We start from the raw sequence: 72,089 nt of genomic DNA, 5'->3' as shown, positions 1-72,089 counted from the left end.
TTTGCATGGACCCTAGAGCAGTGAACAGGAGCATTAAGCGGGAGCACTATCCTATGCCTTCACGAGCGGACATATAGAGCGAGCTGGCAGGAGCACGATACTTCTCCCGGCTCGACGATAATGCCGGCTTTCATCAGATTCCTTTAGATGAGGCCACTTCACGAATATGCAGTTTTGCGACACCATTTGGGCAGTATTGTTTTTTGCGTCTGCCTTTCGGAATTTCCTCAGCCAGCGAGGTGTTCCAGAAGACTCTAACAGAGATGTTTGAAGGGCTGCCGGGAGTGCGTGTCTACGTAGACGACGTTTAATTATGGGGCGACTCAAAGGAAGAGCACGACGAACGCGTCATTGCAGTGCTAAGGCGGGCGCAAGAGGAAGGGCTGACATTTAATCCAGCTAAATGCGTGTTCTGCACCACGCAGGTTGCATTCCTTGGCAATGTTATCACATGAGACGGAATTCGTCTTAGTCCCGATTTATAAAATCGAAAGCGTCCGTGCCATGCCAGCCCCAAAAGATAAACAAGGTGTGCGCAGATTACTCGGGGTTGTGAACTACTTTCGGAAGTACCTGCCAGCTTTGAGCGACAAAACGGCGTTGCTGCGCAGCCTGGTGAAAGAAGCATCGGTGTTTGAGTGGACGACAGCCCATGAGCGCGAATGGGACCCGATCTGCGCAGCGCTCGCTAAGCCTCCGTTGCTGGCTCTTTTTGATGAAAAAAGAAACACTAAGATAACTGCGGACGCCCCAGGAACTGGTATCGGCGCTGCTTTATTGCAAAGACACGGGGATGACTGGCGCCCAGTGACCTATGCCTCAAGAGCGCTGACGCCGAGTGAAGAGCGATACGCCCAGATAGAAAAGGAAACACTGGCAATTGTTTTCGCTTGTGAAAAATTTCATCAGTTCGTATATGGACGAGGCATTACAATAGAAACTGATCACAGGCCATTATTTGCGATTGCCGAAAAGAACATTGCAGACATGCCACCCAGGCTACGGCGGTTTTTTATCCGTCTTATGAAATATGATTTTTTGTTGCAGTTTGTACCTGGTAGGGACCTGTTACTCGCCGACCTGCTGTCTCGTGCCGCACTACCAACTGGCGGAGGCGACCAAGTCGAGGACGTGGACGTCCACACAACGCAAGTAGTCACCAGCATCATAAGCAAAGCGACTATGTTGCAGCTGCAGAAGGAAACCATCGAAGATCCGCTTCTCAGCCGCACCATGAAAAAAATGAAAGATGGCATGGCAATAGACGGCGTACTGAAACCGTATGCGGAAGAGCTCTCCATGGTCAATGGAGTGGTGCTAAAGGGTTGCAAAGCTGTGGTGCCTAAATCAATGTGTGCAGAAATTCGAATTCACGAAGGCCACTTGGGTATAAACAAGTGCAAAGCTAGAGCCCGTAGACTGGTTTTCTGGCCGGGAATGAGCAGTGACATTGAGCAACGAGCGCGAACGTGCAGCGTATGTCGAAAGTACGCATACAGTCAACCGAGTGAACCCCTCCTGCTACAGCCAACGCCCGGCTGACCGTGGCATCGCGTAGGCATAGACCTATTTAAATTCGCTGGAGAACACTACGTAGTTGTGTTTGATGCCCATTCTAACTTTCCTGACGTCGAGAAACTCAGAGGTACCATGGCGGTAGAAGTAATCGACAAGATATCTGCTATCTTCTCGCGATACGGCATTCCCAACCAAGTTTGCACCGACAACGGGCCTCAATTTGCATCGCGAGAGTTCGCGTCCTTCGTACGCCGATATGACTTCGAGCATATCACCTCAAGTCCAGAGTTCCCACGGTCAAATGGCTTAGCTCAAAAGGGGGTACAGATCGTGAAGCGTATTCTAAAGAAAACCCACGAGTCCCGGGGTGATGTATGGCTTGGTCTGTTTGCTTATCGATCTTCTCACCTTGACAGCGGTCACTCACCCGGAGAACTACTGCAAGGTCGCCGCCTGCACGCCACTCTTACAGAATACCACGTCAACGGAGGCATACCCGTATGGAAACAGCGACAGTCTTCCCGAGGCAGGCCACTACCTCCCTTGGAAGCCGGAAATGTGGTCCGGATAAACATGGAAGCTGGTCACGCCGAGCGAAAGTGGTACTAGAGACTGCCCCACGATCATACGTGGTAAGAACGGAAGACCATGGGCTTCTGAGACAGAACCGACAGAACTTGCTGCGAACGGATGAAAACTTCGATGACGAGGTCAGCCCGGAGGGTAATCTGAACCCCGACGCGAGGCCCTCGACAAAGTTCAGTGATGGACACCGAGGCAACATCACGCCGGACAACCCACTGGGAAGTCACCAGGCGCAACCAGCTCAGCGAGAGGAAGATTATAACGCCACCATTTCTCCAGACACTCCAGGAAGCCCACTGGCTGGCCTGCGCAGTTCAGGACGCCAGCGCCGCTAACCGAAGGGCCTTCACTACGGGCCATCCTTCTATCAAATAAATGAGTGCAAAAGAAATCAGTGTTTTGAAATTGTGTGAAGAGAAGATGTAACAGACCGGACTATCTGCTATCAGCATTCGCCCTAGGCGATATTGTGTCCTCCTCCTCTCCACCGTTTCGTGCGCTTTACTTTCCTTCCTTTGCTTTCTTTCCCCTTTCCCCGCTGTGAGCGCGGCTACTTAAGCCCAGCAAATAAACGGCCAGGGGTCTTTTTTCGTCATGGCGAGGCCCAGCCAACTGTTCATCGTCGTCTTGTCTCTGAGTTAAACGTTACAGAAGTGGACTGGGATTCAACCTCTTTTTCGTCAAACAAGGAAAACTCATTGAACAGGCACTACCAGCATTGATTTACGCAGATGATATAGTGCTAATGGCCGACTACAAGGAAGGTTCGCAGAGATTGATAGACATTTGCGGTAATGAAGGAAATAGGTTAGATTTCAGATTCAGTAAGGAAAAACCAGCATTCATGATTTTTAATGATAATGAAGGTAGTGGGCTTAAAATACAGGAGGTCACACTAGAGATAACAGATAAATACAAATATCTGGGCGTATGGATAAGCAATGGGGCCTAGTACCTAAGGGATCACGAAATATACACAGCGAAAAAATTGCGCGTATTTACGGACAGAAAATTGGACATAGTGTCGAGGAAATAAACACACTCCCCCCCCCTCTCACCAACATCAAGGATACAGCACACGTTTTAAAATCACTGACTTCACCACTTCGCGAATATTATGAATACAGCACACGTTTACCAATAATGTTTCACTGAATAGTGCGAAACACAAGTGTCTTCTCTGTCAACAAAAATTAGACAAAAGTAATCATTTGCAATACATATAACCTCCTGATATTTACACTAATATGGCCGTCACATACCATCATTGCATCCATCGCCACGACGTGTTCTGCACCGCTTTCTTTCTACTAAACTATTTGTTCCCAAATAACGGTTTTTGCCCCGCCGTGGTGGTCTAGTGGCTAAGGTACTCGGCTGCTGACCTGCGGGTTCGAATCCCGGCTGCGGCGGCTGCATTTCCGATGGAGGCGGAAATGTTGTAGGCCCGTGTGCTCAGATTTGGGTGTACGTTAAAAAACCCCAGGTGATCGAAATTTCCGGAGCCCTCCACTACAGCGTCTCTCATAATCATGAAGTGGTTTTGGGACGTTAAACCCCACATATCAATCAAATCAATCAAATAACGGTTTAGGCGGGCATGGCGGAAAGAGGAACCATAAGACCGCGGCAGGTGCACCGCCATCGTCCCTCATCCGTCGGCTGTCACTACTCTAGTCCCTAGCCCGACTACCCTCCTGAAGGGCCAAGACTCTGGTAAGTGTTCTGAGGCCAAGGCGCACACACGAAACGGAACCCGGCTGGCGGTGCTTTTTATCAGTGGTGCAATTTTATACAAATTCCAAATCCAGACCGAGGCGGTCTGTCGGTGACGTCAAAAAGTGGGCGGTCCGCAGCGGTCGCGAGAACAAGAGGAAGTGAACAGCCAACGAGAGAATTGAAAACTTGCGTCATCATTTTGACGTCAACTTGGGGACCGTACAGCAAAGTAATAGTGTTTGTAACGTGTTGAAAAATGAATAACTATTATTGCTCACTATTAAAATGCGTTAGCGCTAGTTTTTAAACGTCGAATAAGGAATACGGCACAATCCAAACGTATTTTTTCGTTATTGTTTTGAAATGACGCTAAATTTAGCGGGATGGTAAGTAGTGGCGCATAATGCAACCCCTTTCAAGCAGTTACTGTTCCAATATCTCCACCACTATACAAACCTAAGCGGCACAGCTTTCGAGAGAGAGAGATTGACTTTATTTAAACATATCCTGAGAAGGCTGAGAAAGGGCCATTCCGACCCTTAAATCAACATGAAGGCTCCGCCCAGGATGGCGCTGGCAGCCGAAGGCTTGTAGCGATGTCCCGGGTCCTCTGGAACGCCTGTAGTTGCAGCTTGTATTGATTGCTCTTGAGGGCTTCCTGCCAAGCCTCTTGGGTATTCAGTTGTGCTGCGCTATGGGTAGGGCACAGCCACAGCATGTGTTCAAAATTGCAATAGGGATGGTTGCAAAGGGAGCATGTGGGTGGTGTGTCGGGGTCGACTCTGTGTAAGGTGGATGGTGTTACGTACGTACGTGTTTGCAATATTCTGAGAGTTAGAGCTTGTGCTTTGTTGAGTTTTGGGTGTGGTGCTGGGAAGGCACGTCTTTGTCCCCGGTAATGAGAAGTGATCTCGTTGTATGTGACTGCTTTGTCCTGGCTGCAGAAATTCTCGTACCGCTCACTCATCGAGGGGTCGTTGTCCGCGGCGCGGCGTGTGAGCTCACGCGCCAGGCGGTTGACCTCTTCGTTGGGATTGCAGTGGTCGAGTCCCGGTAACTCTCCCATGTGGGCTGGGAACCAGGATACGTTGATTTGAGCTTTCTCTTCCTTAACAAGGGTTTCTTTGCTCCCGTACTCTCTTATTGCGTTGGCGGTGAGTTTTCCTGTGCCTCTAGCTACTAGGCCAGCCGCGAACGTTCGTGCCGCCGCCTTAGAGTCTGTGTATATTGTGGAGTAGGCTTGGCAGCTTTGCAAGGCTAGCGCGATCGCCATTTCCTCTACTTCGTGGACATGGCTTGTTTGGACGGTAGCTTTCGATGTTGTTGGCTCAGTTCAGCGCAATCATGGCGGAGGGAAACGGCACCAGTAGCCAACAGGAGCAGCGGCTCATGCGCGTTTTCCAGGATATAGTGCGCGCTGGTGCTCGCCTTCATGGACGAACATCCCCAGCTCGTGGCGAAAGCCATCGAGCGGCGGCACGGCGTCACCGTCACCGACCAGTGGCGGCTGTGGCAAGAGCACAGCGACGCGTTGAACCACGAAATGCCTGCGCAGGAGTGGCAGGCTTGGTGGCGCAGGTGGTTGCACGATGTCCGCCGTGACGCCGCCGCCATCAGAGAGGCACAGACGTGAGTGACCGTCGAATGGCGCGGGCGATTTGTTCTTTGAGACTGGTGTATGGTGTATAATTTCAGGGGCGCTGGAGGGGGTTGGCTGCCTGGCTTCCGCGGCCGGGTTCTATAGTTGACCGGGATTACACGTTTCAGTGGGGTCTCTGGTCTCTCCTATCAACAGGTAAGCACTCTTCCGCCGCAGTATCATGGGTTCCTGATTTTTGCCATGACAGAGTTTGATATCTGAAGGGGTGCCTTTAGCGGAACCTTGTTAAACGGTAATATAGCGAGAAGAAAGAATTCAAAAGTGGGTAGGTTTATTAACTAAAATCTGAGTTTGCAGCCCTTGCAGTACAAGGGGCATTAATTTATCATACAACACGCAATGCCTGCGGGAAAGTGCATGCACTAAAATGGTAATACATGATATCAATGACCACTGAATAGTTGCAGAACATTTCCGCGGATGTTTAGTACGTAAAGTTGTAAAATAGCCAGAGTAACGAATACCCACTTTCTGAAAGATCATGCTTACGACGCTTTCCAGCAGGCGGATGATCCCACTGCAGCGGTGGAAATGGAGGTGGAGGCCACTGAAGCAGCTGCAGATGGCAGTGACACAGTAATGCGCAAGCATCTGAGGGCTTAGTGCTTTATTGAGCGCCGGACCGGAGCCTTGAGCAGGGCGACAAGGTGCTCAAGGTGAGTAGACCTTTTGTTTACATTTTACATAAGGGGTGCAAACATCCTCCATGCTCTATTATGATGACTGAAACCAACTTGGGCCGTAAATAAGAACCACGCATTGTATTGAGGGCACGGTATCAGATATCTGCAATGATAAACTGCCGGGAAAAAAGTTGGTTAGCCCCGAAAAAGGCTGTTTGATGGCGATAGATGCATCTGAGGAGATTATTAAAGAGTAGTTCCAACAAATGTTTGTTGGTACGCACGAGGAGGGCATAGCTTGTACACAAAGCTTCACACTTTCAAAGGATGCCATCAGGCCAGTTGATCTTCAACTGAGGGAGAATTGTTGTGCCCGTTGCAATTCTTGGCAGCAGCTGCAGCTTCCAGCCACGAGGTGGTTAAGAATTTACCGGCAGCTCACTTAAACATTTCTACCGCGATGATTCATCGCAGGTGCTGCGGGAGATGAAAACATCAACCACACGCATCGCTTCTGCAGCATGGCGTGTGGCAGCAGCACAGGAGAAGGCGGCAGCGGCGCAGGAGGCTGTCCTGTACGCAGTCCATTCCTTGTCACGGGCCGTGGCAGAGGGCTTTCTGCGAGAAAGGGATACGTAGTCTAGTTTAATTTTTCGTCATGTGTTCAATGTCTTTTTCTTCCCATCATTCATTAATTATTTGTCGATTTCAATGTGTTTAGGTGTGCTGTTCATGTTCAATTTCATAAACTTCGGGAGACATATACATTGGTTAGTTTGTTTTTCGCCATGTTTTCAACGTTTTGTCAATAACATTCGTTTAGTGTTTTTGATATGTTTACGTGTTGCTGTTCATGTTCTACTTTATACGTTTTTGTTTGCATTTAGTACATATTACTAGATTTAGGTTAGCATTTACTTTGTACAAGGAGTACAGCATTTTCATGTTCGATATTTGCATTTCTCAATGTATGTTCGAGCAGCTCCAGTAGTAGTGTTTTTTCCTCACATTTCAAAGGTGTCTAGTCATTCACACGGAGACCACGAGTGTATAGTTGACATTTTCTGTTAATGTGTCTGTGATATTTGTATTGTCCAATCTGAATTCAAGCTCACTGCGCTTTTTATGCGGCATTACCACATAGTGTAGTAATGTGATATCTTTTTGCACCACACTGTTTTGCAGTTCACTGTGATATTTTAATTTCAGCACAATGAGGCTAAGGTAGAACAACTATATTCTGAGTCTTTTTTGAGAGCACTAAACTAGTAAATGGTCACATCGCACAGTTTCACAAATGAAAATGGTCATCACAGCAACATGCCAGAGATTGATTTCATCTAGTTTTCATTGTACACGACTCGTTGCGGGAATAAGTTTTGAACGTGGTATGGTTTTGGAGCCGCGATATTGCTGAGGCAATTATTCATGCTGTATGTTATCAAACAGGAGGCAGGATAACCGCTGGTCATTAAGGGTAACTAACTGGATTCCCAGAGAAAGCAAGTGAGTTAGGGGGAGACAAAAGGTTAGGTGGGCAGATGAGATTAAGACGTTTTCGGGTATAAATTGGCAGCAGCAAGCACAGAACCGGGTTAACTGGCGGAACATGGGAGAAGCCTTTGTCCTGCAGTGGACGTAGTCAGGCTGATGATGATGCTGCTGCTGCTGCTGATGATGATGATGTTATCAAAACAACTCGCTTGTTCTTTGCTGTCTTCATTTGCGTATTTTTTAGCATTGCAGCATGACTGCAGTCGAGAATTCAAATCAAATGTTATTTCTACATTCATACAAATTTAGGACAATATCAAAAAACCAGCACAATTGCTCGTCAAGCCTGGCGTGCACAATTGAATGCTTGCAGTCAGTCACTATGAGAAGGTACGGACTTATGTATCATGTGTTCATGCAACATGTTTCTAATGGAATCACGATTTTTATGCAATCTAATGAAAGAAATTGTGTGACGTTGCTGCACTGTTCACACAATTTTGTGATGGCAACATTCAGCACAGAGCGCCGTTCATGTATGCTTGCTCCAATCTAGTCTGTTGTGACTGTGATGACCGATACGAAAAAGGGTGTTTCTGTTGCATATTTTATGTGCCAATTAAAAAAATGTAGCATTTTCACATTGCCACCTTGCTTCATATTGAAGCACGAGTAAGTAATTTGTGTATTAAAATATGGCAAACACATCCCTGTCATATCTAGATGCACTAGAATAAGTGTAAATAAATTATGTGTGTGATATGAAAACATGAAAACTCACCGTTCCTGTGTACTTAAAAAAAGGCCCAAGACAGCACTGCGCTGCTGCCGTCTTTGAGCAGCACGTTGCGTGGAGTGAGCATATGGCTCTCCATTGGCTCCCCATCGTCATCCTCAGATGGTGGCATGTCCACAACATACTCGTCCAAGCTCCAGCCGCCTGCATGCAATGCAATGTTGTGGAGAGCAATGCAAGCATAGATGATTTGCGCTGCCCCATCGGGGTTGTAGAGCATCGTTCGAGAGTGCTGCAAGCAGCGGAACTTGCTCTTCAACACTGCGATACATCTTTCCACAACATTGCGCATGGATGCGTGCTCCTTGTTGTATCGGCCTTCGGAAGTGTTGCACGGTTGACCGCCAAGGACTGGAATTAGGAGCCATGACTCAAAGGTATACCCTGCGTCTCCTGCAATAGAAACATAACAGCTGAGTGCTCTGCTCCAGTTAGTACACATTATTACTTACCAAGCAAATATTCGCCAGGCTGCAGATGTGCAGCTAGGCGTGCACGCAGTAGGTTGTGTTTCCACAGCCAGGAATCATGGCACGAATCTGGGAATCATGGGTCCATGACAAGGATGCGCAGCCATGCGTTGCACACCTGCGATGAGGAGCGATAATAAATAGTACTGCATTTAAACTGAGAGGAAACTCCTTTTCCTACGCATACGCAGGAAACAATGCCTACTATAGTGCAGTCATTGGTACAAGAAGCTTCACTTAGAAAGAATCACGGGGTGTAGCACACTGAGGAGGGGCAAGGGAGAGCAACGACCCCTCCTGCTGTACACATGGTAACGACTTCAATGAATGATCAATAAGTGAAAACCTACGTGTTGCTCTTGAGAAAGAACACTCGTAAATGCCAAAACCAGCTCATGCGATTGCGATTGTAAGCACTTTCGTGTTGGAAACACTTCGCTGTCGTGTATGTGTTTCTGCTACGTCTGCTGCCTATATTACCGATTGCCTCTAAAATGCATGACTCAATTGCGCATGCACGCCAGTACAAAAACGGCAACTGGCTCACGCACGAAACAATTGCCACTTATTATTACCGAGGCCTTGCCAGCCACCAACTAGCTCGCACCCAGATCCCTGCAGGTTCTTTTTGTTTCGTTGGATTATTACTTTTTCTAGCTTTGGCGTCACAACTGAACAATTGCTCCGATGGGCGAGTAAGATAGGATCCTAACAGTACTTACAACCAAGACGTTCAGGGCATAATAGCCCTTTCTGGACATGAAGCTCACCGTGTCGGCCAGTCTGAATCCCTCTGGCTTGCGAATGGTGACCAACGTGCCATCTACACACGCCAGCACGCCTGGGATGCAACCGCATAGCACAAACTTCCCCTCTGCCTCATCCTTAGCAGCTGTTGTCAGTGGGAAGTCCGCCAGCTTTTTTCCTAGCAGCCACGGTGATGATGGCCTGCGTCACCTCGTGGATAGTGTTGCTCACGACCGGCTGAGAGTTGCCGATGTGCTCATCGCGACCAACGCTCCTCTAAAAGCAACCTGTGGCGAAAAATCGCAGCGCACACAACACTTTCCTCTCTGTGGAAAGGCCACTGGTTCACTGGCATCCGATGACAGGGACAAGTTCGTCGCACAAGCTACGCACTGTTCGTTCGGACAGACGAGAACATTGCCGAAAATCTTCTTCAGTGAACTTTTCAAATGCATCTTTAACCTCATTTCATCGTCTCTGCTCGGCTGCAGCTGCCGCACAGGCGAGACGAAAAACCGTGGCAGTGGGAAACGCTATGTTGTCCAAGTGCCCGGATGCTGAAAAGTCGCGAAACCCTTACATTTCAATCTAATCCAGGCCAACTTGCAGCCATTTCAATCCATCCGGTTTCTTTCGGACGGTCTCTCCAACCGTTCCTTCGCCTTCCTCCGAAAACCGGAGAAAAACAGTCACTTGACACCCCAGCCCACGTCACTCAGAACGTCACAGCATTCGTCAGGGCTCGTATGGGCCAATCGCGTGTGACGCAATGGAACAGACTGCCTTTGTCTGAATTTTGAGTTTGTATATATTCGCACGAGGCTGGCCACTTTTCTATCAAAAATGCAATGTTGATAATGAACATGTCGATCGTGACCGGAATGTACTGGGCGCGGGGTGATAGCGCAAGGATGGAACGCAACAAAGATGGCGATTATTGTTGTGGGACAAAAGGACACCCTTTTTACTCGCTCTTTTTTAGAGTGCAGTGGTTGCAAACAGCGACCCCTTCGAACTGTTCCAGCCAGTCCTCGACATCCTCGTACTCTTCCTCACGGAAAACTTCAGGAACGCGAAGATGTTCAAAAGTCACCTGCGAGGGAAGAGTGGTCTGCGATGGAAGGATAACCGTGGATGTCGTAGGAGCTGCCATGCTGGAAAGAGGGGGAACAGGTGCGGACGCCGGACTTAGGTCTAGAAGGCGCCGACTGAATCGGTGCACTGGTTTCGTGACGAGGGGCTGAGTCTCTGGACTAAATGAACAGGCCCGAGCAAGACTGTCCTGCATCAGGTTGTAGGCTCCAGAACCTCCATCAGTGTCACGATGTCAAAACAGAGGTCTTGCCGCAGAGATTGAGACACCAGAAGCAGGTCGGTCTTTTTAACAGAATGCCCCGCCGCGATGGTCTAGTGGCTAAGGTACTCGGCTGCTGACCAGCAGGGCGCGGGTTCGAATCCCGGCTGCGGCGGCTGCATTTCCGATGAAGGCGGAAATGTTGTAGGCCCATGTGCTCAGATTTGGGTGCACCTTGAAGAACCCCAGGTGGTCGAAGTTTCCGGAGCCCTCCACAACGGCGTCTCTCATAATCATATGGTGGTTTTGGGACGTTAAACCCCACATATCATCTTTTTAATAGAATGCGCAAGCGAGTTTTTTTTCTTCGTCCGTTTCATAGTCCTTCATGGCACATGCACAACTGTCATCGTCTTTTTTCAAGCAAGCACGTGACAATATGGTGGTTTTCGGACGCTAAACCCCTCTTATCAATCAATCAACGAGCGCATCGGGGCACGTTACACACGAGCGCTATCTGGCAGTTATGTTTGCAAACGAACGAAGGCGTGCGCATCCATGACACGCGCCTGTCTCGATAAGGTGATAAAGTGTAGAATGCAAAGCGATGGGCAGGTGCCACGGTGTCTTAGCAAAATGTTGGAAAGACTTGGCTTTTTGAGCATCGCGTTGCACTGTCAGCGCAGCGGGATGAACGCTACGGTCCTTAGAATTACTTGTGTGTGCCTTCTCTAGTATAAAGAAACACATACAAAATACTGACTTGTTGCAACGGTGCCTCAGATATGCACAAAAAGTGTTTTTAATTGACAATAGCACAAGTATGAACGCTGAAACTTCAGCAATAGTGGTGCGCGCTGCGGTTGGGGTTGGCCGTTTGGAGTATTGCTTGGTGCCGTTTCGGGTATTGTTACAGCGGACAGACAGCGAAATAGACAGACCAAAACTTTAGCATCGAGGTACACGAACAAAGACTATCGTCTTTAAAACTCGCGTGCGCACAGACGCTACGGGGACGCTGAACAGACGACGCGACGTGCATGTTGAGCAGTGCTACAAAAGTCCACGGCAGAAAGATGGTCGTTGTGGCACCATGTAGTTTTGAATCAACAAAGACCAGCTGAGGAAAATAGCTCGCTGTTAGTGTACAAAGGATGCATGCATGATGGCCGAGTGGCTAACCGCAATACGCCACGGAACAAGAAGTTGTGGTAGAGCACTGCAAAGACCGTAGTTATTGGCCTGGGTCTGGCTCAAGCCCGGCAATCGTAGAAATTTACCCACATGAACCCTGCTCAGTGACTCAAAGCGAAACCCCAAGCACGAAGAAAAAAATCACCAGCCCAGCCTGGTCTCACCCCAAATCGGACTCGGCAGGGGCGTAAGCCAATAATCTAGGTGGCATTGCTTGAACACAGGTGGTGTTGCCCAATGCAAGGTGTTTTTATTAGCAAATATGTACGTTTTGTTTAAATTTAGGATAATTACTTCTACAAAAGGGCCTCCGCTTTTGTTGAGTCTGGTGGAGCTCATGTCACCATCACGCTATAAAGGCGACGCTTGTAGCATACATTCATCTATGCATGCCTGTTTCATCATCACTGCACAGATATACCTGTTCGGTTTACTGCACATGACATATTCACGAGCTGTCACGTGTTCAAAGACACGCAAAAACGCAAGAAAGCCTCCGAATGCGCATGCCGTGCGTTTATCTCGCCTTGTAACAGTGATTTGAAGGTTTCTTTCTTTTTTTCCCCAGTTGCAGATTGGCAGCTACGCACCATGCAGCTAGCTTGCTAGATGGGCGTCACTGAACTTGGCCAGCGGCTAGCCCTAGTGCGCTGCAGTTTCTTTGTCTATCAATAGGTTCACCGAATCAACTTACAGGAAAATGCAAGTTTAGGAGTGAACATGGCCTCTTCTTGCCGAGATTTGTCGCCGGTCATGACATGGAAGACACCTGAAGCACTTGCGGTGCACCTCCAACAGTGACTGAATTAGGTGCCACTGCTTGGGGTCCGACAAAGAAAAACAAGAAATTATCGTAAAAGTAAGCAGCCTTGAAGAGACTGACTTACGGGCTAATTCGTTTGAAGTACTCGTGGATTTCCCCCCCCCCCCAGAAGATTGTACAGGAACCAAGGGCCGTGTTGCAGGCGCAAAACGGTGGCATGTCTTCCGTCAGCAACTTGGAAGAAGAAGACGTGGGTGAGCCGCCCGTTGGCTCTGCAGCCTCGGCGGGTGGACGTGGCAACGGCATGGGTGGCATGGCTAAAAGCACCCAAGCGTACAGGGGCAAGAGGCTTTCGGTGGAGCGCATCTACCAGAAGATGAACCAGCTGGAGCACGTTCTGCTGTGCCTGGACACGTACGTCGGCTCCGTCGAGCCCGTCACGCAAAACATGTGGGTGTACGAGCCCGAAGACGGCGGCGGTGGCATGAAGCATGACATTGTCACTGTCGAGCAAATTACAGGGTGCCTTATCGCGCTAGGTACCCAAGTGCTGCAATTTTAAGATTTTCAACCAGTTTTATATGCATGTTTAATAACGTTTACTTCTCCACAATGGAGGAAGCGAGAATAATCGGGCTGCTTTTTTTCCTGCGGCGATTTTAAATTAGTTCCAGGAAGTGCCTCACATAGCTAGTGTGCTGGCAACCTCTGCTGCTCCTTTATAACACCTTGCAGTTAAAATCAAGTCAAGTGTTTCACCTTTGACAGTACTGACTTGCTATTAGTCGTAATATATTTGCGACGTATTTAAGGATCAACCTCTTTACTTCTGTTTGTTGTTAGTTGCATTTTAGTGAAAAAGTACCCCGCCCAGTTCTTGCCGCTACTGTCTTGACGCTGCTACTGCTTTTAGTCCAGTGATCACATTAGAGCAGTTGTTTTTATTTGGACAAATATATTGTCAGTGTACGAATTTTCCGGGCAAGACATGCTCTAAAGTGTCCACTGGTGGCGCCGTGTACGGGCGCGTCGACTGGTTCACCGCGAGGACTGTGCTTTTCCCACTTCAAAGGCTTATTCACAATAGCAATTGACACTCGCTAAATGTGCTAAAAAAGAGAAAAAAAACGCAGGCGTAATTTTACAGTAGAAAACTATAGACTGCGACGCTGAATGCCTGGGTTCTGCTCCGACATCGGCGAAGTCTGTAAAGGTTCATCATGAATTTCATTCTCGGCTACCAACGTGATCTTTCATTGACGTTATATTTATGGCGAAACCGACTTTCTTTATTCATAATGAAAAAGGTTTAACCTGCTCAGTGAAAGAAAGCATCACTGAAGAACAAAAAAATTTGGTGGGGAGAAGTCAGTTGTAACAAAAATATAAAGAACATGGAATATGCACAGTGAGAGGGTAAAAAAACTTAGCCGAAATTGATTCACGTCAGGCATTGCCCGGCACCCCTAGGCATCGGCCGGAATCCCTTGAGGCACAGCAACAGCAATTGCAAAAGAAAAATCAACTCGCCGCGATGTCGCATTTTACGCGGCCGCGCCTGCGCTGGGATCTGAGTGCAAACAAAGGCCATTAGATATTAAAGCTATGGGTTCTATGTCCTTTGATCAAAATGGTACGTTCCAATGGGATGATAGTGTCCAGAGAAAAATAGTCATGCCAACGTACCAATTAGGAATCATTGTGCTTGAGTGGCGATACAATAGGCACGTGAAAGTAGACGTTCCGGTGTAGCACGTTGCTGCTATTGACAGCTCTGTCACTGCTTATGTATTTGAGCGCAGGAACGATTATTGTAAAAATGGGCGTGTCAATAGATTTTTAAACTTCTTTGATTCCATTGCAGCAGTATACGGAAGTTAACATACCTTGATAGAAATGACTACAAAGCACTTTTAGAAAAGCTATAGACAAATTCCACCGGACTCGCATCACGAAAATGCGGTGGCGCCATTGACGGGCATTTCGTTTCGCTTGGTAGGCAAAAGGCGCTGCGCCTACCACAGTTGCTGCTGTGCTTTCGCTGATTAGTGCGCTGTTCGTGGCCGTGCTAAGAAAAATGGTGTACTGACGAGCTTTCACGGGGATTTGTGCGGGAAGGCACAAGAAATATGGGCGAAGTCTTTTTTTTTCAGTTTTTTGTTGACGAAAACCGTCGCAGATCAGCCGGAGCTGTGAAACGCGAGAATTAACTTGCCTTCGACGCCACTTCATCGGTTGTTTTGGTGCGGCTTACCCAGAAAAAAAACGATTAGCTCTTTCAGGCTTTAGAATAAGCCATCGAATTACACGTTTTTTTAATAAGCTGGGGAGGTGTAACGAGTTCATTTACCTCAAAGCACGTTAACGTTCTAGATAGCATTGCCATATGCGAAGCATATTTCACGGTTGCCATTGTTGATATAACTGCAAAAGTCTTCAACATGTCAAAATGATATCGTCATGCTCGTGTGACGGTGTCACTCGCTCATCAAGACAATGATCGATCATGTGTTTCTTTCTGAGTGGGTGCGGCTCATTAAAGTAGCAGCGAACAAAGGGATAACTTAGACTTTGTTTTTTCGGATTATATGGTGCTGCGATGACACACCTGACACAGGTATATCGGGCAGGGCTGTTCTGGCTGTGGAACGCTTCTATAGATTTTCACATCTGTGCAATTTCGCAGAAAAAAAAATCACTCGGGAAACTTGCAGAGTCTGTCTACGACCATTTAACGATTGATGATATGTGGGGTTTAACGTCCTAAAACCACCATATGATTATGAGAGACGCCGTAGTGGAGGGCTCCGGAAAGTTCGACCACCTGGAGTTCTTTAACGTGCACCCAAATCTGAGCACACGGGCCTACAACATTTCCGCCTCCTTCGGAAATGCAGCCGTCGCAGCCGGGATTCGAACCCGCGACCTGCGGGTCAGCAGCCGAGTACCTTAGCCACTAGACCAACGCGGCGGGGCGACCATTTCACGGCGTCGACTTGAGCGTAAGAATTGAGCCGCGGATATTACAGGTACGTAACCATATCGTCCACAGCAGGATGTTGATGCATTATCGCAAGCGTATTGCGGATGAAAGTGTCGCCCAGGTCACCCTTGTCGTTTGCAAAAACAACTTTGGCAAATTTGTTATATGCGAGGATTTACGGTTGCGATTCATGGTTACGTATTTTTTACAACGCGTATTTGAATATTGCAGCCTGTAGAGCCTCTTTCTGAACTTGGTCTGTCTTTGCATTAGTACAAATTAAAATGTGCACGTGGGACGTAGGCTGCACCGCCGATGATGCCATTTTGCAAATGAGCTACATTTACGCGGTTAAGATACTTCATATATTTTGATGGGGTTCTCAATGCTGGAGCTACACGTCAACATAGCTCATATGTTCATTTCAGAATCCTCCTACAGCCACTGCAACTTCCTCTGTTGCGGCCTCCGCTTGTGAACATGCAAGAGGCGTCCCGACGCGCTGTTCTCGAAGACAGCTTGTGCATCTGCTGCACTCGTCATCACGTGATCATAGATGGTGGTGGCGCTCTTTAAGCTGGGACATAGACTCCTGTTTTTTTCGGTACCCAGGCGAAGGCTCTTTTCAGGCTCTTCAAAATTAGAGTAGGCGCTGGCTGGGACGACTGGGCGGAGCCAACGCACCGTGAAGTCACTCGGTGTCTGTCATGTTTACAAACATGGAGTAGGTATATACTATCTTACCATAGACCAACCACGTTTTCGCTAGATTCACGAGAATCTCGGGCATCTGTATTCGTGTTTGTCTGAACTGCAGCATTAGAAGCAGTAATGCAACCAAGGACTTTGATCACCAAAACTTCTAAGGTACCTTTTTTATGTTCTTCAGTTAAGTGAAAAACGCTGGATTAATGGAACAGGAACAAATCGTGCCGCAAGCCAGAAGCCCCACGTTTTGTACGATTCTCGTGAAATTATCATACTGCGTGTACAACTGCATTAGCAACTAGCTCAGTGAAGGGAACGCATAGCTGCAGGTAATACTTATATAGCGCTGTAACAGCAGCAACTAATGACCCTAACATAGTCATCAATGGGTAGTCAAACTATGGTCCCAAGAAAACTGGCTAGTCTGCCGCTCTCCGCCGCGTCCGCACCGATGAACCAGCGGCACGGCCATGTCCAAGCCGCTGGTTCGTGCAATGGGGGCAAGGGGCGCCACAATCTATCGAAGCGGAGGTAGAGTTCGGGCTGTCACGGTGGATGGACGTGTTTTTTGAGCGCTCCAGTTTGACTGCGCAGATAAGTGTTTTTGCATGTTTTGAGCTTGTCTTTATAATTATAAGGCAGCGGTTGAAATCTTCGTAGCACTTATTTTATGGTACGGTTTTTTTGAGGGCCTGTCACGAGGTATTTATTAGTTAGTGCGGGTGTGTGTGTTTTAATTTTTTGTTTTTTTTTCTTTTGTCACCCCGTGGGGGAGGTGCGCGTACATTGAACACGCACATTTTTGTAGTAGAGCTTAGAATTTCTTTTTTTTCGTAGGGCAGGGCTCGAGTTTAGTAATTATCGAGTATAGGGACAATTGGTGTCAGAAAGACATGGTTAAAAAGACTGTAAAGTGTTCAGGATGTGGAGTGGGTTTGAAAGTGGACCCAAGCGTAGAAGCGGATGGAGAAGAGGCTGACGCGAAGTGTAGGCAATGTGAGGTCGAGGAAATAATGGAGAAAATGATGGTTGCCCAAAGTGAACTGCTGAAGAGAATCGCCGAGCTCGAGACTGCGTTGGCGACAGAGCAAGAGAAAACGAGGGCAATGGGAGAAAGACTGAAGTCCGCCGAGGAAGCACTAGCGAAGCTGAAAAAAGAAGCGGCCTAAGGAGAGAACAGTACGGAACCGGCAACCAGAACGGTGGAGAAGGAAGAGCAAGCAAGTTTGGAAAAAACAGGTTCAGCCGGTTCAATTGTCGCAAGGCCCAGCTTCAGCGAGGTAGTGGTGGGGCTGGGAGGGGACAAAGCAGCCGGCGTCACAGGTGCAAGTAGCCCCCAGGTGCAGGACGCTCCAGCTGAAAAGTCACAGCATGTAATAATCGCCGGGGACTCGAATTTAAATCGATGCACAGAAGCCATCAAAGAGAGGGTAATATGTGACAAGAGGGTTGCAGTAGGGGCGTTCGCAGGACGCAAGCTTGAAGCAGTCATGAGGCAAGCGAGCGCAAAACTCAAAACAACGGCTGATAGACGAAACCTCGTGATAATTTCAGGCGGTTTAAACGATGTCTTAAATGAAGATACAGCAGGACTAGCAACCACACTGACGAAAGGCGTCGATGACATGCGCGCCACTTCTCCTAAGGTATAGGTAGTGATATGCACGATACCGGAGGTACCGGTGCGTGAGCGCAACCTGCAAAGAGCGGTTGTCGACGCAAACTAAGAGATATGGCGGGTGAGTCGAGAGGAAGGCTTTGAGGTGGTGGAAATAAACAGAGAGGTACATAGGTGGGTTTTCAACGAGACAGAATTCACTTCGATGGGTGGCTAGGTGATGAGGTGGGTTGGCGACTTGCAGGACGCGCAGTAGCTTTTTTGGGGGGCAAGCGAGCCCTTCGGGGTGCAGGATAGCTAGTAACGAGAAAAACAACCAGGGAGACTGTTCGGCAGGTGGTATGGACCGATACGATTCCAAAGTGGCACCAATATCTAAGATAGGTATAGTCCGTGGCATAAATAGACGTAGCCACGAGCGCCGAGCCAATTCATACATATGGTACGTTAACATGCAGGGTGGTAGGAACAAGCTGAAGTGGGAAGAGATAGAAGAACAGCTAAGGGAAGAGAGGCCGATGGTATACGGTTTTGTACAAACACATCTCAGGGACATGGAACAACCTCCTAACAATTCGGACTACGCGTGGGAATATTGTAATAGAACAGAAGGCAGCAGAAAGTGGGGTTGTATTGGGGCATTCATTCATAAAAGTACAAACTGGCAAAGGGTCAAGCAGGAGTGCAAGGAACATTTATGGCTGAAAGGAAAAGTGGCAGGGCAAATGACACTTCTTGGTTTCGTGTACTTGTGGACGGGAGCAAATGCCAGAGAGGAAAACCAGGCAATGGTAGAGTGTATACCAAAGGACATTCAGGAGTTAGGAAGAGAGTGCGAGATAAATATACTAGGCGACATGAATGCGAACACAGAAGATATAGATGGGTATACCGAGCCGACAGGCAAAATGATCATGGATATGAGTGAAAAGCTCGATTCGATCATTTGCAACAGTACCGAGAAGTGTGAAGGGCAAATAACATGGGAGGTAGGAAGGCTGCAGTCGACGATAGATTATGCACTGATGTCACATAGGATGTATGATAAGCTGAGCGGAATGCACATAGATGAAGGTGGCCCCAGAAGTCTGGGTAGTGATCACAAACATAACAAGCTAAGTTTTGGAAGAGCAGTGAAAGTGGGAAGGAGACAATTAAGATGAGCAACTACAGAAAAACTTTCATCCAGAAAGGCAAATTGAAATAGCCACTAAACAAATTGAGAAGAAAATCACGGAAGATAATAAGACAGTGTGGACATACACGAATCTAATTAGACTCTTTGAGCTCGAGCTTGCTAAGACGCGTGACAAGTCACCCCGGAAAAAAAGACACCAACCCAAAAGATGGTGGGTTGAGGAAGTTAAGAGAGCCATAGCAAAACATAAACAAGCCTTTAGGGAACACAGACATGCGAAGCAGCGGGGTGAACCGACAGATGATGTAGAAAGAAAATGGGAAAACTTTCTAAGCTGTAGAAGGGATGCATCCCTTCTGATCAATGAAAAGATTAGAAGAAAGGGAGCTCAGTGGCTGGCAGAAGTACATAAAAAAGATAGAAAGGCAGCTGCGAAATTTTGGAACCATCTAAACTCCCTAAGAAATGAGACGAGCCTTGAGCAGAGTTTTATACCTACAGCCCAAGGTGCTAAGCTAGAAGGGGACGAAGCTATTGAATATATAAGAACAAGGGTGACAGAAAAATTTGAACAAAAAGCGATTTATGCAGCACAATAGACAAGGACGAATAGAGTGATGCAATGGCTTCATTTTCACAACGAGAGTGGGAAAGGGCTGAGAAAAGGGTTCCTAGTAGTACATCAACAGGCCCAGGTGGCATTCCAATTAGGCTGATAAAAACATTAGGTCCGAAGTCTAAGCAGGCTTTGAGAGAGGCAGCGAGCAAAATAATAATCGATGGTGAAGTTCCCGATGGATGGAAACTTAGCAGGATGAGCATGATCTATAAAGAAAAGGGGGACAAAGCTGACATAAACAACTACCATCCTATAACAGTGACATCAGTGGTCTACAGGCTGGCAATACAGATTTTAAAGAAAAGACTGCAGGCATGAATAGAGGATGAGCGGGTGCTGGGGGAACTGCAGAATGGGTTTCGGAAACACAGGAGGTTGAAACACAATCTGTTCTCACTAACGCAGTGCAACGAAATAGCAGAAAAGGAACACAGGCCCCTGTGGCTAGCATATTTGGATATCAAGGGAGCGTACGATATTGTGGTTCAAGAGTAATTGTGGGGAATACTGGACACACTAGCCGTGGAACATGTAGTCACTAATCTTTTAAAGGATATCTATAAAGGTAACAAGGTAGTTATAAAGTGGAAAAAACAGGTATCCAAGCCTGCAGAGGTAAAACGGGGGCTTAGGCAGGAGTGTGCTCTGTCACCCTTGTTATTCATGATGTACCTACAAGGATTAGAGGCCAAATTAGAGGGAAGTGGACTGGGATTCAACCTCTCTTAAGTCAAACAAGGAAAACTCATTAATCAGGCACTACCAGCATTAATGTACGCAGATGATACAGTGCTCATGGCCAACAACAAGGAAGATTTGCAGAGATTGATGGACATCTGCGGTAATGAAGGAGATAGGTTAGATTTTAGATTCAGTAAGGAAAAATCAGCAGTCATGATTTTCAATGACAACGAAGGTAGTGAGCTTAGAATACAGGCGGTCACGCTAAAGTTAACAGATGAATACAAATATCTGGGCGTATGGATAAGCGAAGGGGCCGAGTACCTGAGAGAACACGAAATATACGTGACGACTAAAGCTAACAGGAATGCAGCAGTGATGAAAAATAGGGCTCTGTGGAATTAAAATAGGTATGATGTTGTGAGAGGAATATGGAAAGGGATCATGGTTCCTGGGCTGACGTTCGGCAATGCGGTCTTGTGCATGAGATCAGAAGTTCAATCAAGATTAGAAATTAAGCAACGGGGAATAGGTAGGCTTGCTTTAGGAGCTCACGGGAATACACCAAATCAGGGAGTACAAGGTGATATGGGATGGACATCATTTGAGGGCAGGGAAGCTAGCAGCAAGATAAAATTTGAGAAGCGATTGAGAGAAATGGGGGAGGAGCATTGGGCTAGAAAGGTTTTCAGCTACTTGTACAAGAAGAATGTCGATACAAAATGGAGGAAGCGAACCAGAAAATTGACTGGTTAATACTTGGAAAACAGCAGGTGGCCAAACCAAAAAGAACTATCGGTTAAGAAGAAAGTGAAGGAAACGGAGACTGACATGTGGAGAATTGGCATGATTAAGAAGCCCGCACTAGAGATCTATGAAACTTTTAAGCAGGAAATTGCCAAGGAAAGGATCTATGATAATACTCGGGGTAGCTCTCTACTGTTTGAGCCCAGGACGGGAGTTCTGCGAACCAAGACATATCGGGCCAAATACGAAGGGGTAGACACAGTATGCAGTGCGTGTAGAGAGGAAGAAGAAAACTGCCAAACACTTAATAATGTTCTTTAAAGGGCTTCACCCTATAGTTCAGGATGATGGCGCAGAGTTTATCAAAGCACTGGGGTTGAGGGACCGGGAGGACAAAATAGAGTTTAAGCGGGTAGACTTAACTAGAAGGAGGTTATCTGATTGGTGGCTAAAGTCAAGGCACGAGTGAAAATTAAACTCTTCACTGCAAAGTACAAATCCTCAAACTCAATTTTCAAAGAAAAAAAATAAATCGTTTTTGGTTTATTAAGTATTACGGCTTGGTGGTGCTAGCCACCACCCGATCTAAAGGGTACAGCCATATCCATCCATCCATCCATCCATCCATCCATCCATCCATCCATCCATCCATCCATCCATCCATCCATCCATCCATCCATCCATCCATCCATCCATCCATCCATCCATCCAGCCGTGAACGCAGAGCATGCACCATCGGCGCGGACGTGGCCTTCCACGGGGACTGCGTGGAGACGGCAGACTATCCAGTATATTTTAAGGACCGTAGTCCAATGTGGGACCCTCAGAGTTGCCACTTCCGTCTATGGGAGAAGAGCACTGGATAGGTGGCGCGCCGAAATATAGCACCTGGTGGAGAGTCGCGACGCAACTCAGCTGCTCGCAGCCAGACAACCGGCCGCCGTGAAGCCTGTGAGAGCACGCACTTGCGCCGCTTCATTTTGGAACGAACAGCTCGAAAACCCATTGCACCAGTTATAATGCACCACGGTTTAAAAAAATAGCTTTGTACGAAGACTACTCTCACAAGAAAAACGAATAAAAGCCCTCCAAAGCGGACTGCGTCTATGCATACTGGCATCGAAGGGTCGGTGCTGTGCCCTGATGGCGTCTCCTTCGTCCTCATTTCCTAGTTACGTGCTGGGTTTTGTGTTAAGCTAGTGCAAGCTGACATCCCGCGACCTGCGGGTCAGCAGCCGAGTACCTTAGCCACTAGGTCACCACGGCGGGGCTGAATTATTGCGCTTCAAAGCATTTAGAGATTCACGTGCGAGCCATTTCTTCTATGAAAAGGTCGAAGATTGTACGCTATCGAACTGGTGGTCAATCTATAAAAGCAAAATTTCATGGACTAACAAAGTGACGAAATAAATAGGATAAATTTTTTCATTCTTTATTTACACACACACACACACACACACACACACACACACACACACACACACACACACACACACACACACACACACACACACACACACACAATGTAGAGCATGCAGGGAAACCGTTCCTACTTATTTGCAAACTCTCTACAGTTTCATTTATAATATCTCGAACAGATGTCTTCGTCGACATGTAATTGAGGAGTGTGTGTGCTGCTGCCACAAGTATGTTATTCAGCCCAAAATGATGGTCATGACCATTGTAAGAGAAAAAGTCTTTCGCTTCACAAAAAAATCTTGTGATCGACACAAGAAGTTGCGTTTGTTCTTTTGCTCTGGGCACTCTCGCAGTGGTGCGTAGTCGGTCATATAATTGAGGTTCTGATTGATGATTGATATGTGGGATTTAATGACCCAAAACCATCTTATGATTATGACAGACTCCATTGTGGAGGGCTCTGGAAATTTTGACCACCTGGGATTCTTTAATGTGCACCCAAACCTGAGTACAAGGGCCTACGGCATTTCCGCCTCCATCGAAAATGCAGCCACCGCCGCCGCGATTCGATTCCGCGACCTGCAGGTCAGCAGCCGAGTACCTCAGCCACTAGACCACCACGGCAGGGCTAACTTAACTTAGGTCCTAGAAAAAATTTTTGTACTGGGTCTAATTATACCATGTATCCCCCGTGGGCACTTCCACTTCACAGCCGGTTCTTGTATTGGTATATTTTTGGTATGGGCTTTTAAACATTCTAGCTTGAAGTAGAAATCACAACTGAAAACCAAATAAGAAAGCGCTTTATCGTAAGTGTATACACGCATCTAATTTTCCAGAAAACATTATGCTAAGGTGCTGACCGCAATAATGCCGCAATAAAGTGGTATGAATTCCGGCAAAAAATACTATGCACAAAACCGATGCAGATAAGTAATTCCTTCTATTTTTATCAACCAAATGAACCGAAGTAATACAAGACCGCCGCGCTAATCGCCAATAGGAAAATATTTACCGACCCTAAGGAAAAATGCCTGCTCTGAAATTGTACTGCCACGTACGTTTATTATTTGAATGCCACGGCTTACGCCAACAAGTCAGGAGCACTCATGACTCCTTTATTTTTGAGCAAGAATGAAACAGGGTAGAGATGGGGCCATTGGTACCAATTAGTAATAGGTAGTACGGACACACGTACCTTCAGGTCATGAATATAACAAATGTCGACGTCAGCTTGACGAACGACACACTCCAATTTGGTTCTTAAGTTTTCCTTAGGAAACGAGAACACTCGCAACTTCAATCCCTTTGTCGCGACAATTCGCCACGGAGCACCGCCCAACCGTTCGGATTTGCTGCCTTGCATATTGCGAATACCCAGTGCACAAAACACATCACGTATTTACGCTGCAGGTTACGGGCACAGAAAAAGACGGTCTTCTCGACTCACCAGCACGCCATGAAAACGTTCGTCGTACTTGCCAATTCATCTATGTCTGTGCAGCGAAACACGCCGGTCACAACGAAGTGACGCCAGAGGGGGAGAGGGGAGGGGAAATGATTTTAAGTGAAAAGAAGATAAAAGCGAGCCTCGTAACTGTCTCTCAGGGGAGGACACCTCAACAGTAGCTCACGAGGGATGGGGGTAGAGAAGGGATTAACAGGATAGAAGTAAAAGGTAAAGAGATAGAGAGAGGAAAGAGCGAGGCGCAGGGACAGCGAACGATGGAAAAGATAGGAAAGGTGGACACGGTTGCAGAAGACTGAGGACGGGGTACCAGTGGCGAGAGCTCTTGTCGCCGTCAGGAGATAGCGTAGGGCAAGTCCAGTAGGCCAGAGCTACACTGTCGTCGAAGATCGGCGAAGGAGATGGCGTAGGGCCAGCCCAGTCGGCCAGACCAACGCTGACGTCGGAGATGGCGAGGGCACAACCGGTCGGCACAGAATCCAGCGAGCGAGTTCACGCCAGAGGCCGGGGCAGACGCAGTGAGCGGGCCTGAAGTTATCTAGATGGCAATGACTGTCCCCTCCTCACTTTCCTGACAGTGACGTCATGGAGCTTCGACCGATCACAGTGGCGGCGAGACTCGTGATTCCGGCCGCAGCGCCTGTTGCTTGTTTTCGGCAAAATAAAGTTATTTGCGCCAGTTTATGCAAATTCTGATACATGGAGTATTTATGCGCTGATACATGGAGTTCCATCCGAATATTCAACATCTGAGAAAAACCTCATTTTTTATGCTAAGTACGCATTGCTGCAGACAATACGCTTATTAGAATGCGGCTATGTTAAATAACATTGACCCTGTATCTGCATGTTTCACTGCAAATGTCGTCGAAAGATGATTGTCTTGCATGTGGAGAGAGTGTACAAAACGTTTATTTGATGTTCTGCGCGAGAAAATTGGTGAATTGTATTCTGGAAGTGCTGCGTTGGAAAGTCTCGATCCGTGCAGCGAAGGCGAACGAGCGCATCGAGGCACGTAAGACACGTGCGCTATCTGGTAGTTATCTTTAAAAATGAAGGAAGGCGTGCGTGCGCACTGAGAAAGATGCGCGCCTGTCTTGATAAGGCGATAAGGTGTAGAATGCAAAGCGATGGGCAGGTGCCACCACCGTGTCGTCTTAGCAAAACGTTGGAAACACTCCGTTTTTGAGCGTCGCGTTTCACTGTCAGCGCAGCGTGATAAACGCTACCGTCTTTAGAATTACTTATGTGTGATTGATTGATTGATATGTGAGGTTCAACGTCCCAAAACCACCATATGATTATGAGAGACGCCGTAGTGGAGGGCTCCGGAAATTTCGACCACCTGGGGTTCATTACCGTGCACCAAAATCTGAGCACACGGGCCTACAACATTTCCGCCTCCATCGAATTGCAGCCGCCGCAGCCGGGATTTGAACCCGCAACCTGCGGGTCAGCAGCCGAGTACCTCAGCCACTAGACCCCCACGGCGGGGCTACTTATGTGTGCCTTCTCTAGTATAAAGCCACACATACAAAATATTGACGTGTTGTAATTGTACCTCAGATATGAGCAATATTTACTTTTAATTGACAATTGCACAAGTATGAACGCTGAAGCTTGAGCAATATTGGTGGGTGCTATGTATGTAGTTGGCCGTTTGACGTGCCGTTTGGAGCCTTTAGGAAAATCTTTACCGGGCACAAACAGACAAATGTACAGACAAACATACCAGAACATTTGCGTCCAGGTACCCCAAGAAAGACTGTTGTCTTTAAAACTCGCGTGTGCACAGACGCTACGGTGACGCCGAACAGACGATGCAACGCTCATGCTGAGCAGTGCTGCAAACATCCACAACACGTTCGTTGAGGCACCATGTAGTTTTGAATTAACAAAAACCAGCTGAGGAAAATAGGTCGCTGTTAGTATACAAATGATGCATGCGTGATGGCCGAGTGGCTAACCGCATAACGCCACGGAACAAGTAATCGCCCTAGAGCACTTCAAAGACCGTGGTCATCGGTGCGGGTTCAGCTCAAGCCCGGCAATCGTTGAAGTTACCCGCCCAAACCCGGCCCAGTGACTCAAAGCGAGAGCCCAAGTCCGCCCGCCTCAAAAAAAAAAAAGAATCACCAGCCCGGCCTGGCCTCACCCCCGATCAAACCCGACAGAGGCCTGAGCCAATAATCTACGTGGAGTTGCTTTAACACAAGTGGTGTTGCCCAAAGCAAAGCGCTTTTAGTAGCAAATATCTACGTTTTGTTTAAATTTAGGATAATTACTTCTACAAAAGGGCCTCCGCTTTAGTTGAGTCTGGTGGAGCACATGTCACCACCACGCTATAAAGGCCACGCTCGTAGCATGCATTCATCCATGCATACCTGTTTTGTCCTCCCTGCACAGATATCCCTGTTTTTTTTACTGCACATGGCCTATTCACGAGCTGTCACGTGTTCACGGACACGCTCAAAACGCAAGAAAGCCTCCGAATACGAATGCGTGCGTTTATTTCGTGTGGTAACAATCATCTGAACTTTTCTTTTTTTCTTTTTTTTAGTGGCAGATTGGCAGTTAGGCACCAGCTGGCTTGCTTGATGGGCGTCACTGTTCTTGGCCGGCGGCTAGCCCGAGCGCGCTGCAGTTTTTCTGTCTGTCAATAAGTTCACCGAATCAATGTACAGTCGGGTGCGATATGAAAGTAATTGCGCGAGCGTCGACCAAGAGCGAGAACAGGGCCACGGCCCAGAATTATTTTTTCAGGAAAGGGAAGCAGTAGGCAAGCTTCCCTCACTCTTTTTGCTGTTCCTGAAGCTGCGGTCACTCCCGTCCGAGGAAGGTGTGTTTTTTCTTTACTGGCTTCCGATAATAGAAGGGGGTGGTATTTCATGCAACGCATTCTTCGCTATTACCAGTAATCGGATGGCATGAATGCTGCATCTAGCATGTGCATTACGTCACTGCTGCCGTGGCAAACACTGCCCGTGATGACTACATGAGGAGCGGGCTCTCTTCAGTTTTAATTTTGCTTTTTATTTCGCAGAGTCGCGTATTTGACAAAAAATAGAAAAAAGGATTGTTTGAAACATGATTTATTTTTGGTTCCCGGTCGTCGAGAAGTTTGAGGGACTCAGAGCAACGCCATTTTCGGACGAGAGAGCATGACTTATCTTATATCATCATAACAAAGGAACATCTGAAAATAATGTTTTTTGTAGACATTACAGAAATTAATATCCAATATTCTTTATTGGAGATGAAAAAACTCAGGTTTCTCTCTAAACTCACTGTTACAGTACACATAGTGCTTACAACTTAATCAATACTTCGATACGCCACCCCAGCACTCCTTCACGTCGTTTAGCCTTTTCGGGATAGAAGCAAACAGAGATTTCACCAAATCAGGTTCTTGTCTGAGAGCATTCCACTCCATCTTAACATGTTTCCACAAAGTGTCTGCGTCATTGTTTGTCAAATTGGCGCGAGCCAATCGTGCCTTCATTATTCCCCAAACATTCTCGATGATATTGAGGTAGGGGCTTTTAGGAGGCCAGCAGAGCTGTGCAATGCCAGAAGCATTTAAATTTTCTTGCACTGTGGATGCATTGTGAACAGGGCAGCCATCGAGTTGGAAATAAAAGCATCCGTCAGGAAATGGTTCATTGATGGCGAAAGGTAGAAGAACATCGTCGATGATCTCATTGTAGACTTCGGCAGTAAGTCTTCCGGGGATGCGGAATAGCGAACCGAGACCGGCATAAGTTATTGCGCCCCCGACGTTGAACGATACACGCCCGCTTGCACCGACACTGCGAATGTTTTCATGCTCGTACCTGCAATAAAAGCGATAAATTCGTTTTCTACGCACAAAATTCACAGCGTTGTAACTGTGTAAAAACCCTTTCATCGAGCCACAAAAATGGCATAGTGGGCCAGAGAAAAACGTGAGTTACTGTCTAGTCGAAATGGGGAAGTGGGCCGAACATGAAATGAGAGAGAAGGATAATCATTTGTAATTAATGGTAGCAGAGTGGATTGCAAGAAAAGGCAAGCACAGATCGGCACGGCAGAAAATCAGTTCGACGGATGAGATTAAGATGTTCGAGTGAATTAGGGTACCATGGCCGGCAGCAGGACCGGGTTATCTAGAGTAGTATGGGAGAGACCTTTGCTGCAGTTAGGTTAGTCAGGGTGATGCTGCGGCGGATTATGATTTCAGACCGGCAGCAGAAAGTCTTCTTCGGATAGCCGAAAGACTGAGGGAAAGGCCAAGCTCTTCTTTAATTTTCTTTGTTGTCGAAAAAGGGTCTTTCACCACGGCAGCTATTATCAAGGCATCTTCCTCCTCAGTTGTTTTTCTAGACCTCCTTTAATGTGGTGCATCTTCCAAGCGGTTTTCCTGGTAAAATGCTCAAAGAATGCGGTTGATTGTCTTTTGTGGCCGGTTCAGCTTACGGGAAATCTCTCGCCGGGACATAAACCTTCCCAAAGAAATAATTTCTTGGCGTTTCTCTAATGTAAGACGTTGAGGTATTTTCTTGCGACATGTGGTCTGGGGTCACATCCAGCATTGCAGCATTGACACCCCTGTGCGAAAACGTTTGGCACAATTCTACTGGCTGGTGAAGTCAGTATTACAATGCGATGCTTATATTTTGCGCGACATAGCACGTCAATCAAATGAAGGTTGACAATAGCTTTCCCACCAACGTTGTTGTCGTGCAGAAAGATAACAGCCTACCAAGTTACGCTTGATCGCAACGAATAGAACACTTAGAATAGAGAGAAAGGGGGGAACGAGTTCGTAATGGGTGATTGTCGTAGCATAGAACAGCCAACTAGGGATAGAACAAAGCGAAATCTTGATTTTTATTCTTCCTAAACGTACCGCTAGGGCCTCTGGATGCTTGGCCGGTTGACGCTCGCGTGATAACCTTCAACTCGCACCCGACTGTACAGGCAAATGCAAGTTTAGGAGTGAGCACCGCCTCTTCTACCCGACATTTGTCGCCGGTCATGGCACGGAAGACGGCAGCAGGACTTGCGGTACACGTTCAACAGTGACTGAATTAGCTGCTACTGCTTGGGGTCTGACAAGAAAATCCTCGAAAGTAACGTAAAAGTAAGCAGCCTTGAAGTGATTGACTTACGGGATCATTCATTGAAAGTAATCTCGGATTTTTTTTTCCAGTAGATTGTACAGGAACCAAGGGCCGTGTTGCAGGCGCGAAGCGGCGGCATGTCTTCCGTCAGCGACTTGGAAGAGGAAGACGTGGGTGAGCCGCCTGTGGCCTCTGCTGCGTCGGCGGGTGGACGTGGCAGCGGCATGGGTGACATGGCGAAAAGCACCCACGCATCCAAGGGCAAGAGGCTCTCAGAGGAGCGCATCTACCAGAAGATGAGCCAGCTGGAGCACGTCCTGCTGCGCCCGGACACGTACGTCGGCTCCGTCGAGCCCGTCACGCAAAACATGTGGGTGTACGACCCCGAAGACGGCGGCGGTGGCGGTGGCATGAAGCACAGGAGCGTCACATTCGTGCCCGGCCTGTACAAGATATTCGACGAGATTCAGGTGAACGTGTCTGACAACAAACAGCGGGACAAGAACATGGACTGCATCAAGGTATGAAGAGGCACGCGTTCTGTTGCTGCAGTAGCTTTGTCTGTGATATATACTTTGTGCCAAATAGCTTATAGGTATCCTGAAACACTTTTTCAGCATGGTCAAAAAACGATGCCGATTGGTAGTCGAGGCTCCTAATGGCACGCAAGCCGAACGCGCAGGACGTGGTGTGGAATTTATAAGAGAAATTTTCAAAGTATGCTAGAAATCATTCCTACTGAAAATGATGCCATATGTCCAAATGACTACGCCATATTCCCAAGCTCACGGCCATCTGCTTATTTGAGTGTCGTGAGCCGCATAGTTATCGACGCCACCACGTGCCCACGAGCGCTCTTGATCACACTGAAGGAACACCGCATGTTTGAAGAAAAACAAGAAAAAAAACAGACAGATCCCAAGTACAGTGGGAATGCATGAGGAAGGTTGATTTGTCACTTTGAAATCGGCAGGTGGATATAAGTTATGCCGTACATGATTTCGACGTCATGATTATCATGTTTGCGCCTGGCATATGTTTGCCGTCCATCCACGTCACGTAATACCAAATTTAGTATATGTGAAGCTAGCGAAACGACTGCGAGCACCCCATGAGCGTGGCGTGTAGTCATGACTCACATGACATGCATATCATGATTTCCACGTGAGGAACTGTCACGTATGTTCGCCATGCAGTGATGGCATACCGTACAAGTTTTACACTGTCATGTGAAGGAAACTACCGCAAGAGCAAGACCATAACATGTAACTCATGACATTCATGATATACATGTCTCATGATTTTCATGTTATGACAAGTCACTTACTCTCATCATACAGTCATGTTATGCCATACCCATTTTGGTATTGACCCTATCATCGAAACGGCCAGGAAAGCCAGAAGTCGTAGGGGTATAGATAGATAGATAGAGATATAGATAGAGATATATAGATATAGGTAGATAGATATATAGATATAAATAGATAGATATATAGATATAGATAGATATATAGATAGATACGGTCAAGGTCACCAAAGTTCGCGAATAAATTCTTCGCATTTAAACAAGTGCTCAAGCATAGCGATACCAGCCGGGGTGCAAGGGCGGTGCGAGCCCCCACACGCAAAGGGCTGACAGTATCAATGAGGCAGAAAAGCTGAGCCCCCCCCCCCCCTTTTCGACAGTGGTCACTTTTGGCTGCACGCTGGGGAAACCAACAATTGAGGCGACGTTTTTCGTCACAACAGCAATCACTCAATTATGTTCTTACGGGAGAATAAAAACGTTACAAGGCTATGTTGTAACAGTGAAATTTTGCCAACATTTCCGCGGTGATGATTTTCCTTTTAGGCTCTTTGCGGTGTGGGTCGCCTTGCAACGCTTTCGCGTATTGCGCTGTAGTATTACAGAGCAGGCAAGCGCTGAAGCGGGACCATATATTATTACGTAACTTATTCATGCTTTTATTCTTATGTGACTTGTTAGTGCAGTTACGGATGAGAACGATCAAATTTTTCAAAGACCGGTCAAATCATTTGTTGCTTCCAGAAAATAAATTTCTTCGAAAAGAATATATCATCACCGCTGCTCTGTCGAAGCTGTTGAGAGCCGATGAAGGTAACGAAGCGTTTTTGATGCTTAAGTTTTTCCGCACTGAAACGCCAAAAATTGTTTCCGCTTTAGTCTCTGATAAATCTGATCAGCCTTGCTCATGGTAACTTGGAGCCACAGCAAAAGCTTGCGAAGTGGCCCCGAATGAAGTAGTGGACTCGAGCTCGGAAGGAATTAAGCTCAGCTTTTAAGCTTGCCCCACAACTTGACCCACCAGACCGGGGAGAAGGTGTACGACTACGGTTTTTAGCACTACAGAGGCTCAGTTAAGAGTCGGGCTAGTTTGTTTTCACTCAACTTGAATGATCTTTTACAGCTCGAAATACATTTCGGACAACAAAGCACACACGTGCAGCGTTGCTTATTTCTATCTATTCCTCTTTCTCTCAGCCAGTATGAGCTCACAGAGATGTATACATGCACAAACTACCATATACAACGTTATGCTGCAAGTGGATTTACCTATACTCATAATCCCTCTCGCCAGCTGCTATAAGTAGCCACTGCTGATGCGATTCTCAGCTAGCCTACCTGCATTACATTTAAAGGAAGTTGTTATCTGGCTTCGTGACGTCATGATTTTGTGGCAGACGGAAAACTTTAAATGCCGTAGAACCAATGGCAAACAATATGGCGTATCAAAAATAGTTTATTCTCTTATTTCTTTTACGTGGTCGTGCATAAGTAGTCATTACGCGATGGATCATTTTCGCCTCATTTGTGCCTCGCGTAACAAGCTGGTGCTGTGTGCATAACACTGTTTACACCAATCATACACTGCTGACGACCAATCAAAAAGTAAGCAACGAGAGATAGTATAACGTTAAAATCACCCACATTTTGTTCTATCAAAGAAAAAGTTTGTTTACACCGTTTGTATTGACGCATTTATGCAGTTGCTGGAAGCTTCTTTAAGAAATGTTTGTACATATACTGTGCGTGTAAACAATGAATTACGCCCCGAACACCAGAAATTATACATCTTCAAAGAACAGGTTTGAGAAGTAGGTAATAAGGTAACAGTAATATAACAATAGAAATAACATTGATTGCATGCTCCAGAAACAGTGTTCGGACTATTAGCAAACAAGGCAAATTCTAATACACATGAGCCTCAATATTTGCAAAAGAGTGTAATAATTATTATAAAAAATATAACAGCAATCATTCGTCTAAAATTCATGGTTGATTCCCCCCCCCCCCCCATCACGGGACTCAGCATAAAACACGAAAGTAAAACGAGCCTTTACAGAGGTAAAGAAATGTTTACTGTACACTGGTAAAGGAGGATTTGTCGAATGTATGTATTGGTGTTTGGCAGCTATAGCCCATCTCGACGAAGCATAATCCATCTCGACGAAGCATAATCAGAGAAAGATGCGTGATATCAAGATGAGCGTCGGATTATTGGACGCGGAAATTGGGCCAAGGGCGCCATACCTAGCTCTGTTAAACTGTGATTGAACTTCGTGGTATCTTCGTGGCGTTGTGTAACCTCTGTATATGCAAATTTATATTAGGGTGTGAGGGCGTCGATGTTCTCTCTTGATATATATTATACCGGCTCACGAGAGAAATAGGTTTGCCCCCCCCCCCTCGCGAAAGAGTTGTTGTATACGCCACAGTCAACTCAATGTGACAACGCGTGTGCCAGGTAACTATTGTTCCCATGCCGTCCTTCTCAACTTAGCTTCCGCCCCACCGCGGTGGTCTAGTGGCTAAGGTACTCGGCTGCTGACCCGCAGGTCGCGGGTTCAAATCCCGGCTGCGGCGGCTGCATTTCCGATGGAGGCGGAAATGTCGAGGCCCGTGTGCTCAGATTTGGGTTCATGTTAAAGAACCCCAGGTGGTCAAAATTTCCGGAGCCCTCCACTACGGCGTCTCTCATAATCATATGGTGGTTTTGGGACGTTAAACCCCACAAATCAATCAATCAATCAACTTAGCTTCCAGCGCGCTCATTAGCACGAGGGAAAAAAGCAATTACAGTGCGCGAGTGAACAACACAAGCGTTCTGCGCAGCGTCGGCGCGGTGGCGGTGACTCCGAGTGCGGGCGCAGCAGATGGCTGGAGCGCGCACGCTGCGGGAGTCGAGAACAATCGAGTGGCACGGCAGCGCCTCGTGACTGAGCTGTTCGTGTGTCTGACGGAGAGGTATCCACGTAGCTTCTGCGAGTTCTTGTACGGCCGCTGGCGTTGGCACACCACATGCTGATGTCGGTACTGTTTGACCGAGTTCGGTTTGTAGATGAACGCCGCCGTCGGCAATAGCAGATGTTGTAGACAAAGCTGTTGGCGTAAGGCGATGCCCATTCGCAGCACATAACGTGCACAGCATCGTCTTGAGAGCTGGTTCTAAAGCGATGTCTTTGGATGACTGTTTGAATCCCTGTGAACTGATTGATGCCTTATCGCCAAAACCCTGTGGAATCGGACAACTTGGCTTGTTAGGGCTGCGTGGTTGTGACAGCCTCAGGATTGGAAGCAACGTTTATCGCGTCAAGGAGCTAGTAACCTTTCGCTCTAGCTTGTGGCAGGGCGTGCAAGAGACCTCAAAGTTGGTCGTACACCTTCGGCGCTGGAGGAAGCACGATGAATAGCAGAGCAGGAGGAAGCATAGCCACCGTGACGGCGTCCTGCTGCGAGATGATGGTACGGAGATGAAAACGAGCCTCCTTCTTGATGAGCCAGATAGCTGGACTTGGCGGAAATTTGGCCAATTGCAGTGGTAACGGGATGTAGCGCACCATGGTTTATAGCCGCGCGATGATGATGGGCGAGTCAGAGGTTGGTTGGCTCGGTGCGAGTGTCTGGTGGAATTTTCTGGAATGGTATTTCATGGGCCGGGTAGCCACTACTGTAGCGGAGAGGCAGATGAACAAGAATGTTGCTACATTGCGTTACCAGTGGCACACCAACTCTTTCGCAAGGGGGGGGGGGGCAAACAACCTACCTCACTCCTGAGGCGAATATATATATATATATATATATATATATATATATATATATATATGTATATATATATATATATATATATATATATATATATATATATATATATATATATATATATATATATATATATATATATCTAACCCAATAAAGTGGCTGGGGTATAGCTGAGTGGTAGAGCATCGAACGCGTTATTCGAAATGCGCAGGTTCGGTTCATGCCCATGGCAAGTATATGTATATATATATATATGTATGTATATATATATGTATATATATATATATATATATATATATATATATGAGCTGTTCGACGGCTGCATTTTCGATGTAGGCGAAAACGCTGTAGGCCTGTGTGCTAATATCTGGGTGCACGTTAAAATTTCCAGGTGGTCGAAATTTCCCGAGGCTTCCACTACGGCGTCTCCCATAGTTATATGGTGATTTGGGGACGTTCAAAACCACATATATATCAATCAACTCATGGCCACTCAGTCAGCATGCGTATACACTAACCACTGCACCACACCACGCTACAGAATCGTCTGAAATGAAACAGGCTTGTGTAGGCACTAATGAGTCGTTTGCACACGGCGCGAAGATTCCTGTAGTTAGCCCAAAGAACGGGTGCTTTACTCCACAAGGAGGAAAGTGCCCCTGCTCGCGTTGCCATATGCAATCTTTTGCGCACATTTCGCCTTTTGGAAGAGCAGGGAGCCCTCTTCGCGGTAACTGCGCAGTTACTGCGGAAAACCTTTTACAGTGTATGCGCGCGTGTACATCTCTGAGCTCATCCTTGCTGAGAGAGAGAGAACTGAGCAACATTGCGCGTGCGTGCTTCTTTTCTGTAAGAATTGTATTATGAGCTGTTAAAGACAATTCAAGTGGAATGAAAACTAACTAGCCCAACTCTTAATTAGGCCTTCATTGTGGAAAAAAATACGACCTTCTACCTTCTCCCTGGTCCGGCGGGTCAAGCTGCGGGGTAAGCTTAGAAGCTGAGCTTCCCACTGTACTCATGTCCATTGCTTTATTCTTCGCCACTTTGCAAATTGCTGCCATCACTCCTATAGTTGCCGTAAGCAAGGCTGGTCAGATTTATCAGACTAAAGCGCAGACCTTTTTGTGGCGCTTCTTGTACGACAGGACTAAAGCATCTAAATGGATTTGTCACAATCATCGGCTCGCAGCAGCTTCAATAAAGCAGCCATGACGGTATTAATTTTTGATGAAAGAAAACAACTTTCCTGAAGCAGCAAATGCTCTGACTGGTACATAAAACAACTGCTAGTTTCCATCCGAAACAAAGCAAGTACACGACGCTTTCGCGCCTTCTACTGTAGCCTGCTTTGCAATGCTACAGTACATAGCGCGAAAGAGCCGAATAGGCGGCCCGCACCACAAGGAGCAATTAGGGACAATCGTCAAAGCAGAACTTTAGGAAATATTCTACTATATTAAAACATCACCTGGTAACATTTTGATTTCCTCGTAACAGTATAACTGAGTGATTACTGTGGTGAAGGAAAACTTTGCCTTAGTTCTTGGTTTTCTCATCGTGCAGCCGACAGTGAACGCTATCAAAAGTGTGTGTGTGTGGGGTGGGGGGGGGCTCGCGTTCCCCTTGTTCCCCCCTTCCGACTGGTACGCCTATGTGCGTTACCTAAACAGATTGATTCCACGGCTGATTCACGCCTTTTCGCGACTACGTCGACTTTATTCTTGTCGCCTCGTCAGCACGGCCGAATGCTACGAAGACATGAAAAAATCGTTTTACGGGGAATGCTGATGAACGCTACGAAGACGCGGACGTATCGAAGTGATGTATTCAGTGACATTCCTTGTTGAACGGTCTTGCATCACTTGAAGCAATTTCCATCATGGTGGTCTAAAGGTTATAGTGCTCCACTGCTCACCTGAAGCTAGCGGGAACGAATTCCGGTCGCAGCGACCGCATTTTCGACTGCGGCGAAATGCAACAGGCCCGTATACTTATATTTAGGAGATCTTCGAAGGAACACCTGGTCTTCAAAATTTCCAAAACCCTGCATTACGGCGTCACTCATATGTCCCGGGTTCAGGGAGTGAAACCCTTATGGTGGAACTCGGAGAGTTTACTCATCCTTGCACTAATGTCTGGTGTGGGACATTCAATGCATCTTATAAGGCGTGTTTTCACTTTCTTCGGTTGAATGAAGTGTGCAGGTCTGCGCACTGTGCTCCCCTGCTGATCATTTGACTGTATATGTACTAAATAATACACCAGTGAATGGATGCGCGAAAGAGAAAAAGTGCCGCCATATCCACGAAGTGAATGATGATGAGTGGGCGAAGCTCCGGAGGTAAACCTGGTAAACCATTAATCCTCTGTACATTTTGCCCACTCGATTTTATTACATCGCTCCCCCTAGTGTATGTCGCCGCACTAAATCGAACGATTGCCTTCAACCAATGACACGCGCCATATGTGACATCATTCCTATTTTATAAGATCTCGCGTCTTTCATCAACTACAAGTACCGCTTTCTAGTTTATAACATCTTGCATCTTTTCATCATCAGCTACAAGTACCACCATCTAGTAAACACTACAAGAACTAAACGAGATGTGGCTACATACAGGAGACGGTACCGCCATCTAGTGAACACTGCAAGAACTAAACTAGAGGTGGCTACATACAGGGGACGCACAGCCCACGCCCTAAGGAGCTTCGCCCCTAAAAGTGAGCTTGGGTGCCATAGTCTATTCAATAGGCCACTACCACGCAAAAAGTTCAATAAGGCCTTCACTGATTTTCTGTGCGAAGATAGATCATGTCGCCTTTCAAGCACTGACTGTTCTGACAAGGGTTTGTCGTCAAGTCGGGCTAACGCAGCATCTAGCTGCCGTCTTTGCACTCTGTAACGAGGGCAGTGACAGAGAACGTCCTCTATTGTTTCATTGCTGCCGTTTCATCGCAGTGCAGGGTAGCAAACCGAATGCTCGAGTTTCTTGGTGACCTCCCTGCCTTTCCCTCATTTTATTCTCTCACACACAAACATCAATGAATAAAAATTGCATTCACAAAGTATCTGACGTACAAGGGGCATGATGTTGCTGCTTCGGTAACGTATACACGTTTCTTGTCCATCCAGATTGACATACAGCCAAAGCAGAACTGCATCTCCGTGTGGAACAACGGCCAGGGCATTCCCGTGGTCGAGCACCGCGTAGAGAAGATGCACGTGCCGAACTGATCTTCGGCCACCTGCTCACCTCGTCCAACTACAACGACGAAGAGAAGAAAGTCACCGGCGGCCGCAACGGCTATGGTGCCAAGCAGTGCAACATCTTCAGCAAGAAGTTCATCGTAGAGACATACTCGTGAGCCGAAAAGAAGCTTTTTAAGCAGCTGAGTCTCTCGAATGTCTTGGCTCCCTGAATGTTTGAAAACACGCAGCTTAAAGTTAGCGAGTCGCCTTTCTTGGCCAAGTGTACGCAATGAAACATTTTAATGGTCTAGAAAGTTACTGATCTACTGTCAAGCATGTGAAAGAACATGTTATGTACATGTTCGTGCAATAATAATCAGGGTATTAAGTATCAGCTAGTCAGTTCACCTATGAGGCACCACCAGCGCAGAGTCTCACGTAGACTGTAAGCATAGCATTAGCGTCAGAAAGTAAAAAGGTGTAACTATCAAGGTCATTCTCGCAGGTCTGGGAGGACAACATGCGAAAGACCACCAAAGCCAAGATCAAGGTGGAGGCCAAGGGCGAGGATTTCACCAAGATTACCTTCTATCCGGACCTTGCCAAGTTCATGATGCAGAAGCTGGACGCCGACACAGTGGCGGTGTTGTCCCGCAGGGCGTATGATGCGGCCGGCTGCACACAGGGAGTCAAAGTATGTGAGACTTGTAAGTTTCCGTCATTACGCAAGCAAATGACATGCACGACAGGCCTTACTAAACACTACGGAATTCGCCTTCTATAGTTACTCACAGTTGGGTTTTGTGCTTCCGTTTTGGTTGTGGCGGCCACGCTTCTGTTGAGGAAGGTGAAAATTTAAAGCGTTTATCTAAATATTCTTCGATTTAGGTGAACGCACGTTGGGGAAACTGATCTGTGGCCTTGCATCACAGCATGGGTGTCAGCAGGATTCTGCCTTGGGGGGGGGGGGAGGGGTGATCACAACGGTGAAAATGAAGATATCTTTCTGATCTGAAGGGTCACAAACGATTCAGATTATTGAATAACGTCCGCATCAAACACGCACGCACGCGCACGCGTGCTGACAGACACGAACAGACAGATCGACACACACACACACAAAAGGTAGGAACACCTCGGCATCAAGATAGAATTTTTAGAAGTTATGAGACGACGAGGCACAAAGCTGAATATTACCACTGCTGAGGCAGGCAGCCCTGAATTCAGATTTTCTGGTTAACAATGCAGTTTGCAGTCAGAAATTGCTGGGAAACTGTTTCCTCTTCTATATTTTTTCCGCATTGAATGACATGCAGTTATGCAGTTAAATGACATGTTGCTAGGAAGAATTACCGTAGTTTCGTACATGCTAGAAACCTATCCGTACGTTCACTCAGTGTCTCTAAATGCGAGCGGCTTGTGTCTTGGCGCGCGCATAGCAAATTGTTGTACAACTTTCTCGGAGAAAGCTTCGTCTTTCCTTTTAAAAATTTTCACGATGCAGCGAGAGCATGCTGAGTCCAGACAAGCGGTCGTCTGTCGTCACCGAACAAAGCCACGTCTTCACATGCTGCATCGTGCTGGAAGAACGTTTGGCACAGCACGTTGTCGGAGGGAAAGGTTATGGCCGTTCTATGAGCCCGACTGATGGTGGGATATATCCCCTCGGCAAATGCAAGAAGATCGGTCAGGCCTCTATTGAAGTCTGCCTTCATCCATGACCGACGCCAAAAGTTACACTTCACAGATGAAGCTGTCATAGTCGAAGTATTTATTAGCAGACTCACAGAGATGCTTCCTAAAATCTTAGTTCGAGAGCTTCCTCAACGCGTTTGGATGTAATAAAAGTAGCACAAATGTGGGAGCATCGCGCTCTACAATTTTTTTCTTCCAGCGCTGAAAGCAGAGAGACCATGTAATTCTTCTGGAGTTCCCATTCTTTTGGCACGCAACCGATTCGCGGCATACTGATTTGTGCTTACCTGCGGTCGTAGAATAATGGTACTTAATTTTTTCTTCCGATTTTGCCCTGTGCTCGCCAATTGTTTCAGTAGAGAGCCGCATATGCTGCTGCATCTTTAAAATGTCCATTTTCGGCTTTGTAACACATTTGTGACCAGTTAAAGCAGAGCAGAATATCTGGCAACAATGGTGAGGCCAACTAAATGTGAAGGGGTGCATAGGCTGAACGATAATTGATGTCTTGTCTCCCGCGTTCGCCTGTTCGCAGACGATGACAGTGTTGTCAGGGCCTCCATGACTCCAATGAAGTGTTGGTGAAAGAGACATACTTAGAGGTCCACCTAGTTTTACAAAGCAAGGGCAGCGAAGGCGCATTTTTCCTTCTATGGGGGCGCTCCCGGAAGAACTTGATTGTCTCTTTGACGGATGCCACCGCATTTCTAATACCGGCAACCGCGCTTGCCTTGTTCACAACTAAGTTGAGATGATGTGAAGCACAATGAAAGTCCATAACTTGAGGGTGTCTTTTCTTGATTCTAGACTGTACGCATCATTCAAGAGCATTCAGCGAACCCTTGGCCTATGATGTTTTCAGCATTGAGGCCGAAGTCGTCAACAGCCTTCAGAGTTGTGGCAGAAATCGTTTCGGCGTCCAAGATTTCTGGTAGAATCATACCAAGAAAATCTTCTCATACAGCCCTGAGATCTGGGTTTACAAACCAGATATGAATAGCGAGCTGTTCTGTGCCTGATACGCCCGCAGATTCATCTGACAGCAGCGAATACTGTCCGGACTTGTTGCACGCATTCACAATGTCTCTCCTTAAGGAGGTCCTCGCTGATTTTTATCAGCTCGTTGTGAATGCTCGCTGATGTGTACCTTGCGTTTTTGGCGCTCTTGTCGAGATGTGCTTGCAGCGCGTTGTCTCCAGCGTCGACGTGAAATCGGAGAAGGTCCTGAAAAATCCCGCTTTGTGATTGTTCACATCGCAGAGGCAAATCGTGAACATGCCACAGAAAAGCACAGCTGCTGTAATGGAGACCAGTTTCTGCTTATTGCCTTCTGCCTTTTCCTTTGCGGCTGTGTCCAGCTGCAGTGTGACATCGGTTGCCTTGTTAAAGAGGCGAAGGAAGTTGTATCTTTTTTCGGTTGTGTCCTTGTGCTATTCGCACTTTTCTTGTTCCTTGGCGGACTCGTGACAGATTTTGTACTTGAAGGCACTGACGACAAAAACTCCTTGTCGTCCTCTGCCACCAATGTGTCGTTTTCAAGCCAGTGACGGGTAGAGTGCACCCTTAAGCCCACTGGAACAAGCCACTCACGGATACTGCGATAGCCACGCTGGTCGAAATGCCCTGGCTTGATCCAGCTCTGCAGCGTACACTCGAAAATGTACGGCGCATCTGGAGGCGTGCAAGGGCTGGTCCGAACTCTCCGTTTAAGTCATTGTCTGCAACTAGGAAAACGAGAACAATAAGTGTAACATTAGCTAGCCTTGGTATGTAATCGCCGTATTGTTCCCGCATTTACATTTCCTTCAAAATTTACTTGAAATTGTTACTGTACCCATAAACGCCTGAAATACGTACATGTCGCCGCTTTTACAGTCATTTTAAAACATACATTTGGTACACGTTTACTGCAAGGCTAGTGATGCTGGACATGTGTAAAAATTAATTCGGTACCATCCGACAATTTAGCGGCCACTATTTAACCGAAGTTGGGAAAATATTTTATCAACACTTTCTATGTTATCTTCACTATAAAGTTCAATGCTAGATATGCCTTGTTGAAACCGATAGTCAAATAATGTTACGAGTAACTTATTTATTAAACTGTGCGATGCACAGAGCTCGGCGAACAAGATGGCGCCAGTTCATCAGCAACCAGCAGTCATCGTCTTTCTCTTTCATGCAGGAAGGCTGCTGCGTCTGTTCTGTATCAACATTTATAGCAACAGGACCGTCAACAGACTTGCAACCAAGTAAAAGATACAAAATTGTACGCTCCTTTTTTGAGAACTGCCACGACAACTTCCATTCATTTTTGCCTTCGGACGCAATCTTGGGTGTGGAACATAAACTGGACGGAGATCGGTTGTTCTTATTTGAGAACCTTCGGCATAATTTGATCCTAGAGCTTATCAATAATTTTTTCGGTAGTTTTAACATCACCGAAAGAAGGTAACCTTTGTCGACTAGAACAAAAGCGTAGTCAATTAGAAAGTTCTTGGATAACATAAAATTATGAGAAATTGTCCGCATATTTTCGGAACCAAGCGGTAATTTTTGCTATATTTTGAGTTAACTCATCGTTTAATGAAGGTGCAGTACTGTGCATCGTTACGGATGAGCCTTCCTATATGAAGGATGTCATACTCCTACGGAAGTTTTATTTTAAACTAATACGGTCCATACTGCAGTTTCCTTAGTATGAGTAAATGTTCATGAGTGCAGATTGTGGCATCTGGCTTCCCGGTACAAGAACGACAGAACCATCTATTACGCAATGTTAAAATTAAATTGCTAGCTTTTTATGAAGCTAGCCCAAATCTGGTTTACCACATTAAAGGCCAAAACAAGGAGCACACTAAATAATTAACACAAAGGCATGCATGTAGCCGGTTAGCTGACCACTATAGTGGGGCATGCTAAGGCGGTGACCACGCTGAGTGCTTTTCCTCAGAGTAAAAAAGAAGCGATGAATTGAATTCCAATAGTCTTTTTTTCCCCCTCCAACTGTCGGTGTGATCAACCATTTTCTGTGGCAGATTGGATACTATTTGCTGTGGTGAAGCTTACCGGCGAGAGCAGACTTGAGGGTGCAGCCGATGTCGAGATGGTGCCTCGATGTTTGAGGCTCCTCAAGTTTGGTCGAGGTGCTAGAAGTATCTTCGGATTCAAAATCGCGGTCTAGCACGGAAAGTTGTATCTTCTTCATCAAACATGGCGCAGCAGCGTCAGTATCGGCTTTCCGTGGAAAGAAGCTTGTGATGTCCATTTTCGCTTTGCGGTGGCTCTGTATACCAGCTCGGCAATTCTCACGAACAAGTGTTTACTTTGACGCAGGGAAGCTACGCCAAACGCGAAACTTTTTCCTGTTCTGTCGGGTGCAAGCTATTCTTTTCACCATGGCAGGTACATATTGTAGCCGTGAGTAGAGAGCTTATTAGAGAAGGGCTATCAAGAGCAGCCTGACACTTTGCAGAAGTTGGCTTTTTTTTAATGTTTTCCACACAGAATTTCTTTTTCACAGACTAGTTTCCTCGTTCTAGGCACGTTCACCCCTCCAAATATTCCAACAAAAGTGCACGAAGCGTCTTAAAAATTTACTATGCAAATTTCGCACCTCATAAGCAACGTTTACTGAATGCAATAGAACGCGAGACGTTGTTTCTCTCAAGCTTACCCCGTTTTCTGCCCCCTATCTGCCACGCGGTGTCGGAAGGTGTGCTCCCTGATAAAAACTTCCTGTGCTATAGGAGTTCATATCGGTAATTTGATGATGGTGAGATTACTGAATGCTAGAAAAAGTTCATTAAATTTGTTGCAACTGGGATAGGTGGCTGATGATGTTTCGTCCTTCGTTGTTGAACTGTCTTTCTTCTGTCGTTTTTGTTATCGGCGCTGTCCGTTTCAGCAAGCGAAAGTACGACCCTGGCCGTCATCCCTCTCACGGGAACATCACGCATGTGTCCAAATCGCCCAACCTTTCGCTTCGGAAGGCAAGTGTGGGCAAGAGACTCTGACAATTCGGACGCAATGGAAGATCTTCAACATACTCGAAGCAACTATAATGAAGGGTCGTCTTACTCTCCCCTCGATTTAGGGTCTGTGCGTTCAATTACCCTTCGAATTTCATTCCGCCTGGCGCGTTAGTACAATACGCCTTCCTTAAACTTTTTCCTGGATGAGTTGGTTCAGCGAATTCACGTAAATAGATGCGATGCACCAGTAATTGCCCTCATGTAAACCAGTAAGAGTGCGGAAAGTTGGACGAGTTGGTTTGAAGACTGCTGACCCGCAAGTCGCGGGATTGAATCCCGGATGCGGCGGCTGCATTTTCAATACAGGCGAACATGCTGTAGGCCCGTGTGCTCAGATATGAGTACACGTTCAAGAACCCCAGGTAGTCGAAATTTCCGGAGCCCTCCACTATGGCGTCTCTCATAATCATATTCGGTCATTTTGGGACGTTAAACCCCACATATCAATAAATCAATCGCCACATTTCGCACTCACCTGCCGTTCCCTTGCATCACAGCATTTTGAAAGCCTTTTGGGTGCTCTTATTTTAACGCGAGTACTTCAAAAAGCGTACTTCTCGGAACATGCGGTGTCATTGTTGCCGGCGTTGTCAGTGAGCGAAAAATTCTCATGAATGCGAAGATTGAAAGTTCAGATGTCCAGCTGGAACCGAGCCCAAGAAATTTCAAGCATTGAGACAGTTTCAATGAATGAAGCGTGAAGTGGTAGAACATTCGAGCGCGTAACAGTCAAATATTCTCAGTAAAAATGGCGCCGGAGAAAACCGACCAGCTGAGGGGACACACACCAAGGCGCTTGCATGTACGAGTCCTTCTCCTTGTCTAGTCTATTATTTTCTCCGGTGGTATTTTACTGCAAGTATGAACTAACCAGCCTAAACGAACACCTTGTCTAATAACCTACCACTTCACGCTTCAATCCTTCTTATTGCAGAATATCTTACTATGTACGTAGCAGTCCAATATTCCACCACTTCACACTTCAATGCTTGAAGCTGCTTCGGAAAAACACCAAATGAGTTTGAAGCTTCTGCAATACGGGCGTCATGTAGGCAAGTGTACCGCGTACTTTGAAAATGATAAGGACACAGTACGAACACTGTGTCCTTATCGTTTTGCGCCTATTTACTACACACGCCAATTTTCCGAGTATGCATACTTTTCAACTCTTCCATCTCTCTACCTTACTGCAAGTATGTGACGTTAACAGATGTAATATTGCGTGACATCAGTGTATCACCGAAACAAGCTTAACACCATGTGAATGCTGCAACGAATGGATAATTTAGAGCTGTCATACCATTACGAAAACCCTTGCCTAGGGGAAGGATGGAAATGAAGTTTAGTCGCAGCAGCTGCCATTGACAATGGGCTCGTGAAAATGATGGAATGACCTAGGGAAAATATTGTTTTACCAAGTGACGCCATAAAGCGTAGACAAATATGAAACTACATAATGGACAGCGAATGCTGCAGCCAGTCTTGTAGTTGTCGTATGAAATGAAACTCCCTACTTACACTTAAAGCCTTGGAAATACCCTGCATGACAACCGAAGACATACGAAGAACACTAGGTGTTTAGGGTCTAAACGAATGGTCAGTGGTAAGGCGTTATCCTAGCGATTGCATTATACATATTCGTTCCAAGTGAATCTGGTTCTTGCTAGTCAGCCATCTGAGAACCTCTGTTACATAAAGCCTTCATAATTGTTTTTGGTTTAAAGCCTGCTGACAATGTTATTGGCTATTTTAAATTTCAAAACTGCATCGCTCTCGTATTGCTCACGAGTTTTTTTTTCAATATTGCAAAGGCAGCCTCAAAACTGGTTCAAGCGAATGGTGAATCTGAGTCGTAGTGTAAGTTTCGACGTTTTCTGGAAGACTCAAAAATGTGTTCAAATGTTATAGTGGAGGGCGTCGACAAGCAGGTTTTAGAGTATTTAAAACTAAGTTGTGATGAAGGTTCACACTTGTGGGGATGCATTGTAAGGCAGTAAAACCTTCCATGCAAGTTACGTCAGTGGACATTCTTTCAGCTCACTTAGAAAGTTTTTCCTTTTTGTGTGATGGTGTAGAAGCTTTTTTCACCCAGGTCTACCTGAACGGTAAGCGGTTGCCAGTGAAGGGCTTCAGGGAGTACGTGCAGCTGTTCCTAAAAGACCAGGAAGACGAAACGGGCAATCCGCTCGTTGTAGCCCACGAGCTCGTCAGCGACCGTTGGGAGGTGGCCGTGACCTTGAATGCCTCGGGCGAGTTCCGGCAGATGAGTTTCGTTAACGGCATCGCCACCACCAAGGGAGGCAGTCACGTTGACTACGTCTCCGACCACGAAGTCAAAAAGGCAAGTATCACAGGCATCTTTGTCTTTCAGCACAATGATATCTGCAGTATAAAAGGGTACCGAACATTGGCAAGTCTGTACCACTTTTGACTAGCTGCTCATTGTAAAATAGAGGCTCTGCAGGTGCATATAAGTTGTTTCGCGTCGTTTTAGGCTTCGTATGTGTAACACTGACAGTGATACTGTTTGCGCTTGCGTTCCAGTGTGGTCGTTCCCAGCTTGCGCGTATTTTGGTGTGTGCTTGGTGGGCAAATTCTGACTACGTGCTTACCTGGTTCCTTTTTTGTCTGTCGTCGTCGTCATCAGCATCATCAGCCTGACTACGTCCACTGCAGGACAAAGGCATCTCCCATGTTCCGCCCGTCATCTCGGACCTGTGCTTGCTGCTGCCACTTCATACCCGCATACTTTCTAATCTCACCTGCCCATCTAACATTGTCTCCTTCTCACCCGCTTGCCTTCTCTGGGAATCCAGTCAGTTATCCTTAATTACCAGTGGTTATCCTGCCTACGTGCTACGTGCCCAGCCCATGTCAATTTCTTTTTCTTGATTTAAACTATGATGTCCTTAACCCAGGTTTGTTCCCTGACCCGTTCTGCTCTCTTCTTGTCTCTTAAGGTTACCCTTATCATTTTCCTTTCCATCGCTCGATGCGTCGTCCTCAATTTAAGCTGCACCCTCTTTGTAAACCTCGAAGTTTCTGCTCCGTAGGTATGTACTGGCAAGGTGCACCTGTTATATACCTTCCTGTTGAGGGATAATGACATTTTACCTGTCATAATTTCAGAATGATTACGCAATGTTCTCCACCCCATTCTTATTTTTTTAGTCATTTCATTCTCGTGGTTCGGCTCCACGGTTACCTATCATCAGTGGGCGCATTTTTTCACAACTTCAAGTGCTCTGATATATACTTATATCGAAGGGCTGATCTCTTCCGAGGTTGTTGTACATCACTTTCGTTTTCTGCAGAATAATTTGAAGACCCACCTTTCTGCTCGGTTTATCTAATTTCGTAATAATGAATTGCCATTTGTCCCTGAGAGACTCAGCAGTGTGCAGTGCCCTCGGCGAAGCGCAGGTTACTAAGGTAATCTTCATTAACTATTATTCTTGACTCTTCCCATTCTATGCCTCTGAGAACCTCCTGTAAGCACGTGGTATATAGCGTTGGGAAGATTGTATGCCGCAGCCTTACAGCCTTCTCTATTGGTATTCTGTCACTTTTTTATGAAGAACTATGGTGGCATTTGATCCTCCGTTGATCCTCTGAGGCGTGTACCTTCACGTAACAATATGCTTCGTAGACGCCCCGATTCCGCAGTGTCTGCATGACTGCTGATCGCTCTACTGTATCAAATGCCTTCTCGTAATCTATGAAATCTATATATAGTGGTTTGGTGTATCCTGGGCATTTCTCTATATTGAAAGTATGAGTGTAGTCTATTGTTGAGTAGCCTGTTCGAAACCCTGCTTGATCCTTTGGTGGATTGAATTTCAAGGTTGTTTTAATTCTGTTAGCAATTGCTTTTGTGAATATCTTGTATACGACGGAGAGAAAGCTGATCGGCCTGTACTTCTTGAAGTCCTTGTTATCTCCTTTCTTATATATTTAGATGATGATAGCATTCTTCGAAGATTCTGGTACTCCTCCTGTCAGAAGACACTTCGTAAACAGAGTGGCTATATAGTTTTTCTAACGCAATCTCTCCTCCGTCTTTCAGCAGATCTGATGTTACTCGAACCCGATCCTCACCGGCAGCTTTGCTTCTGTGCATTCCCTCCAAGGCTTTTCTCACTTCTGTCAAAACTGGTGGGATGTCGTCAGGGTTACTGCTACTTTTTACATCATGGTCATGGTTGTCCCGGCTACTGTACAGATCTCTACAAAACTCCTCCGCTCCTTTGACTAACCTATTGTAAAGGGGGTTTATTGAAGGACTGAGCAAGCGGGTGGTAGCTCTAAAGGAACGCAGGCGGACCCAGATGACGGGGCTTGATCGCCGATCTCGTGCCTTTTTCTTGTACTGATGATAGCTGACATGATGGTATCAACGTCTTTCTTATTCACTACAATTACCCCCGGCGAAAAAGTTGAAGCCATCCTGGCAATCTAACACGTGGGGACAAGCGGGTCAAAGTAGGGCTTCAGTCGGTTTACGTGAACGATATCACGTCCACGCCGACGACCGTCGCTCGGTGGCGTGAGGGGTTCAATGGCGTAGTTCACGGGTGAAGTACGCTCGACCATGCGGTAGGGACCATTATAATTAGAGAGTAGCTTGGGTGATACAATAGGGGCGCAGGGCGGTACATGTAGCCATACAAGTGCTCCAGGAACGAACGTTGGTGCAGAACGATGGTCGTCGTCACGGGTCTCCTTCTGGCGCTGTTGGTCGGATGTAGTAAGCCGCTTGGCTAGCTTGCGGCACTCTTCTGCGTAACGAGCGGCTTCCGAGACAGGCTTGCATTCGGAGGGATCTGGCGAGTATGGCAGTAAAGTGTCGATGGTGTGCGATGGTTGGCGACCGTACAGGAGAAAAAATGGGGAAAACCCGGTAGTGACTTGCGTAGCGGTGTTATACGCGCATGTCACAAATGGGGGAATGAGGTCCCAGTTTGTTTGATCAGAAGCGACATGCGTAGCGAGCATGTCCCCCAGAGTACGATTGAAGCGCTCAGTCAAGCCGTTTGTCTGTGGGTGGTAAGCTGTACTCTTCCGGTGAACAATATGGCACTGTTGAAGAAGTGCTTGTATTACATCGGAGAGGAAAACACACTCTCGGTCACTCAGGAGTTCTCGAGGAGGACCATGACGAAGCACAAAACGATTGAGTATGAAAGTTGCGACGTCTTGTGCTGCAGCTGTGGGGAGAGTAGCAGTTCAGCGTACCGTGTTAGATGATCCACTGCCACGATAGCCCATCGGTTGCCTGCCGTTGTTAATGGTAGTGGTCCGTAGAGGTCAATTCCTACACGGTCGAATGGGCGGTCTGGGCATGGAAGTGGCTGCAATGAACCTGTTGCAGGATGTGGCGGGCTTTTCCGCCGCTGACATTCGTGGCAGCCGCGAATGAACTGGCGGACGAAGGTGAAAATTCCGCGCCAGTAATACCTTTTTTGTGGGCGCTCGTAGGTCTTAAAAACACCGGCGTGAGCACATTGTGGGTCGGAATGAAACGACGCGCAGATGTTAGAGTACAGCGTTTGGGGAATGACTAGTAGCCATTTCCTACAATCTGCTGAATAGTTGCGCCGGTACAAAAGGCCATCCCGAATACTGAAGTGCGGAGCCTGGCAGCGAAGGGTTCGAGTGGTTGGAAGTGTCGGTGCCTCGGATAACGCGTCAAGAAGCGAAGCGATCCATGGGTCATGGCGTTGTGCAGAAGAGATGGTGTCCTCGTCAAGAGCTGACAACGTGTTGTCCGAGGAAACGGTTGCAATGTCCGGGGATGGGGGAGGTCGTGACAGCGCATCAGCATCGGTATGCTTGTGGCCGGAACGATATACAGCGTGAATGTCATATTCTAGAAGCCGAAGAGCCCAACGGGAAAGACAACCCGATAGGTCCCTAAGCGAAGATAACCAGCATAATGCGTGGTGGTCTGTTACTACATCAAAAGCACGGCCATAAAGGTATGGGCGGAACTTGACAAGCGCCCAAACGATCGCCAAGCATTCCTTCTCGGTGACGCTGTAGTTTGATTCAGCCTTTGTGAGTGTTCTGCTGGCGTAGGCGACGACATACTCGGCGAATCCAGGCTTGCGTTGTGCGAGAACCGCACCGAGGCCGACACCACTGGCGTCGGTGTGGACCTCAGTTGCTGCCATAGGATCGTAGTGGCGCAGTATTGGCGGCGAAGTGAGGAGACGACGAAGGGCACAGAAGGCTTGGTCACACTCAGAAGACCATGATGAAATATCAGTGGTGCTGCCTATAAGTTCGGTCAAAGGCGCAATGATAGAGGCGAAGTTGCGCACGAACCGGCGAAAGTAGGAGCATAACCCCAAAAAGCTCCGTAACTGCTTCATAGTCGTTGGTTTGGGGAAGTCGGTGACAGCACGTAACTTAGCCGGGACTGGAAGTATACCGTCCTTTGATACGACGTGCCCGAGAATCGTAAGTTGCCGAGCATCGAAGTGACACTTCTTGAAATTAAGTTGGAGATGAGCATCGTGAACTTTCTTACAGCGCAACACCAGAAAAAATACAGGACAGGGAAGGAGTAGAACAGAAAGAAAAGACGGCGCTGAGCACTCTTCAGGCACGTGAGGACGTGTTTAAGGCACTCGAGATGTGTTCCAAAGTCTGGCGCAAAGACGACAATATCGTCAAGATAGCAGAGACAGATTCGCCATTTCAAACCCCGAAGAACCGAGTCCATCATGCGCTCGAAGGTTGCAGGCGCATTGCAGAGGCCGAAGGGCATGACATTAAACTCATACAGACCGTCCGGTGTTACAAAGGCTGTTTTTGGTCGATCGGCATCTGCAAGGGGGACCTGCCAGTACCCTGAGCGCAAATCTAATGATGAAAAAAACTCGGCACCTTGCAAAGTATCTAGGGCATCGTCAATCCTGGGTAAAGGATACACGTCTTTTCGAGTGATCTTATTTAGGCGCCGGTAATTCACGCAGCAGCAAACGGAACCATCCTTTTTTTAACGAGCACTACAGGTGAGGCCCATGGACTTTGTGAAAGTTGAATGACGCCGCGTTGCAGCATATCGTTCACCTGTTCTGTAATAACTTGGCGTTCCGCCGCAGACACACGATATGGTCGCTGTCGTAGTGGCGCATGGGAGCCGGTATCGATGTAATGTAGAGTGGTAGAAGTGCGGCCAAGTGAAGGCTGAACAACATCGAAAGATTCGCGGTACTGGTACAGCAGTTGGAGTAGTTCAGATCGTTCAGATAGTGACAGTCCGTCTGCGATCGCCGAATCGAACACTTTCGAAGCCTGTAGATCAGAGTGGTTAAGAGCACTAACGGCGGCGAGGTCACTTTGGGATGATTCGTGCGGCACGGTAAAAATTTGTCCGTTATCAATGGGCTGTACGCATCCAAGAGACTCGCCTTTAAACAGTTTGATGGTATGCGGAAAGGGATTGGTAAGGCAGAGAGCACTGGCTCCATTAGAAATTGAGAGGGCTGAATAAGGGAGCAGAAGTGGTTTCCGACTTAGAAAGAGGCTTGATGGCTCAAAAATTGCTACTTAATCACGCATGCCGTCGGAGACCACAGGGAGCAAAACAGCTGTTGTCGGTGGAATGTCAGTGTCCTCTTTGACAAATAGCTTGTGCGCGGCTTGATTAGTGTGGTCGTAGGGCTGGTCGAACAACGGAAGAAGTTCATGTTCGGAACGGGCACAATCTATAACGGCACGATTACGCGATAGGAAATCCCAGCCAAGTATGATGTCACGAGAGCACGGGGAAAAGACAATAAACTCAACAATGTAGTGGTCCTCCGCAATTGTGAGTCGGGCAGTGCAGGCGGCTATAGGTCAAACAGGTTCTCCATTTGCTGCACGTAAGGACATCATATCAAGTGGTGTGGTCACCTTTCGGAGCTTGCGGCAAAGTTTGGCGTCTGTAACAGACACAGTGGCACCGGTATCCACAAGAGCGTATGCATGGGCGCCATCTACAAAAACTTCGACGATATTTGACGGCAAGGTGCGAGGACTTGAACATTTTGATAGCGCAGTTCTTGCCCCTTGAACTGCGACGGCTAGTTTCCCTCATTTTGAGGGGTGGTCGTGGACGCATGGGTGACAAGGAGCGTCGATTGGGTGAAGGTGAGCGACGAGACGAAGTTGCCGGATAGTCACGGGAAGACGTTTTTGACTGACGATCCGAACTTTCATAACCAAAAGGGGGTCGGTCCATGTAGTTGCTTCGTGGTCGGACGTCTGTGTAGGCGGGCACGCGACGACGGCAGTATCGGGAGATGTGGCCAGGGCCGCCACACGCAAAACAGATCGGCCGGTTATCGCGCGTTCGCCAGGAATTTGCAGTGAGGAGCGCCGCCCACGCGGCATACGGCTGAGTCGAGGCTGTGGTAGCGAGGGGAGGAGCCCATGCGACGGAAGACTGAGTAGGAGCGGTGACTGGCGGCAGTCCATTGAACGGCGAGGGCTGGTGTGGCTGCTGCCTCTTTACTGCGTCAGCATAAGTAAGAGGCGCGGCGACAACTTGCTGCTGAAAGGGTACTGGCATAGCCTCGGATATCTGGTCCTGAAGTGCATGTCGGAGCATGGGAGCTAACGGTGTCGGTGGTTGCTCTTGTTGGTGCTGCGGGAGCTCTTGGCGCTGACAAAACGGCAGGAGAGAAAGCTGACGTGCGACCTCCTCACGCACAGTCTTTCATTTGTGCTAGAAGGCGGGAGTGGTCGGGTACGTCGTCCAGTGCAGCGAGTGGTAGGTTAGGCTGAAATGGACGACGGTTGAAGCTCGTTGCCGTCGCAATTCGTCGTAGTTCTGGCACAGAGTTACCACTTCAGACACCGTGCCAGGAGGCTTCGCAAGGAGCATTTGAAATACGTCGTCATCAACACCTTTCATAATGTGCTGGATCTTGGCACTTTCGCTCATTGCGTCATCGACGCGCCTGCAGAGATCGAGTATATCTTCGATATAGGCGGTAAACGTTTCGCCAGGTTATTGTGCCCGTGAGCGCAGGCATTGTTCGGCGCGCAACTTCCGCACGGCAGGGCGATCGAAAACCGAGGATATTGCCTGCTTGAAAGTGGCCCAGTTTTCAAACTCGGATTCGTGGTTTGTGCACCACAGTTTCGCCACATTAGCCAAATAAAAGTTGACGGTGCTCAACTTAGCAGCGTCATCCCACCTGTTTGGTCCACTGACTTTTTCGTAGGACGACAGCCAGTCCTCGACGTCCTGGTCTTCGGCACCCGAAAAGATCGGGGTGTCTCGCTGGTGAACTGGGCCGGGGCAAGTAGCGGCCGCGAGTGGTGCTGTCTGTTGGGCAGCGTCAACTTGCATGGTCGACGGCGGGGTGCGGGATCGGAGTTCCAGGGTGTAGGTGATGTAGTTATCCAGCACGATCCACCAAATGTAAAGGGGGTTTATTGAAGGACTGAGCAAGCGGGTGGTAGCTCTAAAGGAACGCAGGCCGACCCAGATGACGGTGCTTGATCGCCGATCTCGTGCCTTTTTCTTGTGCTGATGATAGCGGACCTGATGGTATCAACGTCTTTCTTTTTCACTACACTATTCATATTGGTATTTACTTGTCCATTAGTACATACCTCTGGTTTCTTTCTTTGACTGTAGTGACGCTTTATTTGCTTTATGAAAGACTCACATGGTTGCTAATAATGTTTACATCACGGGCCCTAATTATACTTGATGTATCGCAGGTTTTGGAAAATGTCAAGAAGGAAAACAAAGCAGGTGTGAAGATACAAAGCAAGCAAGTCAAGGACTATTTGTGGATGTTCGTCAATTGTCTAATTGAAAATCCAACATTCAATTCCCAGACCAAGGAGAACATGACGCTGCCTGCGAAGAAGTTTGGTTCGAAGTGCGAGCTCAGCGACAAGTTCTATAGCCAGGTTTGTTAATCATTTATTCTTCATCAGCCGGATACGTGCATGCAGCTCAAAAGTAGCAGTGTTGACAAGCAGTGAAAGTCACGATGCACTGAGCAGAGCAGAATATTGATGGTCGTTTGGGATAGATCAGTCAGCTTTGAAAAGCCACCTTTTTTACTCTAGCATTATGCATATAGCACTATGAATATATATGTTTAGTTGTCTTGGTGAAAAATATTGACGGGGTATTATTGCAGTTTATGATACATCGACACATTTCAGAGCTTCATTAAGCAACGTTTGGCCGGAAACTTGAGCAGTACGACAGTGTATTAGGCGTGCAATAAAACATATCCTGAACTTGATCTGAAGACCATTGTGCTTGATCGCCTACATGTAGCGTGTGTCACTATTCGACGAGATTACCCGCAGCCGTTTTGATGCGTCGCACGCGTTTGTGTATCCCCGTGAGCCAACCTTTTCTTTAAGCCCCGCCGCGGTGGTCTAGTGGCTAAGGTACTCGGCTGCTGACCCGCAGGTCGCGGGTTCAAATGCCGGCTGCGGCGGCTGCATTTCCGATGGAGGCGGAAATGTTGTAGGCCCGTGTACTCAGATTTGGGCGCACGTTAAAGAACCCCAGGTGGTCAAAATTTCCGGAGCCCTCCACTACGGCGTCTCTCATAATCATATAGTGGTTTTGGGACGTTAAACCCCACAAATCAATCAATCAATCCTTGGAAGAAAGTTTTCTTCGCTGCTAAGAACATCTGAAATTTTGGAGACTAAAATTTTCAGTGTCTAATTTTTCAGACTTTCTGCCTGAATTCCAGGTCCAAAACAGCATAAATTATGCTCCCACCTCTGCCACATCTGTCATCTTCCTATTGGACGCAGTGCCCCGTCGCGGCAATCTAGTGGCTAAGGTACTAGGCGGCTGACCCGCAGGTTGCGGGATAGAATCCCGGCTGCGGTGGCAGGCTGCATTTCCGATGGAGACAGAAATGTTGTAGGCCCGTGTGCTCAGATTTGGGTGCACGATTAAGAACCATAGGTGGTCGAAATTTCCGGAGCCCTCCACTACGGCGTCTCTCATAATCATATGGTAAATTTGGGACGTTAAACCCCACAAATCAATCAATCACATTGGACTCAGTGTTTTCTTAAGTCAATACATTTGCGAGCGTAGTGAGGCATGAAAAGCAGCTGTACCGCAATAAGAGTGTAATAAGGTGAAGCATAATAAAAATTTTAAGGGTCCATTTCTGATCGGACATTGACTGTTACGAATTCGATCATAGTGGAGCTTGAAAGGCAGCTCCATACTCTAGATTTTGCATTCATTTTTATTAACGAACTTTTTGTTGTGGTATTAGCCTTTCGTTAATTGACCACATCAATAAATTCCGCCGTAATAAAAACGGACCCTTCATCAGTGTGCTGTGCGCTCACGTCCTCCAGTGATTTGAAAGCATTGAAAGAGTTCAATTCAGTAGTACCGAATCGCTTACCTAATGTTCAATTAGTATTGGTACCTAGGCACAAAGGCTTGATTGTAAATGAAACAGCTGATGCACAACGAAGTCTGTGTAAGACGGACCAGCTATTATTACTTCTACAACAGCTTTTATAGTAGCGGCGAGATTTCGGAGGCAAATAATGATGTCGGAATTCTCTACACAATCTCGAAGAAATTCTCCGTATTTTAATAATCTATTGGCACTGTGGAAAACATAATGTCATGACAGAGGTCTTGAAGTGACAATCACTAGATTACGCTGCCGTGTTCCACCATTAAATTTGTATTCATACAAATCCGACCTGACACACTCCCTGCTATGTTTTTCTGTGGAGAAGAGGCAACAATAAAACACTTTCTGATCTCTTGTCAAGAAAGTTTTCTGCATTAGGAAATATATCTAAAATGCCGTTAAACATTAATAAATCAGATTTAACTTCAAACTTACTATCCATAGGTACACTTACCCTTGGTCACAACAACAGGAAAGTATCCGAGGCCGTGCTAGATTTCATTATACAGATTCATACAATAAATTCAGTTATCATGGTCCTTAATCAATGTAGGCTACAGCGAATTTTTTTATATATTAATAATTTATTTCCATTCCAGTATGAATTAATTTGTGTAACCTTTTTGTCTCAAGAATGAGTAAAAATCACTTTGTGGTTACAAAACGAAATATTATAATCTTTTATAGGAATTAGATATATTTTTTCTAAGCTACCCAATTCTTCGCCGATCCCCAAGGTTGGGTGTGAGCCAGAACAGTAGGATCTACATCTTGTGACGTAACTTACTTCCGCTTTGCCATCCCTCCTTGACTAGCTTCCAGCGCGCTCGTCGGGACGAGAAGAAAGCGACAAATTCCCAACTCTGGTCGTACTCGATGGCTTCCAAGCATTCTTGCAGTGGTGAATTCGTAAGGCAATGAACTCCTGGAATGAAGCCATTCTATGGAAACCTGGAGTGTTGCATCGCCCCTTTAGTTCATTTCATTGTTTTGTGTCTGCGCTGCTGTCACTCAGGTCGAAGAGCAGAAGTTCATCGTGAGCGGTGAGGTGGCCGTGCTCAACTCCACCAGCATCGAGATCACGGAGCTTCCGGTCCGGGTGTGGACTCAGACGTACAAGGAGACGGTGCTGGAGACCATGCACAGAAAAATTGCCGCCGCTCATATCCGACTACAAGGAGTACCACACAGACACCATCGTTTGCTTCGTGGTTACCATGGCCGAAGAGAAGCTGGCCAAAGCCCGCGAAGAAGGACTGCACAAGGCGTTCAAGCTGCAGACTACGCTCACGACGTCCTCTATGGTTCTGTTCGACTCCAAGGGCGTCCTGAGGACGTTTCGTACCCCCGAGGACATTCTGCGCGACTTCTTCGATACGCGCCTGCAAGCGTGAGTTTTAATACTTTGGTTGCGGGGGTTTCTGAGCGAGTGGTAACCGCGCAACTAAACTTTCGAATTTCGAGTTGCCTCCGCTAAAGAAAACACGGCGTGTCACGCATTAAAGTGAAGTAGTAAGATTGCATTTTTGGTCATAATGTTTAATTTGATCATAATTTTTTTCTACTATTTCCGTGATTTTCAGCCACTTTGGGTAGCACAGCGATTGCACGTCTTTCACTGGAAACATTAATTTGACTTTGTATCTAACTTTTGCAGGTATGTCAATCGAAAGGCCTACCTCATCGGTCTGTTGTCGGCTGAAGCAAAGCGCCTCAAAAACCAGGCACGCTTCATTCTCGAGAAAATCGGCAACATCATCAAGATCGAGAACCGCCGCCGCAAAGAGATGTTGGAGACACTGCGGCAGCGGGGCTATGATCCCGATCCCATCCTTACCTGGAAGAGGAAGCAGTTGCAGCAGACAGGGCGTCGAGACAGCCAAGACGAGTCGCAGGACGAAGGTGGAGACGCTGGTCAGTTCTTTTCGTCAGTTTAGAAAAAAAGTGTTCTATTGCTTTTAGCACGTCCTTTTCGCAATGAACTACAGCTCGGCTCTTCCTTGAGCTTTTCTTGCTTGTACAAAGCTGTCAGAGAGTGCCCAGCATTCCCCACCCTTCAATCCCCTGATTATTGAGGGGATAAACCCAAACTCGGCAGGTGGACGGCACCACCCGTTTGACAAGAGTTGGCTCCTTACAACGAAGTGTCTCGTGAGATTACAACAAAGGCTGATTAGGACCCTGTAGTCGTCCGCCGCTGCCGCCGGTGTCCGTAACCACTCGGGGAAGTTGTTTACTTCCCCCACGAACAAGGCGTCACAATCAGCACGTGGTATACTCCCTATAGGGAGTAAACCAACTCGTGCGCTTTTCCTTTGGGCAGTCTGCATTTAGTTGAAAGTTGAAAGTTGAAATTTATTTCACCACAACAATACACCGTGATTTACACAAACAAGAAACAATTGTGGCATGGAAAGTAGGAAAAAAGCTGCGCTATAGCAGCTTGACTAGCCCCACCTCCCATTTGTACAAGGCAACAGAAACAATGGCACACCAAACTCCATACGGTGCTCACGTATGATTGAAAGAAAAAAGAAAAAATAACATTCTAGTGATTGTTTATGAAGTACAGAATAGATGCACACTTGGGTGTTTACAAACAAACAATTATTGGAAAAAAAGGCAACCAAAATAAGACGCTATAACAGAAAGGGGTACACTTAAAATTTCATGCATTTACAAGTACTGGGTGCAATTTTTCTGGGTTTATAGCTCCTTATACAAATAGGTTTAATATATCACTACTTGAAAGGAGATGCATTTGCTGTTCTGTGAGCTTGAACATATTTAGTATATGGGGAACAGAGTGCTTTAGCATTTGGAGTCCGTAATTTGTTCGCGGTCGGGAGATGTGCCAGTGTTCAGAACTCCGCATCGGACGCAGCAAAATTTTCGGCTGTAAATGTGCTAAGCTTCTCAGGTTTGCGCAATTCTTTCAAATGTCAGACCTCAAAGACAACAACAAGTTATGTTCATATGCAACACAAAATTTTAAAACTTTAAACTTGACAAATAAATGGGATGTGTGTTCTCTGTAACCTATATTTGCAACAGCCCGTAAAGCGCTTTTTTTGATGTGTATACAACTTTTGTTTTGATGTTTCAGTTCCAGAAGCCCATACCAACTGACAATAGCGTAGATGAGAACAAAAAAGCGTATTAAAGATAAGAAGTTTCTGGGGGAGCGGTAGAAACGACTGACACCTTCTCAGCACGCCAAGGGCTTTTCTTAGCTTAATACACAATTGTTCAGTGTGAGAACTCCAGAACATATGTTGATGAAAGATGACGCCCAAAGTTTTGACAGTCTCTGAAAGTTCGATATTGAAATTATTTAGCATCAGTTTTTGCGTGTACGTACATGTCATTCCTTTCGCACGGAAAAATTTCGAAAAATTGACTAACGTTTTATTAGCTGCTTTTATCAAATCGTCTATATTTGTTCCCGTGAAGAATAAGCTTGTATCATCTGCATAAATAATGTACGTTATTGAGTGATCCACATTTACAATATCACTGATATAAAGGTTAAATAGAAGAGGTCCTAATATGCTTCCCTGTGGTACACCGCGTTTGATTTTTTTGGGCATAGATGTTTGCCTATTTATAGACACACACTGGTACCGATCACTAAGGTAGCTTACTATTAAATCGAGCGCGATGCCTCTAATCCCGTAATCAAACAATTTTTCTAACAAGGTTTGGTGATCAATTCTGTCGAATGCCTTCGTAAAGCCTATGAATACGCCTAATGTTAGCTTTCTTGCTTCAATGTTGCCCAGTATCAACTCTTTTTGATGCAACAGCGCAGTCTCCGTCGATACGCCAGACCTGAACCCATATTGTGCTGTTGTCATCACAGCACAATATGGGTTCAGGCATGCGGCATTCAGGCAGCACATTTAGGGCATGGGAAGGCGTAGGTGCCAGCAATCCGCTTGTGACAATCCTCTTCCACGAAGAGAAAGTCCGTAGTTTCTTCACGCTTCTTGTGGCGATGGTCAAAAACTCCCCACTTGTAGTGGTCGTGTTTTAGGGATTTCTACTCACACTTTCTACAAAAAAAAACGTCTGAGCTTTTTTTCTGTCAAAACCAGGACACAGTGTCTAAGTGACTTCCTGGACTTTTCACTGCTAAAGCTGCACCATGTGCATATTCTGATACATTTTCACATGCTAGAAAACTAGCTGACAAAAGCATTCACGCTGAGCTTCATGCGTCAACGTTCAACACATATCTGACTTCGTCCAAAGTGCCCAAAAGGTTACAAATGGGACTAAATACAGCTACTTCCGAGCTATCCGCTCACCACAAGGTGAGATGGCAACAAGTTTTACAAAACGCTTCACTGAATTTGACGCGTATTGTTATAGACCACAAGAAATCACGCGCTAAACTGTTTCAGAAAGAAGCACTTCTGCTATCGAAGATAACGCAACTCGAATCTGATCACTTGGTAGCCTAGCAGCACAATAAGTTTGCAAAACTAAATGCAATCAAGCAAAAAAAAAGTGCGTGCGTGCCAACTTGCTCCCTTCGTCAAGCCGTTAAAGCTGGTTGAGCCGATAACGGAGAACGAGCACTGCAAGACAATGTTATAAGTCTTTCTTCGGAAATGCTTTCAGATGCGCAGATAGTTTGTTTGTTTATCGAAGGTCTTTAGTTTTTGACAAGCAAATGGTGGGTTAAACCGATTTCAGCTTATTAAGGATTTTCACAACTCCGCCCCATACATGCGCCTTAAAGGATATTTCTACGATCATTCTAGTGACCGTCGAAGCGGGCTGGTACTCCCTCAGCAGAAGCACTAAACCCCACCGCCACAACGCGATCGGTGCTTACACCTATATATCAGGGCTGTATAACGTCATAGATTCTTACAAAACTCGCGCTCCCCATCGGCATAACCTACGAACAAAAAGGGGCACTTGAAGCGCTAGAAGTAACCCTGAAATTATAATTAGGCTGGCAGACAAAGGGGGTGCTACTGTAATTCTTAGTATATGTGACTATACGGGGTGTTTTAAGAAATGGGCCCAATATTTTTTAATTACGAAAAAGAAGTATCTGCGTGTTGCTTGCTGCGTTGCCTTCCTGCAGCAGAATGCATCTTGAGATGGGTGCAAACATTAACTACGGCAGTAAATATAGAAATTAACACAATTAGGTTTTTAACCGGTGGTAATAGCCAGGCGAGTGAAACAGGGTAATTCAAGCTTTTCCTACGAGTCCATAGCCACTTCGATATTTGGGATAAGCTGACATTATATAATCACGGTGGAGTGACGAATTATGGCCAATTTAGCTGGCGAAACCAAAACATGCGCCCCAAACTGCACATCTAATATTCACTTCTCCAACGCCATCAATTATGACACTGTTTCCCTCAGATTGGAGGAGAATTAAGCGAGCGTCAATAAGCGGCCTCGAAGTGAAGTGTCAAAATTAACGGTTGATAACAGTGAGGGAAAAAGTGACGTCACTGAGGGCGTTGTCGAGGTGAATGGTAGATGCCCTGTTTCGTGGGTTGGTTTAGGTTTCTCCAGCTAAATCAGGCTCATTGCATCGCTCCGCGGTGATTACCAGTAACCGCTTTTCCAAAATTTCAAAGTGGCGATGGACTATCCGTAGGAAAGGCTTGAATCTACCCATTTGACTCGACCGGCTACCACCTCTGGTTAAAACGATAACCGAGCTAATTTCTATTAGTACTGCCTAATTAATGTTTGTACGCATCTGAAGATGCCTTCTGCACAGGATAGGCAATGCCACAAGTAACACTCAGATACCTCCTTTCTGCGATTTTTAAAAACTTTTGGACGCATTTCTTGAAACACCCTGTATAGGTGAACGTGAGAGGCATGCTGTCCGATCGTAACCTTTACGGACCTCTGTGCCGATCCTACAAACGACTACAAGGTAGAATTGCAGAACGCACTCACAATTGCAATGTCACTGTGCAATGTCACTGGTACTGTGTAATGTCAGTGTAGGTTAAGGAACACCAGATGATCGAAATTTATGAAGCCCTCCACTACGGCGTCCCTCACAATCACAACGTCGTTCTGAAACATGAAGCTCTAGGCATCATCATCATCATCATCATCATCATCACCACCACCACCATCATCATCATCATCATCGTCGTCATATCATCTAGTTATCTATTATCATTATTATATTATCATTATTATATTATCATTATTATATTATCAATATTAAATTATCATTATTAAACTATCGATATTATATTATCATTATTATAATAATATTATGGTACTATCAATATTATAATTGCGTGGTTCGAACCTCACGTTGAAGCGCAATCAGCCGTTGGCCAGACTTCTATGTTTGCCTAAGATGCAGCACGCATAATGAGACTAGAGAAGGGCTGTCTGAACAACGAATATTTACTGGAACTGAAACATGTCATGACGAAAACTATATGAACACACTATAACCAGAAATCGACGAGCATAAAACATTGGTGAAGCCTATGCTTTTCTAGCAGACTTGTACTCATATTTCTTAGCGCAGCTACTGTTATTGCTGCAGTACTGTCCCAAATGAAGATCGCTTTGTAGAAAGGTGGCTCAAGGTATACATTTTGTTGTTCGAGGATTTCTCATTACGTCGAGTGTCAGTTTGTACTTGAACTTCTTTTTTGAAGAAAAAAATGACGTTCTGAGTAGTTACACTGATGAAAGGGACAGAAGACAACCACCTGTTTGTAGCACGAAGCCAAAAGGAAATCCACATGGATTTCTCAAAGAAAAAACTTAGTTGCCGAAAAATTCGTTCTGACCCGGTGTTCAAACCCGGGGTTGCAGCCATCTTGCTACAAACGGGTGGTTGTCTATTTTACCTTTCTTAAGCTTCCCGCAACGTTCAATTCCGCATAACTCATTTGCAATACTTGCGTCCATGTGCTTCGAGTTGTCGATGAATTCGTCCTCTCGCGGTCAATTGCTACTTTCCTGGTTAGCTCAATTGACAGTGCAACCACCCCGGAAATACAATGATTCCGGGTTCGAACTCCGGACCAGGACGAAGTTTTCAGCAACTAAGAGGCTGTTTTTTTTTGGAGAAAGCCGCACGGATTGCTTTGTGGCTTCGTGCTACAAACGGGTGGTTGCCTTTTTCCTTTCCTAACCCTTTCTGCACCTTGCGGGTTTCCGCAGAACTCATTTGCAGCTATACTAATGATTGCAGAAGCATCTTCAGCAGCCAAAGAGTACTAATGAAGCTAGATTTCTCGGCAACAGCTGCAGCTCTGTCCTTAATGAAGCTGAAATCTGAAGGAACGCAAGTGTAGGTGTTTCGATAAAAACATTTCATGCGTCATTTACAATTCTGGACGCTGTGACTGAAACCCTACCGTTTTATCCTTCCGTGCGAACCGTGATTATCCTAAATAACAGGGCAACTCTGAGCCTTGACTCCCCATTCCCCTTTATTTTTTATATTTTTTTGAAAACTAACCTCTTAAAAACTGAACGGTTGCAGCCGAAGAACCGGATGAGGAGCGAGACAAGGCACGTGCACTACAACTACCTCCTGGGCATGCCGCTTTGGAGTCTGACTATGGAGAGGAAGGATACCTGCTCAAGAAGCGCGACGAGAAGCGAGAACTCGAAGTGCTGCGTCGAAAGTCCCCCGAGAACCTCTGGGAAGAAGACCTGGACGCCTTCTCGGCCAAGCTGGACGAAGTGGAGCAAGCGCAGCGCGATGAAGAGGACTCTACTGGCGTCAAGACGACCAAGGGGTCCAAGGGCGGACGCTCTAAGGTACCTATAGCTTTAGGGGCGATGTATCTTCAGGGCGAGGCTTGTCCAGTGTCTGTTGTCACAGCTACGTTGAATGGGATAACGGTCGGGTAACGTTCGGTATAGTTGGTACATATGTGACACCCGAAAATAGGTTAAGCAATACACTAATATGAACGATACTTTCTACAGAAAAATATGAGACACCCACAAGCGCAAACCTATAGTCGGTGCCGTCAACGTAGATACTATGGATCTTATGACCTAGCTTTGTCGCCGAGACTATGCGACCTTTTGTCCCTTTATGTGTATCAATTTAGATTGCATATATGGACAGCGCTCGGGTAACGTATGGTATAGTCAAAACTTATTGCACACAAACACTAATTTAACAAAAGACTATTATAAATCATAATTATGTCAGAACAATAGAAAACACCTACAAGCACAAACGCAAAACACTTGTCGGTGACTTCAGCGTAGACATTATGACCCTTAAGACCTAGCTTCGCCCGCTCGACATCATTCACTTTGCGAAGCTGCATGAATTTTGTTTCTGTAATAACTGGCCAATTGGTGACAGCTTGTACACGAAAGGTGCGGAAGTGTGCAATGTATGCGGCGACGTGTTTAGTGGTCTGCTGACAATAACACAACCAAAGTTCTTACCTTGTTCGGAAAGCGTTGCCGTGCCCCTTATTACCGCATACGCTGGATCGACACCTAGGACTGCTCTTGCATATGCATTCATCTCGCCGGCCGTGGCGTCTAAGAAGGCCGAAAGTTAGACGAAGCCCTCGGCGTTCGCGGAGCGCGTTGTGCCAAAGGTCAGGTAGGAAGCGAAGGCCAAGACCACCGGAGCGCGCCGCGGTGCCGCCAAGAAGTCGACCGGTGATGCTGCTGCCGATGGCCTCAGTGATGACGGGGACGGCAACGCTGCAACGTTGACCAGCACCACCAGTCCCGGCGTCCTTGAACGGGGAACAGATTCTGCACCCGCCAAGGCGCAACTGCGTAAACGAGGCGCCCCTAAGGACAAGTCTGCTATAACTAAAACAAATCCAAGAAGAGAAAGAACTCTCGGTCGGGCTCTGATTCTTCGGGGAACGACGAGCCGCCCAACAGCGTGGGTTCAGACGACGACCTCGAGCCCGTGGCGGGCCCTTCGGTAAGTGCAGCGCACTGGTTGTAAACACAAACCACTCGTAACAATTATAACATATAGACACCATGGAAAAGATGGGAAAAAGCACGGCGTTTAATTTATGTCACTGAAGTCCCAACTTTTTCCGTTCACCTGGTTGTCTAAATGTAACGAGAGATGGAAAGAAACGCGAATAATGCGGTGCACTGTTTTCATCACACTCTGACCACAGCGGTGCATGCACACACACACACCCACGCACGCACGCACGTACGCCAAATCTATAATGGTTCTTGATTGCATAATGGATGGCACTAGTTACTTTTTATTACCAACCAGTCTTGAGCCGCTCGAAAAGAAATGCGAAACAGCAGATGTAGATCCCACACTGCTCGTGTTTCTTTCCATCGCCATTGTACATGCATTTTAGCTCCTGCTTAAGTAGTCATATCAATAAATTAGAATTGGAATCAGCATGAAACCAGAAGGCGGAGAGGGTATGCATCATTGAGATAGTTGGCGAGTGAGCGTCAGCCTCAAACAACAAAGCCTGTTGAAAAACAAACAGTGGCGTGGGCTTCAATTAAAGATATGCTGAACGGCAATTCTGCTTGTGCATGACACTAGAAACATGGGGACAGTATATTGTAAGAAATGACTGCCGAATGGGGCGATCTGATAAAAAATGAGTTAAGAAACTTGCAGTAGGTGCACTTCTGCCTGCGACTGGTGTTTATTTCTGATCATAGAAGTACTTTTACATCGCAAACACAGAAGAAGCGCTGAGGCCACTTGAAGACATGTGTACCCGATTGAGTGCCTTGTCTAGCGCCTCATCTATTTTTAGAGGGGGCGCTGGCACTGTCACACCATGCAACAAGTTTGCCATAACGGTCCGCAAGCTATGTTTGATCACAACAGTAGCGAAGTCACCAGCACAGCGTCAGTTTCATTAAACGTGTTGTGCCTTAAGATACGTCTGGTTATTGCGTAAATGACGGGATAGACTAGCTGCATAGAGACGCAGAAAATTTACACTTGCTTTTTACTTCCTTGTTGTGTGCATTTCATATATGTCTGCCCAGTGGACATAATCGATGGGAATGAATGTTTGAGCTAGACGGCAGCACTGTTTTTTCAGACAAGGTCGTTGTTTATGTGCAGTGCGGTTGACGTCACAGCATAGACTGAAAAGAGCTCACAGAAAAGACATGAAATGCAGCAGGGAATTGATGTTAGTCCTTTAAGGCTCGCACGTTTGATAGCTTAAACGTGATAAGTAATGTCATACGAGAATAATTGCTTTATAAGCTTATCTCGTGGGTTATTTTCGAAGCAACTTTCTACTTACCAGGTTCTCTCTTGTCGAATGCACATAGTACACATGCAGTTTTTTATAGATTTTTAAAAGAACTGCTATGACAGTCCGCTGCTGTCATTTTTGCACAGGTCCTCTATGCTTAGGCGGAAGTAATTTCCTGAAGCTGAATGGCATTGACGCGACTAATTAACAAATATAATTAACAGGTAAACTAACAAATTTAGTGTCCTCTCTGTATTAGGAAGTTGTCATAACCACCATCCTCAGCCTGACTACGTCCACTGCTTGTCAAAAGCCTCTCCCATGATCCACCAATCAACCTGGTCTTGTGCTTTCTTCTGCCCCGCTATACTTGCGAACTTTGTAGATGCAAAGCATTTATCCGCAAAAATTGGCGACTTTGACCGTATTTCTGTCTGTCTGTCTGTCTGTCTGTCTGTCTGTCTGTCTGTCTGTCTGTCTGTCTGTCTGTCTGTCTGTCTGTCTGTCTGTCTGTCTGTCTGTCTGTCTGTCTGTCTGTCTGTCTGTCTGTCTGCATGCCTGCTTGTCACTGCGGAATAGTAGCCCCACTTCGACGTAGTGTATGTGCGAAAACGACAGGAGCCAAATGCTATTAGATTTTGTCGAGAGATCTTTAACGTGTAAAAAAAAAGCCTGTATACAGGGTGTTCAAATTTAGTGGGAGATTCTTGCTGACCAAGTCTTCTTTTTGATTCTTTCCCACAACTCTTTTGATGTATCTCAGCGTAATTTGGACCATCCCACCTTACCAACTTTCAATCTCCCCGCACACTACGCAGCATCGCCAGCAACGCGAGGCTCCACAACGAGCACACCCTCGGAAGAAGCACGGCGCCGCGGCTAAGACAAAGCAGCGCGACGCCACCGGTGACGAAGGTGACACAGACTTTGTCAAGCCACCCGCCAAGAAACCTGGCGCAGTTTCTCGCGCACACAAGAAGGCTTCGGCGGACGACTCCGAGTCCGACACTATGCCGGCTCCGAAGAAGGCAACCAAAAAAATGAGGGTCCGGTCGTCCTCCTCCTCTTCGGGCGATGACGACGTGCCTGCCGTGCCGCGTCTAAGTCCCGCCAACCGAGGGCGCTCCAGGGCAGCGCCGGTAAACTACAATTTCGGAAGCGATAGCAGTGACATATTCTGAAACACCTCATGTGCTGAGTTAACTGTGATATACTGCGTTCTGATGCTTGCGCCTCCACCTATGCATAGAAGAGCCATTTGCGAGCTTCATAGCGTGTACATCACATTGAATGGCGGTGTGACTGATTGACATTTTTTGCCGCCTTCATCATTGTGACTATATAATGTTCCGCACGCGAGTGCAATAGCCCACTTTTGACAAGTGTTCCTTATCCTACAGACTGTCTCAGTGTGGATGTTTTCGCTCCTTTTTTTGTTTCCGGCAGTGACATCTACTTACGGTTTCAACTGGCAGAGGACTCTTTGTAGGAGACGAGCACTAGAGGTTTTGCTGACGGGCTTTTGTCACTGAAGGAAGAAGCAGAGGGACATTACCGAGGATTTGCCGATTTTCCATATGCATTCTTTTTTCGGCTCTATAGGTTCATGCACCAGGTCGATGACATTTTCACTGCCGAGCAGATTACAAGGCGGCGCATCGTGCTAGGTACCCAAGTGCTTCAATTTTAAGATTTTTAACCAGTTTTATATTCATGTTAAATTACTTTACTTCTTCACAATGAAGGAAGCGAGAATAATTGGGCTTTTTTTTCCGGCAGCGATTTTAAATTAGTTCCAGGAAGTGCCTCACATAGCTTATGTGCTGGCAACCTCTACCGCTCCGTCATAACGCCTTGCAGTTAAAATCAAGCTAAGTGTTTTACCTTTGACAGTACTGGCTTGCTATCAGTCGTGTTATATTTGCAACGTATTTAAGGATCCACCTCTTTACTTGTTCTGTTTGTTGTTATTTGCATTGTAGTGAAAAAAAAAACCCGTCCAGTTTTTGACGCCGCTACCGCTTTTAGTCCAGTGTTCACTTTAGAGCATTTATTTTTATTTGGAAAAATATATAGTCGGTGTACGAATTTCTCGGGCAAGACATGCTCCAAAGTGTCCCCTGGTGGCGCCGTGTATGGGCGCATTGACTGGTTCGCCCGCGAGGACTGTGCGTTGCCCCCTTCAAAGGCTTATTCACATTAGCAATTGACGCTCGCTAAATGCGCTAAAAAAGAAAAACAGGCGTAATTGTACAGTAGAAAACTATAGACTGCAACGCAGAATGGCTGGGTTCCGCTCCGACATCGGCGAAGTCTGTAAAGGTTTATTCTGAATTTAATTCTCGGCTACCAACGTGATCTTTCATTGACGTTATATCCGTGACGAAAACGACTTTCTTTAATTCTTAATGAAAAAGGTTGAACCTGTTCAGTGAAACAAAAAACTGCTAAAGAACAAAAAAAGAACTGTGGTGGGGAGAAGTGAGTTTTAACAAAAATATGCAAAAATACGCGAACATTTCTTTTATTCAGATACCATAAAGGCCCCGAAGGGCATTACATAGGGGGGGGGGGGGGGAGAACAATGTGTTGAGTACATTTCAATTCAAGAGCAAACACAGTCAAGAGCGGGCATGTAACAGAAAACATAGAAAAGCAAACAAACAAAAATAAATGGAAAAGAAATACAAAGCAAGCGCACATAGTACATGGTTCATGGCTCTGATAATAAAAATCGCTTCAAGTGGCTTACAAACAAATCGTGATTATGAATTGTGGCAATATCTTCTGGTAATCAATTCCAATGAAAGATGGCCAAGAACAACGGGGATTGACGAAGAAGATTAGTACGGGCAAACAAGGGGAGGACTTTGAAAGGGTGATCTAGACGCGGAAAAATGCGATGGGCAGGTTTGATATGCGATGCAGCAAATGACGACGCACTATGATAGAGCCGTGGAAGTGACATAGTAATGCTAGTATTCTTCGTTTTTCCAGGGAGGGCAGCTGTAGATTCTTTAATGGCAGTTATGCTAGATGTGCGGGAATAGTTCTTAGTAATAAGACGTGCTGCTTTATTTTGCAAGGCCTCCAGTCTGTTAAGTATGCCTGGTTTGGGTTCCAAATAATAAACGCGTAGTCGAGTTTGGATCGAACTAATGAAGTATAAGCTAAAAGTTTAGTTGACTGACTAGCTAAATACACATTTTGTCTGATGAAACCGAGTGTTTTACTTGCTTTGGAAATTATAGCATCAATGTGTTCATTCCACGTAAGGTTGGACGACAAATAGACACCCAGATATTTTAGCGTAGAAACGTTTTCGATAGCTGTGTTATTAATAGAATACAAATTTAGGTGCATGTTAGTAGACCTAGTAAATGTCGTAGCTTTTGTTTTGAAAGCGTTTATTTGCATTTGCCAATCCTCGCACCAGTTAACAATATTATCCAGGTCGGTCTGTAAAGTATTAGAATCTTCAGAGCTGTTAATTTTTCTGTAAATTACGCAATCGTCAGCGAATAACCGAACGTTAGAACTTAAGTTATTGCCTACGTCATTAATGTAAACCAAGAATAAAATTGGTCCCAGTACAGAGCGCTGAGGCACTCCTGATTTGACTTCGGTTAAGGGGGAATCGTGGTCATTTACGGAAACGTATTGATAGCGCTTGGTTAAAAATGCTGCAATCCAATTGAGTACGCTGCTGTTTATGTTAAGCCGGGCAAGTTTCATCATTAGGCGTTTATGGGGTACTTTATCAAATGCTTTTGCAAAGTCAATAAATGTGGCATCAATTTGGGATGAGTCATGAACGACCTGATGTAGGTCGGTTACAAGCTCAAATAATTGGGTTTCACACGAACGCCCTCGAAGAAATCCATGCTGATGAATATAAAAAAAAGTTGTGCTTTGTAAGATACGTCATAACGTCTGATGATATATGTTCCAGAATTTCGCATGGTATGCTTGTTAAGGAGATCGGTCTATAATTTGAAAGTTCTGATCGGTTGCCGGATTTAAATACGGGAACGACGCGTGCGTTTTTCCAGTCATCCGGTATGATACCGGTGTCGAGTGACTGTTGAAAAATGGCGGCTAAGATACAAGCTATAATTGGTTTAGTCATTTTGAGCAGTTTTGGACAAATGCCATCGGGTCCTGGGGCGGAATTATTCGAAAGTCGATCAATGGCACATTCAATTCCTTCCAGTGTGATGGTAATGCCACTCATAAAAATCAAAATAGAAGCTGGTTGAAGTTCAAGTGGTAGTGGGCTTTCATCGGTGAAAACAGAGCTAAAAAAAGAGTCAAGTTCGGTTGCAACCTCGGATGGTGAAAGTAATTCGCCTTCTTTGACTATATCTATACTCACTTGTGAGTTCCATTTGGGATTGATTATATTCCAGAATTTTTTTGTATTCTTTTTTAACATGCTGACAATATCATTATTATGGAATTTTCTTTGGAATCTTGAATTAAAGATTTGCAGTTTATGATGCTTCGCGATAGCGTTCCCAAACACCATCCGAGTTAGAGGACTTGGCTTTTGAGTACGAGCGTTTCTTCTTATTTATTGTTCTTTTTACGTGTGACGTGAACCATGCGTTTTGAGCTGATGAAACGATTTCGACCGACCTTGGGGATGTGCTTATGCTTCAGTTCGACTAGTTTGTTTTTGACGCAGATTCAGTTATCGTTAACATTGCGGTTACGCATTGTGCACAAAAATTCAACGCAAAAAGATGACAACTCTTGGAGGATAAGATCAACATTTGCGCGTGCGTAACTGTAGATAGTTTTCTTTGGCTGCCCAGGTTTGTTATTTTTTAATGCATATTCACAGTGGAGAACATTATGATCACTAATGGATTCCAAAACACGGGCAGTCACTTTTCCCGGCTCGGTAGTTAATACCAGATCCAAAATGGCATCGCCACGTGTGCATTCACAAACTATTTGTTGCAAATCAAATAAAGAAAGCACATCTAAAAATTCCTTGCATACGTTCTTTCTTGTACCGCCCAGGGGTGTGTAGGATTGCCAATCGACCACAGGGTAATTAAAATCACCACCTAGAATAATTGGTGATGCTGGGTATTTGTCCTGGATAACGCTTAAAGAATCATTTAAATTTTTCACGAATTCTTGAGGGTAATCGGGTGGGCGGTAACACACCCCAATGGTACAAGTTACAGAAGGGCCCATTTCACTCAGAACCCACAGAATTTCTATATCGCAATTTCTATATGCACAGTAAGAAGGAAAAAAAAACTTTAGCAGAAAATTAATCACGTCAGGCATGGCCCTGCACCCCTAGGAATCGGCCGGAATTCCTTGAGACAAAGCAACAGCAAGGGAAATAACAAAATTCAGCTCGCCGCGATGTTGCATTTTACACGGCCGCGCTTAAGCTCGGATCCGAGTGCCAACAAAGGCCCTTAGATAATTAAGCTAGGTTCTATGTCCTTTGATCATTATGGTACGTTCAAGGGATGATAGTGTCCAGAAAAAAATAGTCGTGCCAACGTACCTATTAGCAATTCCTTGAGTGGCCACACAATAGGCACGTGAAAGTAGACGATCGGGTGTAGCATGTTGCTGCTATTGACAGCTCTGTCGCTGCTTATGCATTTGAGCGCAGGAAAGATTAATGTGGAAATGGCCGTGTCAATAGATTTCACAACTTCTTTCATTCCTTTGCAGCAGTATACGGAAGTTAATATACCTTGATAGAAATGACTACAAAACGCTCTTAGAAAAGCTATAGACGAATTCCACCGGACTTGCGTCACAAACTTGTGGTGGTGCTGTTGTAGGGCATTTCATTTCGCTTGGTAGGCAAAAGCCGCTGCACCCACCGCAGTTGCTGCTGTGGTTTTGCTGGTGTGGGCGCTGTTTGTGGCCATGCAAAGAAGAAATAATGGTGTACTGACGAGCTTCACGGGGATTCGCACGGGAAGGCACAAGAAGTATGGGCCAAGGCTGTTTTTTGTTTCAGTTTTTTGTTGACTAAAACCGTCGCAGAACAGCCGGAGTAGTGAAGCGAGAATTACCTTGCCTTTGACGCCGCTTTATTGGTTGTTCTTTGGCACGGCTGACACAGAAAAAAAAACGATTAGCTCTATCAGGCGTTTGAATAAGCCGTGGAATTACACGTTATTTAATAAGGTGGGGAGGTGTAATGAGCACATTTACCTCAAAGTACGTTAACGTTCTAGATAGCATTGCCAAATGCGAAGCATATTTCACGGTTGTCATTGTTGATATAACTGCAGAAGTCTTCAACACGTCAAAATGATATCGTCATGCTCGTGTGACGGTGTCACTCGCTCATTGAGACAATGATCGATCATGTGTTTCTTTCTGAGTGGGTGCGGCTCATTAAAGTAGCAGCGAACAAAGGGATAACTTAGACTGTGTTTTTTCGGATTATATGGTGCTGCGATGACACACCTGACACAGGTATATCGGGCAGGGCTGTTCTGGCTGTGGAACGCTTCTATAGATTTTCACGTCTGTGCAATTTCGCAGAAAAAAATCACTCGGGAAACTTGCAGAGGCTGTCTACGACACATTTTGCGGCGTCGACTTGAGCGTAAGAATTGAGCCGCAGATATCCCAGGTACGTAACCGGATTGTCCACAGCATGTTGTTGAAGCATTATTGCAAGCGTGTTGCAGATGAAAGTGTCGCCAAGGTCGCCCTTGTCGTTTGCAAAAATAACTTCGGCACATCTCTTATATGCGAGGATTTACGGTTGTGATTCATGGCTACGTATTTTTACAACGCGTATTTGAATATTGTAGCCTATAGAGCCTATTGCTGAACTGGGTCTGTCCATGCATTAGTACAAATTTAAATGTGCACGTGGGACGTAGGCTGCAGCACCAATGCCAATTCGCAAATGAGCTACATTTACGTGGTTAAGATACCTCATATGTTTTTATGAGGTTCTCAAAGCTAGGTCTACACGTCAACATAGCTCATAAGTTCCTTTCAGAACCCTCCTACAGCCACTGCAACTTCCTCTGTTGCGGCCACCACTTGTGAACATGCAAGAGGCGTCTCGACGCGCTGTTCTCGAAGGCAGCTTGTGCACCTGCTGTGCTCGTC

General features: G+C 46.3%; 1 pseudogene; it reads left to right on the top strand.

Annotated features, from left to right (window-relative positions):
* The first annotated feature begins 29,078 nt into the window (after positions 1-29,078).
* LOC119182234 (DNA topoisomerase 2-alpha-like) lies at positions 29,079-66,920 on the top strand (annotated as a pseudogene).
* Positions 66,921-72,089: the final 5,169 nt, after the last annotated feature.

This window comes from Rhipicephalus microplus, chromosome X, assembly GCF_043290135.1.
Source record: "Rhipicephalus microplus isolate Deutch F79 chromosome X, USDA_Rmic, whole genome shotgun sequence".
NCBI classification, from domain to species: domain Eukaryota; kingdom Metazoa; phylum Arthropoda; class Arachnida; order Ixodida; family Ixodidae; genus Rhipicephalus; species Rhipicephalus microplus.
The sequence above is the reverse complement of the archived record's forward strand: the minus strand, read 5'-3'. Positions and strand labels throughout refer to the sequence as shown.